The sequence below is a fragment of the Rhinoderma darwinii genome, chromosome 6, assembly GCF_050947455.1.
Source record: "Rhinoderma darwinii isolate aRhiDar2 chromosome 6, aRhiDar2.hap1, whole genome shotgun sequence".
Taxonomy (NCBI): domain Eukaryota; kingdom Metazoa; phylum Chordata; class Amphibia; order Anura; family Rhinodermatidae; genus Rhinoderma; species Rhinoderma darwinii.
In genome coordinates, this window is record NC_134692.1 from 70,788,631 (window position 1) to 70,860,719 (window position 72,089).

Here is a 72,089-nt window from a genome sequence, read left to right on the forward strand (position 1 = left end):
TACTTAACTGTTGATGTATTTACTTTAACTGCTGTAGAAATATCTGCAAGGTCAACAGTCTTTCTCACTGTAGCACCTGCCAAATGTGCTTCCCACTTCTCAGAGTCACTCAGTTACTTACTTTAGTTATGGTTGCGAAAAATAGTCACAGTATATAGTTACAAATAATTATCACAAGATATCCTAACTGTTCTCGACTTGAGTGTTGTTGTAAGTTATAGATGCACTATGTTAAGGTAGTCTTCTCTGCAAAATTATTTTATATTAGCATATACTGAGCGGTACACAGGAAATGGTATAATAAATGCTAAAAGAAAACATTATGACAGTTAGGCTATGTTCACACGGGGTATTTTGCCGAGTTTTTTGACGCGGAAACCGCGTCGCAAAACTCGGCAGAAACGGCCCGAGAACGCCTCCCATTGATTTCAATGGGAGGCGTCGGCGTCTTTTTCCCGCGAGCAGTAAAACTGCCTCGCGGGAAAAAGAAGCGACATGCCCTATCTTCGGGCGCTTCCGCCTCCGACCTCCCATTGACTTCGATGGGAGGCAGGAGAAAGCGTATTTCTCGCTGTTTTATGCCCGCGGCGCTCAATGGCCACGGGCGAAAAACGGCGCGATAATTGCCGCGAAAATCGGCGTGCAGGGAGAGGAATATCTGGCTCAAAGTTCCAAACAGAATTTTGAGGCAGATATTCCTCCCCCAAAATACTCCTAACATATATCGCACCCTTCCACCATTTTTTATATTTTATTTTCTCTGTTTATGAAAAAACTCTGAAATCTTAATAGTATCATATCTTGATTTGGTCAGATAATTACAAAATGCAAAAAAGAAACATAAGATATAATACAAATAATTGAAGAAAATCTACTGAAACATTTTAAATGGTTAAAAATTAGCATATTTCCTATTTATAATTAAATGTATCAAACATGAGCCACACAAAGAGCTTATGTATCAGAGACAAAATACAAAATAGAGTCACTTTAACCATTTAACCATTTCATGATCAAGGGTCATTAATGCTCCTGTGTCCAGGTCACATTTTGCAGATCTGCTATGCATTGCTTTAAAGGGGTTGTCCCACCATAACAACGTATCACCTATCCACAGGATAGATGATAAGTGTTTGATCGCTGAAGGACCCACTCCTGGGACCCCCTTCAATCATGACAATTAGGGTCCCGAGTCCCCTCTTTGAACAGAGCGACAGTCATGCATGCGCACTGCCACTCCAATTATTCTCTATGGGATTGACATAGATTGGCCGAGAGCTATGGGACAACCCCTTTAAATGATAATATCTTTGCAACTTCTAATTGGTTTCATCATAATTTTTTTTATTAATAAGATTAAATAGTTAAAAATAAAAATGTAAAAAAGACACTTTGTGGTTATTTTACCCACTGCAATTTCTTGATTATTAGTACAATTCAATATACCTATACCAAAATAGTTCAGGAAGGGAATATCAGAATTGTGTATGTACCCACTGCCAGCGCACGTTATGTTGCCAAAAGAATAAAGCTTCAATTTTACTTTTGAGTGGCTTTAATTTCATGGTTCATTTTTTGCCACCATCCTGTCTTTACGATGTGCCATAGCAGTTTACACACCATATCAGACCCAAAAAGTACACTAGTACTTAAGTAGCATTTTTTTCATATGCTGTTAGATATCACTATACTGTCTTTGCAATAGGCCAAAAAAAAAAAGACAAACCACCCTAAAAAGACACCACAGAGGAGAATAGAAACCCCAAGGTCAGGGACGTAGCTAAAGGCTCATGAGCCCCGATGCAAAAGTTCTTATTGGGCCCCCCCCCCTGCAAACTTCTCATGGCCGATGGTCCGCAGCTTTCAGCTGCATCGCTGGGTCTCCTAAGTGACCCAACAATGCAGCACTAGCAGCCAGGGGCGTCACTAATGACTTAAAATGTCAGGGGAAATAGCCCCAATACATATGTGTCCACCCAAAAAAATGTGTGTGTGCATATCTATAGCACTACGACTCTATAAACTATGGATAGGATTAGATACATTGGCTCAGCAGACAGTATCACACATGATAGGATTAAATACACTGGCCCAGCAGACAGTATCACACATGATAGGATTAGATACAGTGGCTCAGCAGACAGCAGGGGCGTAGCTAGGGGGGGGCAGGCGGGCATGTGCCCCGGGCACAACTTAGAGGGGGGCGCCAGCGCCACCTCCTCCTGCACTATAATTGTACCTGTGTCTACAGGACACAGGTACAATTAGAAGCAATGAATGGCCGGGTACGTTCCGTGCCCGTCCATTTAGCTCTTGTAATGATGGGGGTAGGGAAACTGACAAGTGAGCCCTAATCTACCCGCCACTCTGTCCCTGCCTACTTGCAATGACCCGCCCTAGGCGACAGGGTACAACTGGGCGGCGGTCCCTACGCTCAATAAGTGCACGAGACAAACAGACAAGGGTACACAAGCTAAGGGAAAAGGGGCAGTTGCCAACGGCAACACCGTGAGCAACAAGAGTGGTGAACGAGCCGAGTCAAACCAGGAGAGAACGAGATACCAAACGCAGAGCAGGAGAGTAGTCAGTAAGCCAGGGTCAGTATGGAGCAGGATCAAATAGTTAGAAGCTGTAGCTGGGCCAGGAAACCACACGAGAAGAATCACAAGCAAAGGAGGAACAGGAAAGGCAGGTATAAATAGACAGAGGGCGGGAGCTAGCTCCATCTGGCCAGGATGCGATAGGCTCTCCCACTCCTAAGCCTGCCATCCTGAGTGGTGGAAGATGGAGTCAGTCTCAGAGACATAGACTAAGGTGCAGACTGATTACCTATGGGCGTATACACAGAAGTTGTGCCTGCAGATCCTTTACAGTACCCCCCCTTTTATGAGGGGCCACCGGACCCTTTCTAAGTGGACCTGGTTTATTGGGGAAACGAAGGTGGAACCTCCTGACCAATACCCCAGCGTGAACATCCCGGGCGGGTACCCAAGTCCTCTCCTCAGGCCCGTATCCTCTCCAATGGACCAGGTACTGGAGGGAGCCTTGGACCATCTTGCTGTCCACAATCTTGGCCACCTCGAATTCCACCCCCTCAGGGGTGAGAACGGGAACAGGAGGTTTCCTCGAAGGAGCCAAGGACGGGGAGCAGCATTTAAGGAGGGAGGCATGAAACACGTCGTGTATTCGAAAAGATGGGGGCAACTCCAGTCAGAAGGAGACAGGATTGAGGACTTCAATGACCTTATACGCCCTATAAACCGGGGAGCAAACTTCTTGGACGGGACCTTAAGGCGTAAGTTCCTAGATGATAACCACACCAGATCCCCGACCATAAACAAGGGGTTAGCAGAACGTCTTCTATCAGCCTGAGTTTTTTGTACGCTCTGGGACGCCTCTAGGTTCTTCTGAACCTGGGCCCAGACTGTGCACAGTTCCCGATGAACGACCTCTACCTCGGGATTGTTGGAACTACCAGGTGAAGCGGAGGAGAACCGTGGATTAAACCCAAAATTACAGAAAAAGGGGGAGACCCCTGACGAATTACTGACCCGGTTATTAAGGGAAAATTCAGCGAGGGGAATGAATGAGACCCAATCATATTGACAGTCAGAGATAAAACACCTTAAATATTGTTCTAGAGACTGATTAGTCCTCTCCGTTTGGCCATTAGTTTCAGGATGGAAGGCAGAGGAGAAGGACAGATCAATCTCCAACTTTTTACAGAAGGATCTCCAAAACAATGAAACAAATTGTACCCCTCTGTCCGAAACAATATTGACAGGGACCCCATGGAGACGCAGGATGTGTTTGACGAACAAGGTAGCTAACGTCTTGGCATTCGGTAGTTTCTTGAGGGGCACAAAGTGGCACATCTTACTGAAGCGGTCTACTACAACCCACACCACCGACTTGCCTTGAGATGGAGGCAAATCGGTGATAAAATCCATGGAGATATGGGTCCAAGGTCTCTGGGGAATGGGCAAAGAACGTAGTAAGCCCGCTGGTCGGGACCTGGGAGTCTTGGACCTAGCACAAACCTCACAAGCGGCGACGTAGGCCTTAACGTCTTTAGGCAACCCAGGCCACCAGTAGTTTCTGCCAATGAGGTGTTTGGTACCCAGGACGCCTGGATGACCAGATAGAGCGGAGTCATGACTTTCCCTAAGTACCCTTAGCCAGAATTGCAGGGGAACAAACAGCTTGTCCTCAGGAAGGTTCCCGGGAGCTGAACCTTGATCAGCCGCAATTTCAGAGACTAAATCAGAATCAATAGAAGAAATGACCAGGAGGCAAAACACAAGCAGGATCTTCCACCGAAGGAGGGATGGCCATGAAGCTACGCGACAGTGCATCGGCCTTAATATTTTTACACCCAGCCCTATAGGTAACCAAAAAGTTGAATCTGGTAAAAAATAGCGCCCATCGAGCTTGTCTCGGGTTTAGCCTCCGGGCAGATTCTAGAAAAACCAGATTCTTGTGGTCGGTAAGGACCATTACCTGGTGCCTAGCCCCCTCCAGGAAGTGGCGCCACTCTTCAAATGCCCATTTAATGGCTAAGAGTTCGCGGTTGCCAATATCATAGTTACTCTCAGGGGGCGAAAACTTCCTGGAGAAGTAGGCACAGGGGCGGAGATGGGTGAGGGACCTGGTACCCTGGGACAAGACAGCCCCCACTCCCACCTCGGATGCGTCAACTTCCACGATAAATGGCTCCATTTGGTTGGGCTGAACCAGCACCGGGGCCGAGATAAAACACTTCTTAAGGACCTCAAAAGCCTGGACAGCCTCAGGAGGCCAGTGGAAGAGATCAGCACCTTTGCGAGTGAGGTCCGTAAGAGGCTTAGCGATGACCGAGAAGTTAGCAATAAATCTCCTGCAATAATTAGCGAACCCCAAGAAACACTGTAACGCTTTCAGGGAGGCAGGTTGGACCCATTCCGCCACAGCCTGGACCTTGGCGGGGTCCATGCAGAATTCATGAGGAGTTAGGATTTGACCCAAAAATGGTATCTCCTGTACCCCAAACACACATTTTTCGGTTTTAGCAAATAGTTTGTTTTCCCGAAGGACCTGGAGCACCTTCCTGACATGCTCAATGTGGGAGGACCAGTCCTTGGAAAACACCAGTATGTTATCAAGGTACACTACAAGAAAAACCCCCAGGTAATCTCTTAAAATCTCATTTATGAAATTCTGGAAGACCGCAGGAGCATTACACAACCCAAAGGGCATGACGAAGTATTCGAAGTGACCTTCGGGCGTGTTAAACGCAGTCTTCCGCTCATCCCCCTCTTTGATCAAACTTAGAGAACCATTGGGCCCCCTGAACCTGATTAAAGAGATCAGGAATCAAAGGAAGGGGATACTGGTTCCTTACAGTGACCTTATTCAAGTTACGGTAGTCAATGCATGGCCTAAGACCACCATCCTTCTTCCCTACGAAGAAGAAGCCAGCACCTACCAGAGAAGTAGAGGGGTGAATGTAACCCTTGGCCAGGCATTCCTGGATATACTCTCTCATGGCTTCACGTTCGGGACAAGAAAGATTAAATATCCTACCCTTAGGGAGCTTAGCTCCTGGTACCAATTCGATAGCGCAATCGTATTCTCTATGAGGAGGTAACACTTCGGAGGCCTCCTTAGAGAAAACATCAGCAAAGTCCTGAACAAACTCAGGTAGCGTGTTCACCTCCTCAGGGGGAGAAATAGAATTAGCAGAAAAACATGACATCATGCATTCATTACCCCATTTGGTAAGCTCCCCAGTATTCCAGTCAAACGTGGGATTATGCAACTGCAACCAGGGAAGGCCTAAAACCAAATCGGATGATAATCCCTGCATCAACAGTACAGAGCACTGCTCCAAATGCATTGATCCAACAAGGAGTTCAAAAACAGGGGTATGCTGTGTAAAATAACCATTAGCAAGAGGAGTGGAGTCTATACCCACTACCGGGACAGGTTTAGGCAAATCAATCAAAGGCATGGCTAGAGACATAGCAAATTCCACAGACATGATATTAGCAGAAGACCCTGAATCCACGAAGGCACTGCCGGTAGCAGACCTACCACCAAAAGAGACCTGAAAGGGAAGCAAGATTTTATTACGTTTCATATTTACGGGAAATACCTGTGCGCCCAAGTGACCTCCCCGATGATCACTTAGGCGCGGAAGTTTTCTGGCTGCTTATTCTTACGCCTAGGACAGGTGTTCACTTGATGTTTGTCATCCCCACAATAGAAGCAGAGACCATTCTTCCTGCGGAACTCTCTACGTTGTCGGGGGGACACGGAGGCCCCGAGTTGCATAGGTACCTCCGAGTCTTCCGTGGAAGAGCGAAGCAACGGGATCTCGGGAGGCATCATGGGGGAGTCAGAGGGTAAAACACAAAACCGTTCAAGTTGTCGTTCCATGAGACGTCGGTCAAGTCGTACCGCTAAAGCCATAACCTGGTCTAAGGAGTCAGAACAGGGATAGCTAACTAGCAGGTCTTTCAGGGCGTTCGACAGACCCAACCTAAACTGGCACCTTAAGGCAGGGTCATTCCACCGAGAAGCTACGCACCACTTCCTAAAGTCAGAGCAATACTCCTCCACAGGTCTCTTACCCTGACGTAAGGTCACCAGCTGACTCTCGGCAAAGGCAGTCCTGTCAGTCTCGTCATAAATGAGTCAGAGAGCAGAAAGGAAACGGTCAACGGAGGAAAGTTCAGGGGCGTCAGGAGCCAGGGAGAAGGCCCATTCTTGGGGCCCTTCCTGGAGCCGGGACATAATTATACCCACCCGCTGGCTCTCAGAACCTGAGGAGTGGGGCTTTAAGCGAAAGTAGAGCTTACAACTCTCCCGAAAGGAGAGAAAAGTCCTCCGGTCCGCTGAGAACCTGTCAGGCAACTTGAGGTGGGGTTCAAGAGGTGAGGTGAGGGGTACTACCATGGCAGCGTCAGGCTGGTTGACCCTCTGAGCCAGGGCCTGGACCTGTAGGGAGAGACCCTGCATTTGCTGGGCCAGGGTCTCAAGGGGGTCCATAGTAGTGTCAGGGACCAGGGTAGACTAGGTATATGGGCTTGTGATTATGTAATGATGGTGGTAGGGAAACGGACAAGTGAGCCCTAATCTACCCGCCACTCTGTCCCTGCCTACTTGCAACGACCCGCCCTAGACGACAGGGTACAACTGGGCGGCGGTCCCTACGCTCAGTAAGTGCACGAGTCAAACAGACAAGAGTACACAAGCTAAGGGAAAAGGGGCAGTTGCAACAAGAGTGGTGAACGAGCCGAGTCAAACCAGGAGAGAACGAGGTACCAAACGCAGAGCAGGAGAGTAGTCAGTAAGCCAGGGTCAGTATGGAGCAGGATCAAATAGTTAGAAGCTGTAGCTGGGCCAGGAAACCACACGAGAAGAATCACAAGCAAAGGAGGAACAGGAAAGGCAGGTATAAATCGACAGAGGGCGGGAGCTAGCTCCATCTGGCCAGGCTGCGATAGGCTCTCCCACTCCTAAGCCTGCCATCCTGAGTGGTGGAAGATGGAGTCAGTCTCAGAGACATAGACTCAGGTGCAGACTGATTACCTATGGGCGTATACACAGAAGTTGTGCCTGGCAGATCCTTTACAGCTCTTTTGTACGAGTCGCGCTTCTGTCGCTGAAAGGCGCTGACTGACAGGGAAAGTCATTCTGCCCAGCCAATGAGCCCCTTTCATAGACGCTTCATTCATCCCCCAGGAGACCTGCGCAGAAGAGAGCAGGTCTCCATTGCTGCAGGCCGACGTGGGAACGGGATTAAGGTGAGTTTGAATCGTTTTTTTTTTAAATTGTAATAAAAAAGTGTGTGGCTGTATCTACAGGGGGGCTTTATCTACAGGGGGGGCTTTATCTACAAGGGGGACTTTATCTACGGGGGGGCTTTATTTACACGGGGGGGGCTTTATCTACACGGGGAGCTTTATCTACACGGGGGGGGCTTTATCTACAGGGGGGCTTTATCTACGGGGGGTGTCTATCTAGAGGGCGGGCTATATACTGGGGTGGGCTATCTATGGAGCACCATATACAGGGGTGTGCTATATCTATAGGGGGCTATATACAGGGGTGGGCGATATCTACAGGGGGGCTATATACAGGGCTGGGCTATCTGTGGAGCACTATATACAGGGGTGGACTATATGTGGAGCACTATATACAGGGGTGGGCTATATCTACAGGGGGCTATGTACAAGGATGGGCTATCGGTGGAGCACTATAAGGGGAGCTATTTGTGGGACACTATATACAGGGGTGGGCTATATCTACAGGGGGGCTATATACAGGGGTGGGTGATTTATGGAGCACTATATACAGGGGTGCGCTATATCTACAGGGGGGCTATATACAGGGGTGGACTATATGTGAAGCACTTTATACAGGGATGGACTATATGTGGAGCACTATATACAGGGGTGGGCTATATCTACAGGGGGGATATATACAGGGGTGGACTATATGTGGAGCACTTTATAGAGGGGTGGACTTTATGTGGAGCACTATATACAGGGGTGGGCTATATCTACAGGGGGGATATATACAGGGTGGGCTATCTGTGGAGCACTATAGGGGGAGCTATTTGTGGGACACTATATACAAGGTGGGCTAAATGGGGGCACTATCTATGGGGGGCACTATCTACAGGGGGCTCTATGGCAGACACTATCTACAGGGGGCACAGTGTGTGTGTGTGTGTGTGTGTGTGTGTGTGTGTGTGTGTGTGTGTGTGTGTGTGTGTGGGACACAGTGTATGGTGATATTATAATTAGAGGTGCAGTGTATGGTGCTATTATATTTAGGGGTGTAGTGTGTGGTATAATGAGAACATTATCTTTATTTATAGGTGTAGAAATGTTGGAAAAGTGAGAAGCTGAAGACATCTGAGCGGCAAACAGCAGAAATGGGCTGTGACCGGGAGAAGTCATCATAGAGGTCTGGATCGGATGGAGAATAAGAACTAGAATTTGAGACGTCACCGGTGAGTCACTTAATGTAAATGTTCATTCTGCCTCTAATCAGCACTGTAGTCACTGTATGATCTGCAGCGAGATGATGGGTGGTATGATTATGATATGATTTATTTTTTGTGAAACAGCATCTTCCAGCATATCCTTACCATTGTTCGGGCCATGCTGGGAGCTGTAGTTTTACGCCATACAAACCTATACAGCAGGGGTTGCACTAAATTGAGCTGTATTTGTGCTGGTGTTGTATTTATGTACTGAGCTTGGTTCTGGTGCTGTGTATAGAACTATATTGCTTGTAAAATGTACAAATGTTTTTATGCTCGAGTTACATAAAAAGAAATGTGGAAAAGAAATGACACGTCATTGATAGGTAGAGAAAACAAACACGACGAGGGGGAAGGAGATGTCGGGAAAGAGGTTGGGGGGGGGCAAACTGAATCTTTGCCCCGGGTGCTGGAGAACCTAGCTACGCCTCTGGCAGACAGTATCACACATGATAGGATTAGATATAGGGCTCAGCATACAGTATCACACATGATAAGATTAGATACAGTAGCTCAGCAGACAGTATCACACATGAGAGGATTAGATATAGGGCTCAGCAGACAGTATCACACATGATAGGATTAGATATAGGGCTCAGCAGACAGTATCACACATGATAAGATTAGATACAGTAGCTCAGCAGACAGTATCACACATGATAGGATTAGATACAGTATCACACATGATAAGATTAGATACAGTAGCTCAGCAGACAGTATCACACATGAGAGGATTAGATATAGGGCTCAGCAGACAGTATCACACATGATAGGATTAGATATAGGGCTCAGCAGACAGTATCACACATGATAAGATTAGATACAGTAGCTCAGCAGACAGTATCACACATGATAGGATTAGATACAGTGGCTCAGCAGACAGTATCACACATGATAGGATTAGATATAGGGCTCAGCAGACTGTATCACACATGATAGGATTAGATACAGTGGCTCAGCAGACAGTATCACACATGATAGGATTAGATATAGGGCTCAACAGACCGTATCACACATGATAGGATTAGATACAGTGGCTCAGCAGACAGTATCACACATGATAGGATTAGATATAGGGCTCAACAGACCGTATCACACATGATAGGATTAGATATAGGGCTCAGCAGACAGTATCACACATGATAAGATTAAATACAGTAGCTCAGCAGACAGTATCACACATGAGAGGATTAGATATAGGGCTCAGCACACAGTATCACACATGATTGGATTAGATATAGGGCCCAGCTCGCTGACATTGCAGCTCCAGCGCTGGACCCAGGAAAGGTAAGAATAATAATTGTTTTGCTTCTTTATGTGTTACTAATTATTTTTGTTTGTGTTTGTGTTTTTTTACAGGTTCGGTCTTGGACTACGTCGGGTTCGAGGACTACATCAATGACAGCGTTTTTTACTCACCGACCCGAGTACGAACCTGTACCCGACCATCTGTAGCAACAGTCAGGCACCGTGGCGGCCGCAGGCTGGTAGTATTAGGCTGGGGAAGGCCAAAAACAGTGGCCATTCCCACCCTGGTAATGCTAGCCTGCTACTGCTGCTGCTTTGTTGTATCTGATCTGGCTGGTTATGAAAATTGGGGGGGACCCCCCATCGTTCTTTCCAATTATTTATTTATTTATTTTTTTAAATGACGTGGGGTCCCCCCCATTTTTCATAACCAGCCAGATACAATAGAGCAGCAGCAGCCTATCATTACCAGGGTGGGAAGGGCCACGGTTTCTGGCCTTTCCCATTCTGATAATACCAGTCTGCGGCCGCCTCATTGCCCGACCATCACTACAGATGGTCAAGTACTGGAGTTCTTCCCAGCACCCCTGGTGGTGGTGGGTACTGGGCTAATAAAGGGGGTTAGTGTTAGCCTCTGCACCGGATAACACTAAAAAATATTTTATCGAAATAAAAAAAACACACAACCCCCATTAACCATTTTATTGATAATAAAAATAAGCTGTCATTGAAGTTGTCCTGGAATCTGACGTAGTCCAATGACCGAACCTCTAAGAAAACACACAAAATAAGATTAGTAACACATGTGTTAGGCTTAGATAGGGGGCCCATGTGTGATACTGTCTGTGGGACCCTGTATCTAAGCTTAGATACAGTGTCCAGCAGACAATAATCATATACAGTATAAGATTACTGTGTGCTGGGGCCCTGTATCTAAACCTACCGTGTGGTAGGCTTAAATACAGGGCCCATCAGACAGGATCACACATGGGACATGTATCTAAGCCTACCATGTGATTGGCTTAGATACAGGGCCCAGCAGACAGCATCACACAATCTGTGATCCTGTCTCATGGGCCCTCTAAGCCTGCTACATCGTAGGCTTAAAGGTGTTGTCTAGTCCCTAAACATTGATGGCCTATCCTCAGGATAGGCCCTCAATAGCTGATGTGTCGAGGTCCGACTCCCGGGAGCACGCCAATCAGCTGTTTTGAAGGGGCAGCAGCACTCATACTACAGCTGCTTCCCCTTCATTTCACTTACTCGCTCACACTGTGAATCGCCGACACGGATTCACAGTGTGAGCAAGTGACCGGAATGAAGGGGAAGCAGCTCTTATATGAGTGCTGCGGCCCCTTCAAAACAGCTGATTGGCGTGCTCCCGGGAGTCGGAAACCGCAATCAGCTTCAGCAAAGAGGGATATTAATCTTGCCCTCCTCTTCAGCCGCGGCGGAAGTTCTGTCCTGACTCTATCCAGGAACACGATGTTAGGCGCGGCGCATAGTGTTGTGACGTTATGCGCTGCGCATAGCCCTGTGACGTCAGGACCTCCGCTGCGCTCTGGAACCCGGAAAGTAAGTACTGTCAGTTACTATAGTAACAGGGGCCCGCGGCCCGAGTTACTATAGTAACTTTTTATTGATGTGGTGCGGGGGGCCGCTGCGACCCCTATAGCTACGCCACTGCCCAAGGTATTCAACAAAGAGTATATTGTAAAATGTACCCTTTTTTTTCCACCTTTTGTTGGAAGATGGCATATCGTTTGTTTTAAGGGACAAAAAAAAGTAATCCTATTCAAGCCCTATGTTTGACAACATGAAATAGAATAAGTAAATAAAATAAAAAAACGGTTACAAAGGAGACTATATATTTTTCTAGTTACTGAATAGCAAATTTTAAAGCGTGCCTTTGCATGATAAATTTTAAAGCAATCTCCAATACAGAGAAGGGTAGTCATGTTTAAAATATCTTGTCTTGTCTCTCTTGATGCCTTAGTTACGTACAGACACAGCACTTTCATTGAGGATGTCTTCATTGTGGGTGGTTTTATGTTGGGAAATAGCCACAATAATGAGCCTGTCAGCTACTTATCCATTTGTTTCCAGTGGTAATGTGCGGTCTGCAATGGGCTACATTAATTTCTCAAAGATGATTTCTCGATACAAAAGAAATGTATGTATTCCCCCAGACTTTTTGTACAACACATAGGAGTTGTATATTGCCATAGGCAGCAGATAGATTAATAATTTTTGCCGTCAGACGTAGCACTTGAGCATAACTGTATATCGTAGGGTTTATGCACCTGGTCAGACAGGTCAATGCCCCCCTTGTATCTGCTGTAATCTACAATGCAAATATTTTTTTGTTTTTCTGTCGCTGATCCCCTTAATTTACTGGCACCAGTAAATTCTGCGTGAATTGCATTTAGCATAATAACATCTTTTTTGTCCCTGTAGCATAGTGCCAGCACGTTGCCACTACAAAGGCCATCTGGCGGCAGGAGGTGGTAAAGGCTTAGATGTGGGGTTTAAAAGATGGGGCAGAAAAATAAGTTATTCAAGGGCAGCGGACTTGTGAGACTCTGTAGAGCCATTAACTGTGATTGATAGTTCTTGTAAGGCCTGATTCACACGAATGTGTTAAACGTCTGTGGGATGGCCATTGAAACAGCGGCTGTCCCACGGACCTATGTAATTTAATGTGGCCGATCACACAGCCGTTGTTTCAACGGACCGTGTGAACGGTCCGTGGGAAAATAGGACATGTCCTATCTTTTCACGCATCACGCACCCCTCCATAGACTCTCAACTATGGGGGATGTGTGACATCGCATCCCGCAGCGCTGAGCACGGATGCATCTCGGACGTGATCAACGGCAGTTTTTCACGTCCGAGATGCGCCACGCTCGTGTGAATCAGGCCTAAGGGGCTGCAACTGTTGAATTTAAGGTATGCACTGGGTTATGGAAAGACGTTACAGATTGAGAAGCTGGTCAATGCTGGCTAGTGATAATATGTTTTTTAGGCTTCCCAGAAATGTTATTCAATAATCCTGCCTGCTGCAGTCTGGAATATTTGCTGAAAGACACTGGTAACAACTATCTAGTTCTGTGAAGGCATGAAAAGGTTGTAAATGACCACTATTAGTGCCACATACAAGTGTCATAATCTATGTCAATGGAAAAAGAAACTCATTTGTGGCTTCCAACAAACTGCCATCATGCTAACACAACTTTAATGTCTCTGCCAGCTGAATTCATTGTTTATGTGGCAAGCAATCATTGGTTGTGAGGATGCAAGTGAAACTTAAGTTGCAGTATAAAAGTACAGGTTGCATGAATGTGTTGTATTAGTATGACAGGTTCCTCAACTCCTCCTGACATAAAAGTTTAGTTAAGAAGGCCTTTGATTTTTCAGTTATTACAACGTTAGATAAAGGCAAAATATTTCAGTGTAACTAAATGAGAAGATGACAAAGTTATGTGTCTGGATTTATATTTACATGTGCATTCTGGTAGTATTTCCCTTTGTGGATTTGAGGAACAGCAACCAAGCCGACGATAAGGACGCTTCATGTACTGCATGTACCTTGAGAGAAAGCACCAAATTGTCAAGATTAGAAACGATAAAATTCCAGATACTTAGTAAACTTCGACTCGAGCAGGCACCTAACATCAGCAAGAATGCTATAAAATGCATTCTACCAAAATCTCCACCATTGCAAGATATTATAGACCAGTATGATGTTCAAAGAGATTCAAGCAACGATGGCTTACCAGAAGATGATGATTACCATGCCACCACTGAAACAGTCATCATTATGCCAACTGAATGTAAGTAAAAAAAAAAAATGATTCCATTAATTGTGAGATTTTATTTAATCATAAGCATATTATAATATACAGCACCTAACCTAAAAATAATTCTAAAAAAATGTAAGAATTTTAAAAACAAACAAATTGGTCAGTGGATTGGACTGAATAAAATATTATTTCCATTTGTAGCTTTTAAGTTGTTATGGTTTTAGAGTCATGTGAACTCCTCCTAAAGGACAGATTCGTTCATGACGTCTTTGTTGTATTGCTGTACAATTAAATTTGGATTTTTTTGTTTTTTTACTGCAATTTGTTTGGTGCAACAGTGTTGCAAATCAGAAATTTCCTCCCATGTGAAAACTACTAAATAAATCTCACTGTGGCAAGAAATACTTTAAGGCTGGACTCACACTTGCAATTTTTGTTGCAGGATTTAGAGCCAAACACAAAAGTTGATATAAAAGAGAAAAATGTAAGGGTAGGTCCACACAGAATTTTTTAGAATTTAGGTTAAAACAATGCAGGACTTACTATGAAGGCTAAGGGCACGTTTAGACGTGGCAGAATTTTTCCGCTGCAAATGTTGGTGCAGATTTTGGGCAATTATGCAACAAATATGCACGAACATTAGCATATTTGACAGGTAATTCAGACGTTGCAGATATCACAGCGGGCTTGCCACAGATTTCAGTTTTTGCATTGCAAAGGCTGAAAACCGCAGTGAAATTCCGCTTCTTCTCCGCAAAGTCATGAGCATGCTGCGGAGGGGAAATTCGGCACTGCAGCCTAATAACCGCACAGTTATTTTCTGCAACGTCTGAACTAACTTTCCTAAAAATGTATAGAAACAAATGTAAAAAACGACTGCTGCAGAATTCCACTGCGGACTGTCCGCAATGGAATTTAACAGCAATTCCGTCACGTGTGAATGTGCCCTAATTGTTCAAATTATTTCATGAATGGATTTTTAATTCTTGATATCTAAACTGAGTCTTTCCTTAGTCCGTGAATTTAGTATGGGCATCTGTCTGACAGGCATTTATTATATTCAATAGGTGCTTGTACTGAATATGGGAACTAAGAAAACACTAAAAGAACATGCTATGTGAAAAATGTACACAGTTCCTGCAGAGCATGCCTGACCCGCAGGAGGTACAGTTGCAATATATACACAAAGAAAAATAATTTTTAATTCATGAAATATATTGAGCAATTTGTTTACTAGTCCTAACTAATCCTAACCAATAGGATTCCGTTGGGCCAGATATAGTTAGTTAAAATGTTATCATCATTAGATTTATTTTAATAGAAAATATTGGACACTATTTCATAGGATATGAAAACTAAGAAAACTAAGGCTATATCTGTATTTTATCTTATATATGAAATATAAAGATAAAATACAATATATATATATATATATATATATATATATATATTTATTTATTATTATTTTTTTTTTTCTTTTTTTTTTTTTTACCTGATAAAGTCTAGCAAATGTGAGGGAATAATAATAAAGGTACTATATGTATATATTATAAAATGAAGGTAATATACCGTTAATTAAAAAAAGATGAACACAAACATGTAAGAAATACTGTCATATGAGTAGGTATATAAATAAAAATAAAACAGTACTGTCTTTAAAAATCAAGAGGGTGCAAGACACAGGACCTTGGCCCATGTTGCGACATTCATGCTCCTACTGGAGCTGAAGTATCAAAACATGGGTGAAGAAAGGAAGTAGCTATTTTGTAACCATTTACGAGTGCTGTCAGTCTCTACATAAATTGATCTATATAAATAGACCAATATATTAATTTAAAGGGCAGATGAATATTTTGTATTCTGAGCTTAATGAAATAATGTTGTGCATACTGCGATAATGTGTCACACATAAATAAAGTTATTATATTGATCTACATGAGAGAGGAACCATATCATGTTTTTTCCTAAGGTATTTCATCAACATTTTATGGCTTCTATGTGGTAGAGAAAAAGCCCTAATATTTCCAGATCCAAATCCAAATTAATCCAAATAAATTTATACCGTATCTTTATAAAAACAAATTTTTCTTGCTGAGGTCCAGGAAAATTGAAGGGATGCAAATTATTAGGTTTTTAAATGTTTGGGTTTATTGGAGCTTCAACATGAAAATGTATGATGACTGATAAGTGTTTACATTTTTACTTTGTGGTGCCACAATAACGGGTCTTCTCACTTTTTACACAGTATCGATAATGTGACAAAAAAATTCTAAGGCAAAGCATGGCATTAAAGCCAATTTAAAGGGAATCTCTAGCAAAAGCGTAAGAGTTTACCTGAACTAATGTATAGAGTGACAATATCAGATCTCCATTTTCCTATGTAATCTGCAGTTGTCACCAAGAAATCCCCAAACTGCTTCCTGGTCCTTTTAGATGATCTATCTACCTCTCTTTTCTTCCTCAGAGCTGTGGCTACAGATTTTATCTCTGACTGTAAATTCTTATTTACTAAAATAAGGCCAATTTAATTTTTGGGGTGAAAATGTTTTTTTATTGTATTTAGTTCACTGATAAAGACAATATGCAGGACGCCAATAAAGAGAATAAATTGTCTCAGTATTGAAATTTATTGCACAGTCCAAATGTAAATATGAAATAATATGTTAATTTAAATATTCTATTAGTATTATCTATCGTCTGTCTTGGTGCACTTTATTAGACCATCTGACAATGCTATTACTGTCTTAGGAAATGTTAAAAGGAAGTAGCTTTAAATCATATCTTGTTGGGTAACAAATGGAATGTAACTGTTATCTTGGCAGGAGAGGCAGCCGCTTATGTATAATACAAGTCTAAGTGATAATGCTTTTCTATCCAAAGCATCTAAAACATAGTAATCCTGTAGCAAAGTATGCTTCAGCAATTTTTTATTTGCATAACTCTATGGTCGTAATTCTTTTTATGATTTTATTGACAGGATAGGCAGCAGCAGCTGCAATAAAAAGAACTTGTGTGCTTAAACTCTGTTTCCGAACGCACATAACATATGTGCGGTTCTTAGAAACAGGTAACTAGATGTACGAGCCAGCAATGTAAGTGATCCAATATCCCATGCCTTCTCAGTTTCACTACCAATTATAGACATGAGAAAGTATTTTATGGATGTTGTGACAGAAAGACATATGCAAAGACAATAAATTAATAGATGATTTATTCTTGTTGGTCACAAATACATAGCATATGTAATTAAGAAATATGGAAAAGTCCCAACAATTGATTATTATTACTCCACCACATCATGTAAAAATCAAAGTGAATTCAAAAGGGTGTTTTTATTATTGTTTGAATTTAAGATCTAATGAAATAAAGTGAAACGGTTTGGAGAAAAACCATGCTGTGTAATTCTTTAATGCGATATTATGAATAATTCTGATTACTTTCGTTACCCCAAAGGTGTGTTTGTGCATTTATTGTATGCTCTTTTTTGCTTTAGTTGATTTTTTTCTAAATATTATGATCTTATAACTAAGGTTACATTTATTAAGCAACCATATCATACATAATCCACAAGTCATATAAAAATTATTTCCGTTTTTAAATTATTTCAACAACGAAAGTTTTAATGCAGTTTTTATTAGCCAAAACTAAAATTTAATTCAGAAAGGAGACAAAAATAGGGAGAATGTCAATTCTTTAGGCTCCACTGCTGCGTGTAGTGAAAAAAAATTCATGTAAAAACTTCACCAAAACATGAGTGTGAATTGGACCTAATAAATAATTTGTAAATTATGATTGATTGCCGCCCAACTATCTTGAGTGAATATATTTTCCAGAACAATTAGATTCCATATTGATTAAAATGAAAGTATTTAGTTATTTGTACAATCTATAGCATCTACTATACTTGGTCGTATATGAGAGTATATAAAGTAAATTATGTTATATTTTTAATAGCTTTATATATTATTCATTTTGCATTTAACTATCTAACTCACCGTTGTTTTAATTAAAAGGTTATACTATAAAATATACATTTAAAAAAATAAAGAATTGGCAATTTGAAAAAACATTTGTAACACGAATGTATAAAAAGCTTTAATGTCATTTATGTTCCCCTTTATTTAACAGCTGAATTCGTCGCTGATGTGGCTGAAAAAACAAAATGTTGTTATTTTAAAGTGAGCTCCAAAATTCAGTTAAATAAAATATCAAAGGCACAGTTATGGATTCATTTAAAGCCTGTCCAAAGGACCACGACAGTTGTGGTGCAAATCTTGAGACTCATTAAGCCTTTGAAAGATGGTTCAAGACACATTGGAATCCGAGCATTAAAACTTGAGATGAATCCAGGACCTGGATCTTGGCAAAGTATAGATGTGAAAACTGTGCTTCAAAACTGGCTGAGACATCCTGAATCCAATCTAGGAATTGAAATTAAAGCATTTGATGGAAATGGGGAAGATCTTGCAGTTACCAACAATGAAAATGGGCTGGTAAATGTATTACTTCAATTGGCATGGTTTTAATATTGACATTTTCATTGTTTTTATTAACACATACAATTCAGATATTTTTTTTGCATGATATAAAACACTGAATGAATAGCCATTATTATTAAAAGTTTGTCAGTATGCCTAAAGAATCAGCTCTTTTGGTGTAAGTTTAATTTTAGGTATCCTAAATTAATTTCAAATAAATTCTCGTATTTTATTTCAATACATATGGATAACTAAGCATTCGGAAAACATATATGTGCATGACCAGACATGGCGGAATTGCTCTGGAATTCCGCTGCGGACAGTCCACAGCGGAAATCCGCAGCGTACACGTTTCTCCATTGCCTTCCACAGCTTTGTGGTTGGGTTCGTTTACACGTTGCGGACAATTCCGCTGCGTAGCATAGGCTGCGGTGCGGAATTTGGTGTCCACAGCATACAATAGTTGTTGCGGACGTGTAGCAGACTTGTTGCGGACTCATTTCGTAATTTCTCCATTGACTTCAATGGAGAGTAAAAATTCTGCAATGAAGTCCGCAGATGTTATGTGTGCTGCGGAGCGTATTTCTTCATTCTGGCTGGACCTATGTATTTCTAGGTCTACAGCCAGCCTGAGGAAGTCAATGGGGCTCCCGTAATTACGGGTGACTACGTGTGTGCACCCGTAATTACGGGAGCGTTGCTAGGGGACGTCAGTAAATAGTCACTGTCCAGGGTGCTGAAAGAGTTAAACGATCGGCAGTAACTGTTTCAGCACCCTGGACAGTGACTTCCGATCACAATATACATCAACCTGTAAAAAAAATAGAAGTTCATACTTACCGAGAACTCCCTGCTTCTTCCTCCAGTCCGGCCTCCCAGGATGAAATTTCAGTCCAAGTGACAGCTGCAGCCAATCACAGGCTGCAGTGGTCACATGGACTGCCGCGTCATCCAGGGAGGTCGGGCTGGATGGCGAAAGAGGGACGCGTCACCAAGACAACGGCCGGGTAAGTATGAATTTCTTTTTACTTTTATTAGGGAAAGGGCTGTCCCTTCTCTCTATCCTGCACTGATAAGAGAGAAGGGAAGCCCGCTTCCCCTCAATACGCAACGGCTAGTCCGCATCAATTTAATGCCCATTTTAGGCAAAGCCGCAACAGAATCTGCAACGCAGATTCTGTGCGGAATTGATGCGGACAGTGGCGGAAGAACTCCGCCACGTCTGGGCATGCCCTAAGAATACATCATAAATCTTGTGCAGCTAATAGTATAAGGGTGTTGTTCACACATGGAAGATTTGTTGCAGACATTTGTGCGACTGTTCCATACATCTGAATGGGATTTGCGGAAATCCATGCACACGCAGAAGAAACAAAACCCCATTAGATGTATGGAACGGATTTTTAGTCACAGAAATTTCTTTAACACATCAATCGTGTGTGTACACTAAAGTTTACACAGATCAAATAATTTGACTTGGGCATAGTATTTGCATATACTTGTACAAAATTATCCTCGGCTTCCAGGTTTTATGAAAAGAGGACTAGACATGCAGATTTGCAATGTGAACCCCCTTAATGAAATATACATTTCCTTTATTTAAACCCTCCTCATCTACAGATGAGCAAACTGTTTCACTGCTTCAAAATTTCTGGCAAAATCAGGCAGTTTTCAAAGTTTGACGAATGTTAACGTTTTTCAGTTATGATTATGGTGAATCGTGTATTACTTCAGCTAATCAGAACTGTCCTTTAAGAGCATGGGATTCCTTAAACAGGAGCACTATATAAGGGCATGTTCACAAGTGGCGGAATTGCTGTGGATTTCCGCTGCGGACAGTCCGCAGTGGAATTCTCCAGCGGCCGTTTTTTACATTTGTTTCAATACATTTTTAGGAAAGTTAGTTCAGACATTGCGGAAAACTCCGCTGCGGACCATAGGCTGTGGTGCAGAATTTTCAGTCCGCAGCATGCACTGACTGTTTTGGAGAAGAAGCGGAATTTCACTGCGGATTTCAGCCTTTGCAATGCAAAAACTGAAATCTGTGGCAAGTCCGCTGTCTTTTCTGCAATGTCTGAATTACATGTCAAATATGCAAATGTTAGTGCAGATTTGTTGCGTAATTGCCCCAAATCTGCACCAACATTTGCAGCGGAAAAACTCTGCCACGTGTGAACATGCTCTAAGTCACAGCTGCATGGCTCTGGTGGAATTTGCAGCGTAGAAGATGTGCTGCATTTACAGCTATTGTAGTGTACAGGTCCTTCTCGATGAATTAGAATATCATCAAAAAGTTAATTTATTTCAGAAATTCAATTCAAATGTGAAACACATATATTATATAGATTCATTACACACAGAGTGATCTATTTCCAGCATTTTTTTCTTTTAATGTTGATGATTATAGCCAGGGCCGGCCTTAGAATAGATGTCGCCCCGCGCAAAATTATCTTTCGGGTGCCCCACCCATCATAAAAAAAATGCCCTATAAAAAAAGTATAATCCCCTCACAGTATAATGTGCTATATAGTGCCCCCACACAGTATAATGTCCCTTTAGTGCCCCCACACAGTATAATGCCACTTTAGTGCCCCCCATAAAGTATAATAATATCAATAATAATAATATAATATATTATAACCCCTTCAAGGACACAGTATTTTGTCCTCTAATTGTGCTCACATAGTATGATGCCCCCTAAGTGCCACACACAGTATATAACCCCCTGTAGTGCCCCTACACAGCATAATGTCCGCTTTGTGGCCTCCACACAGTATAATGCCCCCTCCCCTGGCTACTACACACAGCCTCCTTCTTGTAGATAGGGCCTCCCTGTAGATTGTGCCATACAGCCTGCTTGTAGCAAGTGCCATAATCCCCCACCTCCCCATGTAGACAGTGCCATAATCCCCCACCTTCTCCTTGTAGACAGTGCCATACAGCCTCCCACTGCCCCCTTGTAGACAGTGCCATACTGCCCCCCACCTCCCTCATGTAGACAATGCCATACATCCCCCCACCTCTCCCTTATAGACAGTGACATACAGCCCCCGAACTCCCTCTTGTAGACAGTGCTATCAGCCCCCCTACCTTCCCCTTGTAGACAGCACCCCCAAACAAAAAAAATTGTACTCACCTAGGCTCCGTTCCCACGACAAACTATGCTGCTCTACAACAGTATCCTTGTTTAGGCCGGCGTGATTCTGTAGCCTTGTTCAGAGTTTCCCAAACTTTTGGGACTCGAGGCACCCCTGGAAAAAAAACGAAATTTCCTCAGTGCACCCATACCAAAAATTGTTTCAAGAAAGACGGAAAACAGCTAAAAACAAGCACTACACTTTTAGGGTATGTTCACGCAGCGTTTTTTGTTAGGCAAAAAAAATCTGCCTCAAAACTCCTTCAAGAATTGACAGCATTGCTTGACCTTTTTTTTTTTTTGCGTTTTTTTTAAACTGTTGAAGTGAATGAAAAAGTTGCAGAAAAAAAAAAGCAACAAACGAGTGCCGCAGGTATTTTCTGCCTCCTAATAATTTCAACTGGAGCTCAGAGGTGAAAACCAGCCCCCCACTCACAGTAAAATGACCATCAGGCTGCCACTCACAGTAAAATGACCATCAGCCCCCCACTCACAGTAAAGTGACCAACAGCCCGCCACTCATAGTAAAATGACCATCAGCCCCTCACTCACAGTAAAGTGACCAACAGCCCGCCACTCATAGTAAAATGACCATCAGCCCCCCACTCACAGTAAAATAACCATCAGCCCCTCCACTCACAGTAAAATACCCATGAGCCCCCGACCATCAGTCCCGCCACTCACAGTAAAATGACCATCAGCCGGCCACTCACAGTAAAATTACCATCAACCCCTCACTCACAGTAAAATGACAATCAGACCCCCACTCATAGTAAAATAACCATCAGCTCCCCACTCACAGTAAAATGACCATCAGCCCCCCACTCACAGTAAAATAACCATCAGCTCCCCACTCACAGTAAAAGGACTACCAGCCCCCCACTCACAGTAAACTGACCATCAGCTCGCCGCTTACAGATTCCCCCTGTAGATAGTGCCACACAGCCCCTTTGTAGGTAGTGCCACACAGCCCCCTTGTAGGTAGTGCCACACAGCTCACAGCAGCCTTGTTGGTAGTGCCACACAGCCCACAGGCCCCTTGTAGATAGCAGCCCCCTTCCTGTGGATAGCGCCACTGTAGTAGCACCCTGAAGGAGTGGAATCCCCTTGTGTCCGGGGATTCTGCTCCTTGACGGAGCGATTGATGTCTCTGTCCATATATGTCCAATTAACTTTTTGATTATATTCTAATTCATTGAGAAGGACCTGTAAGGTTTGTCTTAATGCCAACAACCAATCAAGCTCATCCAGTGTGTTAGGCTAGTAGTGCTAACTGATAACGGCAAACCAAAAATATTAAAAACTATAGCTACTTTTTTGCCTATGTTGAAATTCTGGGGTGTCAGTAACATCTTTACTGGCAGCCAGTCAGGCAAAGATACAAGAGGAGTGAATGATATTGTTTCTTAGGAGAACCCAGGCTCAGGAATAATGTTAGTAGATCAGGAGATGCTATGACAACTGTTAGAGACAAATAATAAAGTGGAAGGAGTAATTCCATCACATACACTTTAAGGGGTGAGGAAACGTTTACATCTTGGATAACGGTGAACAAAGGGCGTTGGAGGTCCCCTCAATTTCATCTGAAATAGAGATGGTGTGGCAGCATGCAACAAGGAGAAGAAGGATGAAGAACAGTACATGATCTAGAGAGTTGAATTATGGCAGCAATAGCCAGTGCATGGCGATGGGGCATCAGAAAATAATTGTAAGGTTCCGAGGATGGACAATTGCCATTGAAGCATGTACAGGCTCTCTTACTTGCGGAGTAACTTGCAGAGTAACTTGAGAGTATTTGGAGAGTACAGGTGCCCCTGAGCATGCATCCCCATAAGGCATTTTTTCTGTTCTTTGCTGGTGTTAGGCGAGATCATGCCAGAATGCATTTAACCATAGTTTATCACATGCACCCTGTCATGGAAGTCAATGGCTCAAAATATATTAGACTGAAAATTAAATAAGTGTTCCAACAGACACTCATGCCAGGAACTTTATCCAGCATCCTAATCAGGATATATCATACCGATATATATCGAGAGAGGAGAAATAACACACAGACTCTGCTGATGTGCTCAAAATACTCCTCTGGGGGTTTATTGCCAAGCTCAATTACAATAATATCATTCAAAAGGGGTGTTGCCTTGAGGTTAACCAATCAGAGGCAATGTGACAATAATTCTTATTCAGCCAATAGCAGACCATAAGAATATTTCAAATACATAATTATAATTCTTTATTAAAATGATGACATAAGGTAACACTTGGAAACAAGCATAAAATGGAGTGGTGCTAGCTGTTCTTTCCCATGAGGGAGTTTGTTGCGATAACGACAAATAGTTGCATTTTATGTCTGGGCGTTCAGCCAACACACTAGACATTGATGCATGAAGACCACACGATGAACACATAAAGATAACACATTTCTTTGAGACTTGATCAGAACTATGTAGAGGAAAGGTCATTAAAATAATAGAGAATACATATCTTAGTAATCCTGCTTGATAAGTCATAATGTAATTTAATAAAGAGAATATAAGCAAATTGTAAAGGATCTGCCAGGCACAGCGGGGTTAACTCCCAGAACTAATCAGTCAGCACCTGAGAATACATCCCTGAGACTGACTCCTGCTTCTACCATTCAGGCTGGCAGGCTTAGGAGTGGGAGAGCCTATCGTAACCTGGCCAGACTCAGCTAGCTCCCGCCCTCGGTCTATTTAAGCCTGCACTTCCTGTCCCTCGGTGCTTGTTATTGCTTTTGTTTCTTTCCTTGTGGTTCCTGGCCCAGCTACAGCTCCTGCTATTTTTGATCCTGCTCCATACCGACCCTGGCTTACCGACTACTCTTCTGCTTTTCGTTTTGTACCTCGCACACTCCTGGCTTGACTCGGCTCGTTCACCACTCTGGTTGCTCACGGTGTTGCCGTGGGCAACGGCCCCTTTTCCTTGCTTGTGTTCCTTGTATGTTTGTCGTGTTTGTCGTGCACTTACTGAGCGCAGGGACCGCCGCCCAGTTGTACCCCGTCGCCTAGGGCGGGTCGTTGCAAGTAGGCAGGGACAGAGTGGCGGGTACATTAGGGCTCACTTGTCCGTCTCCCTACCCCCTGCCATTACATAATAACAAGCCCATACCTAGTCTACCCCTGGTCCCTGACACCACTATGGATCCCCGTGAGACCCTGGCTCAGCAAATGCAGGGTCTCTCCCTACAGGTCCAGGCCCTGGCTCAGAGGGTCAACCAGCCTGATGCTACCCTGGTAGTTCCCCGCACCGCACCTCTTGAACCCCACCTCAAGTTGCCCGACCGGTTCTCAGGGGACCGGAGGACTTTTCTCTCCTTTCGGGAGAGTTGTAGGCTTTACTTTCGTTTAAAGCCTCATTCCTCAGGTTCTGAGAGCCAGCGGGTGGGTATAATTATGTCCCGGCTCCAGGAAGGGCCCCAAGAGTGGGCCTTCTCCTTGGCTCCTGACGCCCCTGAACTTTCCTCCGTTGATTGTTTCTTTTCTGCTCTCGGACTTATTTATGACGAGACTGACAGGACTGCCTTTGCCGAGAGTCAGCTGGTGACCTTAAGTCAGGGTAAGAGACCTGTTGAGGAGTATTGCTCTGACTTTCGGAAGTGGTGCGTAGCTTCTCGGTGGAATGACCCTGCCTTAAGGTGCCAGTTTAGGTTGGGTCTGTCGAATGCCCTGAAAGACCTGCTAGTTAGCTATCCCTCTTCTGACTCCCACAAGAATCTGGTTTTCCTAGAATCTGCCCGGAGGCTAAACCCGAGACAAGCTCGATGGGCGTTATTTTTTACCAGATTCAATTTTTTGGTTACCTATAGGGCTGGGTCTAAAAATATTAAGGCTGATGCACTGTCGCGTAGCTTCATGGCCAGCCCTCCTTCGGAGGAAGATCCTGCTTGTATTTTGCCTCCAGGTATAATCATTTCCTCGATCGATTCTGATTTAGTCTCTGAGATTGCTGCTGATCAAGGTGCAGCTCCCGGGAACCTTCCTGAGAACAAGCTGTTTGTTCCCCTGCAATTCCGGCTAAGGGTACTTAGGGAAAATCATGACTCCGCACTATCTGGCCATCCAGGCATCCTGGGTACCAAACACCTCATTACCAGAAATTATTGGTGGCCTGGGTTGCCTAAAGACGTTAAGGCCTACGTCGCCGCTTGTGAGGTTTGTGCTAGGTTCAAGACTCCCAGGTCCCGACCAGCGGGCTTACTGCGTTCGTTGCCCATTCCCCAGAGACCTTGGACACATATCTCCATGGATTTTATCACCGATTTGCCTCCATCCCAAGGCAAGTCGGTGGTGTGGGTGGTGGTGGACCGCTTCAGTAAGATGTGCCACTTTGTGCCCCTCAAGAAACTACCCAACGCCAAAACGTTGGCTACCTTGTTTGTCAAACACATCCTGCGTCTCCATGGGGTCCCTGTCAATATTGTTTCGGACAGAGGGGTACAATTTGTTTCATTGTTTTGGAGAGCCTTCTGTATGAAGTTGGGGATTGATCTGTCCTTCTCCTCTGCCTTCCATCCTGAAACCAATGGCCAAACGGAGAGGACTAATCAGTCTCTAGAACAATACTTAAGGTGTTTTGTCTCTGACTGTCAATTTGATTGGGTCTCTTTCATTCCCCTCGCCGAATTTTCCCTTAATAACCGGGTCAGTAACTCGTCAGGGGTCTCCTTTTTTTTGTAATTTTGGGTTTAATCCACGGTTCTCCTCCGTTTCACCTGGTAGTTCCAACAATCCTGAGGTAGACGTCGTTCATCGGGAACTGTGCACAGTCTGGGCCCAGGGTCAGAAAAACCTAGAGGTGTCCCAGAGCGTACAAAAAACTCAGGCTGATAAAAAACGTTCTACTAACCCCCTGTTTATGGTCGGGGATCTGGTGTGGTTGTCGTCTAGGAACTTGCGTCTCAAGGTTCCGTCCAAGAAGTTTGCTCCCCGGTTTATTGGGCCGTATAAGGTCATTGAGGTCCTCAATCCTGTCTCCTTCCGGCTGGAGTTACCCCCGTCTTTTCGGATACACGACGTGTTTCATGCCTCCCTCCTCAAACGCTGCTCCCCATCCTTGGCTCGCTCGAGGAGACCTCCTGTTCCCATCCTCACCCCGGAGGGGGTGGAATTCGAGGTGGCCAGGATTGTGGACAGCAAGATGGTCCAAGGCTCCCTCCAGTACCTGGTCCATTGGAGAGGATACGGGCCCGAGGAGAGGACTTGGGTACCCGCCCGGGATGTTCACGCTGGGGTATTGGTCAGGAGGTTCCACCTGCGTTTCCCCAGTAAGCCAGGTCCACTTAGAAAGGGTCCGGTGGCCCCTCATAAAAGGGGGGGGTACTGTAAAGGATCTGCCAGGCACAGCGGGGTTAACTCCCAGAACTAATCAGTCAGCACCTGAGAATACATCCCTGAGACTGACTCCTGCTTCCACCATTCAGGCTGGCAGGCTTAGGAGTGGGAGAGCCTATCGTAACCTGGCCAGACTCAGCTAGCTCCCGCCCTCGGTCTATTTAAGCCTGCACTTCCTGTCCCTCGGTGCTTGTTATTGCTTTTGTTTCTTTCCTTGTGGTTCCTGGCCCAGCTACAGCTCCTGCTATTTTTGATCCTGCTCCATACCGACCCTGGCTTACCGACTACTCTTCTGCTTTTCGTTTTGTACCTCGCACACTCCTGGCTTGACTCGGCTCGTTCACCACTCTGGTTGCTCACGGTGTTGCCGTGGGCAACGGCCCCTTTTCCTTGCTTGTGTTCCTTGTATGTTTGTCGTGTTTGTCGTGCACTTACTGAGCGCAGGGACCGCCGCCCAGTTGTACCCCGTCGCCTAGGGCGGGTCGTTGCAAGTAGGCAGGGACAGAGTGGCGGGTAGATTAGGGCTCACTTGTCCGTCTCCCTACCCCCTGCCATTACACAAATAGATCATCCTTCACCAACCCCCCTTTTTCTCATATTAAATTACAGAAATTTTATATTATGATTATAAACCTGAAACAATATATCAATAGGGCCACAACTAATAATATAATGTCATCACCAATCTCAGGTTTGGGTATAGGGTCCCACCAGTGCATTGACAAGTCCTGTACATTTTCATCCTCTTCTGTCTTTTGTTCTTCACTGACTGTCACCCTTAGGGCATGTTCACATGTGGTGGAGTTTTTCCGCTGCAAATGTTGGTGCAGATTTGAGGCAATTACGCAACGAATCTGCACCAACCATTTGCATATTTGACAGGTAATTCAGACGTTACAGAAAAGACAGCGGACTTGCCACAGATTTCAGTTTTTGCATTGCAAAGGCTGAAATTCACAGTGAAATTCCGCTTCTTCTCCGCAGCAGACAGTGCATGCTGCGGAGGGAAAATTCTGCACCGCAGCCTATGGTCCGCAGTGTAGTTTTCCGCAATGTCTGAACTAACTTGCCTAAAAATTTATTGAAACAAATGTAAAAAACGGCCACTGGAGAATTCCACTGCAGACTGTCCGCAGCAGAATTCCACAGCAATTCCGCCACGTGTGAACATGCCCTTAGGGTAACCCACGCAATTGTGGAGTCAGACTGTACGGTGGTGTCCAGTGGGGGATTTCTTATTACCCTCCTCCTTGTCACTTACTTATTAAAACATTTGGATGCTGCTGATGGGTTCACTCAGGTTTTTGGTCTTTGCTTTACTTTTACCTTTGCCTTACTTTGACCTTTGCTTTACTTTGACCTTTGCTGATGTCGTCAGTGCTTGGTTTCGTCCTCCTCATCTGTCAGACACCGTCTCTTTTAGTATACATCACCGGGCTGTACACAGCACCTCATACTGTGAGCCTGGGGTGAGATCCCACGTAGACGGAGTAGTGGAGTTTTATTGTGACTACCACAAACCCTCCGCATTTCTTTTCTTCCTCCAGCAAGTTGCTTGTCTGCACGGCTGCTTAGAATTGTGACACTGCCGTCAGTTCATGACAAACGTGTTGTATTGGCTCAGGCTGTGCTTGCCGTATCTCAGTGATGGAGTTCATCATGTTAAAAGTCTTTTCGTTCATGTTTACAGGCACTTGCTGGGGACCCAACCTAAAATTAATACTAATCTGGTGATAACATTTACTTAATATAAAAATTACATACAATAACAATGTCAGGCCCTTAAACTAATCAAACAAACACCTTTATATAAGAAAAACTCCTCTGTCTCAATGGACAGGGCACCTAGAAAATGTGTAGTTACTGGGTACATGTTATTTTGCACTTGGTGTTACAATTTACAACAGGATTTGTACCTTGTTGCCTGTCTAATTACCTGTAACAGCTCCTACCCACAGAAATATACACAGATATCATATGTTTATGTGACAAGTGTCTCAAACCAATTTTTTCTTACTCTGATTTGTATTGCCTGGGAAGGCCTCTCAAGGTCTCGTCTCTTCTCTTTGTGGGAGGCAGGTATGATAAGGTCGGCACCGGTCTGCCAGGAATGTTCTGTAGGCAAATCAAACAGCTCTAACAGAATTTAGCAGCAACAGCCTTGCAGTCTTGGGGGCATATGTGAGGCCACACACCATCAATGCAAGTGCCATCAAGACTGCCTTGGGTGCTACCGATCTACCTTCCGTTATCCGTCCACAATCTGTTAGAATCTGGTTTTCACGCCTTTCGCTCCCAATTGGACACTTCCTGTGGAGAACAATCTCTTTCATCACATAATCTTTAATTGATCTTAATCAGATAATTCAGTTGAAAAAAACTAACAAAGTAACAAATAACATCTTTACATTAAACATTCACATTGAGCAGCTACTAGAAGTGATACATGCTATAGCGTTCATAGCCACGGACCGTCGGGTTTAGTCACCCCCCGGCGGCCGCAGCCATGGATCTGTGAGCGCTGGCTCACAACTCCTTCCCAGGAGACGCCAGCGCTCACTTCTGCTCCGGTCCACTGTGTGCCTGGCCTTAAAGGGCCTGTGAACGCACATGAAAAATTATCATCATCAACTGCACATGATTTCCTGGACTATAAGAAGGGTCCTGCCCCTTTGCTCATTGCCTGAGCGTTATTAGTTTATCCCATATCAGTCTTGCAAATGGTCCCTTAGTGTTATCCTGTTCCTGTTGTTACCCATGCCCTACTACCTGTATCCTGTATCCCGTGCTGTGTTCTTGTTCCTGAGCCTGTTAGTGTTGGATTCGTGTCCTATTGCACCTGCTGTCGTCTGCCACGTCCAGTGTCATCTTCCACGTCCAGTGTCATCTGCCACGTCCAGTGTTATCCGCCATATCTGGCGTAACCTGCTGCACCTGCTGTCATCCGCTACGTCTGGCGTACCTGCTGCACCCACCTCCATCCATGCTAAAGCCTCAGCCACTGTCTGGACTATTCAGGTACCCTAGAGCGGGACCTTGTATTCTTTGGGTGCTCTGTTGCTTTGCCAGCTGCCTCCCCGCTACGGTGGTGCAGCCACATTCCCACAGACAGTGACACATGCAAACTGATTTTTCTTTTATTTATATATATATACATATATATATATATATATATATATATATATATATATATATATATATATATATATAAATTTTCCTTTCACAACTAAAAATGTTTTCAAATGGTAATAATATTCCGCTTCTGTACCTTTTATCTGACGCATGCCTCCAATAGTCCAATGCTAAGGTATGCTGGTCTAGAACTTTACATAAAACTTAACCTCAGTATTTAATATTCCCACAATACTACTTGAATACCATTATTAAACATACTAACTTTGGAATAACATCTGGAGAACTGCTGATATTTTATCATTGTACAAACACCAGTACAATACTTGGGCTAAAAACTATTCCCCTGTCACTACACACAACTTCTGCAGTGGGGAATGTACTGGCCAGGCTTCAGGCCACCATGAGAACAGATCTACACATACGAGAACTTTTCATACACACCTACCTCAGGTTGTTGTATATTCTGTAGTCGTTGGAACGGGTAATCTGGCCGGCGTGCACTCTTCACAGGTACCTTTGCTGTTTTACCTATGTCATGCCGTGCGCACATTATGAAGGCTGCTAAAGACCTAGTGGTGGCATTATTGAATCCAGGGACAAGCCAATGTTCTGTTACCTGGCTACACATACTCTTGTTGTCAGGTCTGTCATCTCTTGCTCTCTCAATTGGCTTACCCGATGATTCAACAAAGGTCCTACTACCAATGGGACCATAATTGTGGGCGATGCCAAAAGTCTAACTAGAGCAGGGGCGTAGCTAGGGGCAGGCGGGGCATGTGCCCCGGGTGCAACTACAAAGGAAGCAAGGGGGGCGCCGACCAGGGGAGTGGAGGCATGTGCCCTCCGGGCCGGTACCCTCATAGACGTTTAGGGCCATGGCCACCCATTGCTGTTAAATTTATGTAAAAGCTGGGGCAGCGCAGGGGACAGGAGCGGGAGCTGTGTAATGTAATGCACAATGTTCTCTTGCACAGGCAGAGCGTGTGTGCTCTGGGCGACTGCTTTATACATCACATGTGATGTCATATAATGAAGCCGGCCATACTCTCTGCCTGTGAGGAGAACACCATTGAAGTGTTCAGCCCCAGCTATTTACCTAGCAGACAGGCAGGGAGGATGGAGGAAGAGAGGGCTGGGGAGCTCCGTGGAGGGATGGCTTCCATGTGCAGTCTGTTGTTTCACGGACCAAAACAATGCAAAGGCCGAGACTGTTACATAACAAATGGGCAGGGGTAGGACCTGCCCTATTTTTGAGGGAATGGCCACACAATTCTTTTAAAACAACAGAAGTGTGCATGGCCCCATTGAAATGAATGTGTCAAGGTGCTATTAGTTCAAACAACGGATAGCACCCTGATGAAAAAAAACTGAAGTGGGCATGAGGCCTAAGGCCTCAAGCACACATCCATTGCCATTTGTACGGCTGCATATCAAGTATCCGCGAAACAAGGACCTTACATAGAACTATATTGCTTGTAAAATGTACAAATGGCTTTATGCTTCAGTTACATTAATAAAAAGTTGAGAATAAAAGTTACACCTCATTGATTGGTAGAGAAAGCAAACATGGTGAGTGGGAAGGAGATGTCAGAAAAAGAGTTTCGGGGGGGGGAGCGCCAAACTGAATCTTTGCCCCGGGTACAGGAGAACCTAGCTACGCCTCTGCCTAGAGTCAGTGTAAATTTTGGCCAGACTTACCTTTTGCCAGGTTACAAGCCTCAGCGAGCACCTTCAGCTCCGCTTCTTGAGATGAACAAGAAAGTGAGAGTGATTTCTGGGTAATTTACCTGGTGCATTGTATCCTGTCTTGTACATACTGTACATGATGAAGTATTTCTACATTACAAATTTACATTAGAAACCCATGTCTCATATAGATAAACTATTTGGAAAGGGTGGAGTTTTATTTTTACACTTACAAATCCCACCCCCACCACGTCCTGTAAATTCCTGATTAATACAAAAACAAACAAATTATTTTACTAAAATCTTGCATAAATTAACAAAGTTCAGACGATTTTTGCCTCCTTCCCATTTAAATCTGTAAAGACTCATCTGTGAGTGACGTCACCTCAGGCTTCCTGTGCAGAATTGCAGGAGGGTGATAGTCTCTTACACAATACCTCATATTGGGTGAAGACTACAGCACAACATACCCAGTGCCATATTTACCGATCTGGAAAGATCTGGAACCATCTACACAAAAAAAACTCAAAATCTGGGTTACTCTCTCACACATTTAATCTAGATTACTCATTGGGGTCTCATACACATTTTGTAGACCTCCTAGAACCAAATTCATTATTTCAAAACAAAATACTAAACAAAACTGTACCTGATCAGTCTCATCACTACTCCCTCCTATTTGGACTCTGCGAAAGTAATGTAGCAGGGTTCAAAACAACATATCTCAACATAGTAAGGTTGGGCACTCTATCTGTGGGGCACTAGTTTGGCCCCCTGTAATACACAATAACTTGCAACCATTTGCTTTTAAAACATCATACATTTTCAAAAATAACATTTAGGCAGTACTATAGCACTTGCCTGCATGTAAAAGCAAAAAGAACAATTGTAATTATTTATCCAATAAAACAGGAAATAATATATCTGCTAATATTAATTACTGCAAACCAATAAACTATATGTTGGAGTAGGGAACAATAGGGGTACATACATTTTCAAGACCCATTGTCTCACAATATCGGTATTTTAATTCATTTGAACCAACTTCAAAATATTACAACATTACATCTTATCACATCATAAAACATAAATATGTAACATAACTTTTATCTTTTTGCAGACAAATTCAGCCGGCTGTAATATTTTTCTCACTCGGTGCACTTACGGACAACAGCGCATGCGCAGAGATAAGCAACATTCCTTTACACAGAGGAGAGGAACTGATTTCAACCCCATACACAAGACACTAAAAGTATTAGACAGTACAGCTGTTAAAAATAAGAGTTTACAATATAGATCTGCTATATTGTGGCCACTAGTTTCAAACTTCCCACATGTTACATTGCACACATGTCTCACACATCACACAGATGTCACATCACACCCGTTCACATTACACTCCCCCCATTCTGACCCACATTAGTCACTGCAATGTACCTGGCTGCTCCATTTTCTTCACTCTTCCTATCAAAATTCACACCTGTATTCAAATTGTCCTTTCTCACATCAACTTACTTGGAACTACCTGTAATCACTTACTTTGTCATTTTCAATTATGCCTAGTTAACAGAGTTTAACTACCGGCTACCCACCATCCCTTATTTAACTTTCCACAAACCATTCTATTTATCACATGCAACCAAACATCTTACAGCTGCTAGCCTTTTCAAAATTTTTCTTACAGTGTGTTATTTTGCCTTCACATACTTCCAGCGTCACAAGATCCAACTCCCATCACTCTTTAACATTCTTTACAATTACAGCCTCAGCTCCTTTTGCTTATTCTACTTTAATGATGGCCGGGACCCATGCCCCAAGGTTGTCCCGCATTTTTGTCTCAGTTTCTACTGACCCCATGGTCGGAGAGCAGTAGGGTGATGTTGACCAAGTTGGCAGTGTGTGCTATAAAAGTGTATCAATGATTATTCAAAACAACATTCAAAGTTTTCCCTATTGCACTGTATTCTCCATTATAAGGACATTGAAGCCCTTGTGGTACTACAGGATATTACTCACAAATATCCAACTTTTCTGTCACCCACAGACAGTCAGTACCTCCCAGCCATTGTCTCAGAGAAAAAACGGGTAACAGGATTGCTATTAATCCTTAATGATTTTACACAACTAAATAAGAAAATGACACACTACAATAGAGCAGGACAAGTTTTTATCACTGTCCAAACTACAATCCTTTCATTTGAAAAAAACTTCACATGTGAGTTACAACTTCTACGTCACTGCATTCCAAAGGGGGAGGTCATCACTTCTTGCCGGCAAAAAAATTGTCTCATGTCTTTCATATCAACAACTCAAGATTTATACATCTTCAACTACTCGAGATTACGTACGCACCTGCAATCTTTCATCACACAAAAAGTTTCAACATACCTTTTTGGATCCATCATTTCATACCATTACTGGATAAAGTGGCCCCTCCTTACCTACCGCAGGTTTTTAATTCACAGATGTAAAGCCAGACCAGCGACAGCTAATTGACGTGCAATCTCCCGAGTTTTTTCTGCACCATTACTGTTGTGAAAGTCAATGGCTCAAAATATATAAGACTGAAATTTAGATGAGTGTTCCAACAGACACTCACGCCAATAACTTTATCTAGCATCCTGATCAGGAGATTTCATACCAATATATATAGAGAGGGGAGAAATAACACACAGACTCTGCTGGTATGCTCAAAATACTCCTCTGGGGGTTTATTGGCAAACTCAATTACAATAATATCATTCAAAAGGGGGTGTAGGCTTGAGGTTAACCAATCAGAGGCAATGTGCCAATAATTCTTATTCAGCCAATAGCAGACCATAAGAATATTTCAAATACAGTGAAGGAAATAAGTATTTGATCCCTTGCTGATTTTGTAAGTTTGCCCACTGTCAAAGACATGAACAGTCTAGAATTTTTAGGCTAGGTTAATTTTACCAGTGAGAGATAGATTATATATATATAAAAAAAAAAAAAAAGAAAATCACATTGTCACAATTATATATATTTATTTGCATTGTGCACAGAGAAATAAGTATTTGATCCCCTACCAACCATTAAGAGTTCAGCCTCCTCCAGACCAGTTACACGCTCCAAATCAACTTGGTGCCTGCATTAAAGACAGCTGTCTTAAATGGTCACATGTATAAAAGACTCCTGTCCACAGACTCAATTAATCAGTCTGACTCTAACCTCTACAACATGGGCAAGACCAAAGAGCTTCCTAAGGATGTCAGGGACAAGATCATAGACCTGCACAAGGCTGGAATGGGCTACAAAACCATAAGTAAGACGCTGGGTGAGAAGGAGACAACTGTTGGTGCAATAGTAAGAAAATGGAAGACATACAAAATGACTGTCAATCGACATCGATCTGGGGCTCCATGCAAAATCTCAACTCGTGGGGTATCCTTGATCCTGAGGAAGGTGAGAGCTCAGCCGAAAACTACACGGGGGGAACTTGTTAATGATCTCAAGGCAGCTGGGACCACAGTCACCGAGAAAACCATTGGTAACATATTACGCCGTAATGGATTAAAATCCTGCAGTGCCCGCAAGGTCCCCCTGCTCAAGAAGGCACATGTACATGCCCATCTGAAGTTTGTAAATGAACATCTAGATGATTCTGAGAGTGATTGGGAGAAGGTGCTGTGGTCAGATGAGACTAAAATTGAGCTCTTTGGCATTAACTCAACTTCCTTTTCAGTAGGTCCTATGCTGAAAAAGTGCAAATGCAGGAACCATAGCAGCAGTACAGGCTTCCCTATTATTTTCTTTTGTGTGGTGTTGCCACATGTTTGACAGGTTGTACAAGCAAGTGCTGAGCTGTCAATGACTACCTCATACAGCAAAGAAGGAAATTTGTCTTTGGAGCTCAAACATTAGTAGCTCATGCTAGAACCTTTTGAGGAGGCTACCCAATCTGTCAGCAGCACCGATATCTCAATCCTGAGTGGCAGTATTGCTACACCTATTATATCTTTGATCTCTGTTTATGATCCATTTTTCGATAGTGTGACACCCATGGCCGTGGACCATCAGAATTACTCACCCCCGACGGACGCAACCATGGATCAATGAGCCCTGGCCCGCATCTCTTCCTCAGGAGACGCCAGTACTCACTTCCGCTTCACTCTGCTGTGTCCCATAGGGTGCGCGCACACGCTTGTGGCCGGCCTTGAAGGGCCAGCACACGCACCTGAATAGTATGTCAAATTAGCCCATGATCACCCTGGACTATAAGAAGGGCCCTGTCCCTTCCCTCATTGCCTGAACATTGTTGTGTTTACCTGTGTTAGTCTTTGCAAATGGTCCCTTAGTGTTTTTCAGTTCCCAGTGTTCCCTGCTACATGTATCCTGTATCCCGTGCTATCTTGTTCCTGTGCCATAAAGAGTTGTAGTCTTGTTGTGCCGTATACTACGCCTGCTGTGTTACACCGCGCCTGGTGTCTGCCTGCTGCCAAGGTCCCATCCAAGCCTAACCATCGCTACTGTCTGAATTACCACAGGTAACCTTATTCGAACTATAGACATTGACTTGCTATCCTGTTGGCCAGCTGCTATCCCGCTACTCTATGATAACACTCATCAGATGGCAGAAGCAATACAGCTTAAGGTCTGGCTACTTGCAAGGAATCACAGAGAAGGAATCATCCAGAGAAGTCAAAGACAGTGCTTCTATACTGGCTGCCAGGCGCTGAAATGAATGCAACCAAGATCGAGCATCTATGACTTACGGTTCAATAGTTAGCCTCAGAAACAGCCAGAGAAGTCAAAGACAGTGGTTCTGAACTTGCTGCCAGGCGCTGAAACGAAAGCAACCAAGATCGAGCGTCTATGACTTACGGGTCAATAGCTAGCCTCAGAAACATCCAGAGAAGTCAAACTTCCAATAACTTAGCCAGTTGAGATGCCCGATGCTGGAGGCATTATGTTGTTACGTGCATACTATAGATGGCTATTGTTATCCCAGAGAATTGGAAGAGGTAAAAGAGAAGACTACTGCCCTGTATGCACCTCTGACTCACTGTACCACAATCCTTTTTACTACCCGACAGAAACACTACCAAACGTCTGCACCAACGGTAGTAGCAGCAGTAACACAATGTGAGAATGATGAAGTGTTGCTCCTTTGGGTCTTGAAATGATAACTGAACTATTACTATGACACAGGATGTAAGTATCATCAGCACGTTCCTCAAAATCTCTCCTTACCAGGACCTGGTTGTAGGATGCTGTCCAGCACTTTATTGTCATCTTCCACACCACTACCCACCTCAAACTCAGATAAATTACAGAGCAGCACACTTTGTCCACCTCTTGATCTTAAATGGGCATCAAACCAAAAGCTAATTTTGCCACCCATACTTTCAGCAAGCTCCTCTGCTGCAGAGTTACACTTCTAGGATCTGGCTGCCTTCACCACATTCCTCAAGACGATTTACAGCAACTAGATGTCTCTGATGTGTAGCCTAAATAAATTGGGATCAAAGCACTATTATCAGGACATTCTATAGTACTGTTATTTGGGCCTTTTTATTTAGGGACTATATACTCTGTTATTCTAATATTGTGTGGCATAATTCTATCTATTTTATGGTGGTATTATTTGGACACTCTTTGCATGTTACTGTTATTTGTGTACTTTATGGCAGTTTTTGAAAGATTGGTGTTGTGGCCACTGTTTATATTGTTTAAGTTTATTGTAGCTGTATAATTTTGATCTTTCACTTGTAGCCATACAAAGTATGGAAGAACGGTCCGTAAAAAGCAAAAGATAGGACATGTCTTATCTTTTGCGGAGGCTTCCTATGGCCAGGACACCTTCCCATAAATATACGGAAAGGTGTCCGTGGTCAATAGAATTGAATGGGTCCGTAATTGCAGACCATAAATTGTGGCATGCAATTACGGACGAATTCTACAGTCATGTGCATGGGGCTTAAGTCCGTAATACACAATTTTGTACACTACTATATACAGAGATATTAACAGCTACTTTGGGGAAAATGGAAGCTCCGGAGATACAGTTAAAGGCGATTCATTGCCCTAATGGGTCATAAATTTTTGATGGCATACTTTACTGATATGTCATATCTATTAACAAAAAAAATTTAAAAAAATTATTTACATAATAAAAAGCTATACTGCCGTTTTCTTTAGAATGATATTTATAACAAATGTTATACCTCATATATTATGATCATGGTGAGTTTTCTTTAAAAATTATAATTAACAAATGTTACACTTCATACATCTCATAGGCATATACTGTGTTGTATATTTAATTGTCATGCAAAAAAATGGCATATTGTAGTTCAAACAGATACGTTCACCAATAATAAGCAAAAAAAAACCTTGCTACAACTGAAATTCTTAGAATATCATGCCATGCAGACAGCAATTCCATGTATACAAAGCCATATGGCAGTGCATAGACCGCATTATCCACAGTACAGACTCGTATTGCACTGCGTGGTACTTTTGTGAGGCACCATATTCTCCCTTAGAACCAATAATTTTAGGGTAAGTGACACTGCAGATTTTTTGCAAGGGATTTTATTGCAGAAAATCTGCAGCATAGTACAGTAGCAGCAGAGCGGATGAGATTTGAACAGCAGAAAAACAGTTGACCTGCGGTGTGGTTTTTAATTCGCAGCATGTCAATTTTTGCTGCGCAATTGCTGCTCTTCTGTCGCATGTTTTCCCCCATTGAATTCAATGGAAAGGTAAAACCTGCAACAAATAGGCAAATGTTGTGATTTTTGCAGCGGAAAAGCTGCGATTCCGCCCGCAAAAATCGCAAGTCAGCAAAAAATCCTACTTTTCTTATGTTAAAAAAAAATAAAAAGGTTCATACTTACCCACGGCCATTGTCATAGCGATGGGATCCTCTGTTCTGGGCGCAGCCAAACCCCCTTGGGAAGACCTTTTATCCCATGTGACTGCTGCAGTCAATTGATGGACTGCAGCATCATCACAGGAGGTCGGGCCACACTCAGAGTAGAGGGACGCGTCGCTATGAAAACGGTGATACGTATAAACTTTTTTTTCTAGCAGTATTGCCGCAGCAGACATTCTGAACGAAAAACAGCACCACAATTTGGTGCAGTTTTTCAGAGGAATTCCCTGTGGCTTCCAGGACGGATACGCAGCGTATCCACCCTGTGTTCACTTATCCTTAGGAGAGAAAACATTTGTAATATTGCATATGTTGGAGCATGCCATGATTTTAATTTTGGAATTCATGAATAAAATTTCTGTGTTCTAATGTGTAAAATTGGAGGCACAAGAAATGTAGTGTGTATTTTGCTTTAAATCAAAATTAGAACTAAATCCTTTACAGAAGAAAAGTGGGAGATGTCTCATTTTTAGGTCAAATCCTGGTTTACCCTTAAAAATGCAACAAATCTTGCACAAGTGTGAACAATGCCTTAGGCCAAAAATGCTTGCTCTTAGGCTGCATTCACATGAGCATGTTCGGTCCATAAAGGACGGAACGTATTTTGGCCGCAAGTCCCGGACTGAACACACTGCAGGGAGCCGGGCTCCTAGCATCATAGTTATGTACGACGCTAGGAGTCCCTGCCTCGCTGCGGGACAACTGTCCCATACTGAAAACATGATTACAGTACGGGACAATTGTCCCGCAGTGATGCAGGGACTCCTAGCGTTGTACATAACTATGATGCTAGGAGCCCGGCTCCCTGCAGTGTGTTCGGTCCGGGAATTGCGGCTGAAATTCATTCCGTCCTTTAAGGACCGAACATGCTCATGTGAATCCGACCTTACTGAAAACACTGGTGCAACATCACAGACACAACAAAGTCAGTATGATAAATATAGGTAATGTGATTTTTGTATACAGCTACAGTATATAAATATCAAATAAAGCAAATAAACACTAATATACACATTTGCATGCAGCTAACAGAATATTATATTGTCTCACCTGTATTATATTCCTTGTTTTCAACAGATGCCATTTATTGAAGTGAAAGTGATAGACACACCAAAACGCTTTAGAAGAGAGTCTGGCATTGACTGTGATGAGCATTCAGCTGAAACTATGTGCTGTCGATATCCATTACTAGTAGATTTTGAAGCTTTTGGATGGGACTGGGTTATTGCACCCAAGAAATATAAAGCAAACTATTGTTCTGGAGAGTGTGGAATAGAATTTCTGCAAAAATACCCCCACAGCCATATTGTTAATCAGGCAAACCAGAAGGGTCCTACCGGACCGTGCTGTTCCCCAACTAAAATGTCTTCTATTAACATGCTTTATTTTAATGACGATGCAGAAGTAATTCAAGGTAAAATTCCAGGAATGGTGGTTGACCGCTGTGGGTGCGTATAAGCATTACTCAAAGGCATTTTATCAGGGCATTTTGACATTTGGACAGAAAATATTACAAGATTATAAGGTGCATGTAAAAACATTATTGGCCTCATATATAAAAACTGTTCTAACAAAAAATGTCAATGATACTTCATTAAGATGCAAGAATGTAAGAGAATAACTTAAAATGTGAAGCAATTTTAAACATTCATGAGCAAAAGAAAATTGGTTTTATTTTATGAGCAAAAGGAAATTTTAGTAGAAAACTCATACACATAGGTTAGCAGAAATCAATTATTTCAAGGGAAAAAAGTGAAAACTTATCAAAAACTTGAATATAAAATATAAAATGTAATTTGGAATCAGTAAGGATGTGTTCACATCAGCGTCGTCCTTCTGTTGAGGGGTTCCGTCTGAGGTTTCCGTCGGGTTAGGCTGTGTTCACATCAGCGTTGTCCTTCCGTTGAGGGGTTCCGTCTGAGGTTTCCGTCGGGTTAACCCCTCAACGGAAAGGCAAACTGAAACTTTAGCTTCCGTTCCCCTCACCATTGATCTCTGACTGTGCTATTTATTCTGTCAAAACAACAGAACCCTGTCACAACTGTGACAAACGGAAACCTTTAGCAACGTTACCATTGAGATCATTGGTGAGGGAAACGGAAGCTAAGGTTTCAGTTTGCCTTTCCTTTGAAGGGTTAACCCAACGGAAACCTCCGACGGAACCCCTCAATGAAAGGCCAACGCTGATGTGAACAGGCCTTTAGGCATACAGGTGTTTACAAAGTGGTATATTGTTTTGCCATATGATGAACATCTTTAACCCCTTAACGCAATATCAAGTAACTGTACGTGATAAGGGTTAAGGGGAAGTATGGAGCGAGCTCAGGGGCTGAGCTCGCTCCATACACAGCGGGTGACACAACCGACACCTCACTCCAGTGGGCGGAATCAAAGACCGCGGGATTAAAGCATTTAAAGTGTTAGAATCAGGGAGGCGCCCCCTAAAAAAAGGCCATCGCGCTCCCCTGCCACATGATCGGCCAGCAACAACGGTTGTTATGGCAGCCTGGGGACCTAACAAAGGCCCCCAGGTCTGCCATCTTTGTACTCCTTTGGAGACTGTCAGAATCACGATATACTGCAATACATTAGTATTGCAATATATCATGCAAGCAATCCAACGATCGCTGCTCCAAGTCTCCTAGGGGGACTAATAAAAAAAGTAAAAAATAGTTAAATAAAGCTTTTTTTTATGTTCAAAAAAAATAACGTTTTAAAAGTAAAAAAATAAAACTTTTCAAAGTTTTTCCCTAAATCAATGTTAAATAAAAGTTACTATAACTGGTATTGCCGCGTCCGTAAATGTCCAAACTGTCACAATATAGCGTTGTTTAACCCGCTCGGTGAATGGCATAAAATATATATATATATATATATATATATATATATATATATATATATATATATAAAACTGCTGGTTTTTGGTCATCTTAATGCTCCAAATTTTTTTTTATAAAAAGTGATCAATATGTTGCATATACACAAACATGGTATCGGTAAAATAAACAGCTCACCTCATGTCCTTTTATGTGTATGTGAATCATTCTTTCTTCCATGTTAATTCCCTTTTAATGGGAACCTGTAACCAGCATTTCACCTATAGAACTCTACTCACACCTCGCTGGCCGCTGCTGTCAAAAGTTCATTGCCGTTATCCCCTCTCCTAAACTCCTCCTGCAAACGTAAATAACGGCTGGAAACATTTTGCGCCTTTTATTGTAATAATCCGGCAGTATCGTTTGTTCCTCTTCTTATGCCTGCCCACCACCGAAAACTGGCCCGTCCTGAATGCAGAAATCTCGTCTGAGATGCGCCCGTCTTGTATGGTCTGACACCCTTCCCTGCTTAGCTTGGGCCTCAAATCGAGTTACTGCACATGCGCCGCTATGATGTTCTGTTGTGCACACGCACTAGAACAGGACATAGATGCGCAAGTGTGGAATTTTGTGTGTGCTGGAGGGAGACGAGGAGCTGTCAATCAAAAGTAAGGAGGCGGGCTCAGCTCGGAAATGCTTGAGGAATTAAGATATGACTCTTTTATGCTCATTAGCATACAGTGCAGGAACACTAAAAAACAAAATACTAAAGGAACAGAGCCGACTTAAAAGATAATTATCGGTTACATAAAAAAAAAAATGTCACCCACTTCCACCTGGTATTGCTGGTTTAGGCTGGGTTCACACGACCTATTTTCAGGCGTAAACGAGGCGTATTATGCCTCGATTTACGCCTGAAAATACGGCTCCAATACGTCGGCAAACATCTGCCCATTCATTTGAATGGGTTTGCCGACGTACTGTGCCGACGACCTGTAATTTACGCATCGTAGTTTGACAGCTGTCAAAAGACGACGCGTAAAATTACAGCCTCGTCAAAAGAAGTGCAGGACACTTCTTGGGACGTTTTTGGAGCTGTTTTCTCATAGACTCTATTGAAAACAGCTCCAAAAACGGCCGAAAAACAGCGCGAAAACGCTGCGAAAACGCTGCGAAAACGGCGCGAAAAACGTGAGTTGCTCAAAAAACGTCTGAAAATCAGGTGCTGTTTTCCCTTGAAAACAGCTCCGTATTTTCAGACGTTTTTGGCTCAGCGTGTGAACATACCCTTAATATGTAAAATGCTAGTGACAGGTTCCCTTTAAAGTTTGCAAACATGCCAATTAGACATGTCTGAAAATTAGATCTTTGAAAGTTTATAAACTGGAACTGCTTTTGATTTTAATCCATAATGCAATTCGTATTTGTACTGGTGCATATAGCAACATAAAAAATGTATTTATCTCAGAATTTTCTGAATAAGCTATTATCTATATGTTTACAGAATCAGAAATTAAAAAAATAAGCAGCATGATCTCAGCCTTATGACATCATTAATTTCATGTCATCACAAATGGCAATACTGTGATGATGTTTCTTTAACAGTGAAATTAGCAGCATTTAACACATTGCATATATTTCTCAAAATTTTGTAAATAAATGTTTCTGTTTTCTATCTTTTTTTTTTTCATTGTAGTTTTCACATGTGTATGTAACAAGTAATAAATGTGCTTTAAAACTAAAAGACAAGGTTTCCACAAATCAGTAGTGTGTAGCATATATAGCAGATCAAGTGGTAAAATGTGGGTGCGCAGAATATGTGAGAAGTAAGTAAGTATGGAAAAGAAGAAGCTGCCAACTAGAGGTTGGTGAGCAGGGGAAGCTCCCAGCTAATTAATAACTAGGAACCCCCAGACTAGCGGGGCCACATTTTACAAAGTGCGCATCAGTATTTTATCTACGAAGCACATCATCATCCATGTCCAGACCTCCGAGAGTTCATAATTTAGCAGATTTTTTTACATTCACTTCTGAGTAACATGAGTGATCAAAGCATTCGCCAAGCAAGTTTAAGTACAAGGCATGCAGTAAATTTATTATGTGCTGTGCCTTCCTTGACAGTTTTGAAAAGTGTTTAGAAAATAGAGTGTGGCCAATAGAAATAGCGAAATATGCCAAATTTATTAAAGGACTGTGTAATTTTTTGGTACTCAATTATATTGCTGTGTTCCTATGGCATCCATGAAATGACGTAAAGAAAGAAGAAATGTGTCTAACAAAATGTACATAATTTATCATGTTTTGTATATCATTTTGATCATTTTGGCATAATTTGCTTCATTTTCGCTGGATTGTAAATGCCTGCATCCTTTTACACTACTGATAAATCCCATTCAGTGTCTCATGCTGGAATCTCTCACTTCAATTGGCGTCATGGCTTCTGTTTTTGCAGGATCCATGACTGAGTATGATCGATCTGTTATGATCAGTTATACTTTGTATTACAGTTCCATCATAATCCAATATGCTCCACCCGCCCCGTCAATTCAGTCAGGTTGTGCATTCAACTGGTATGTTGACACTGACAATGAACTAACATCTTTATTTTATGCGTTTTTACATTGGTACGTGAGTGAACAGCTTTACAGCAGCTCTCATGGAATAATAAGACATTTAGAAGCATATTAGTGTTAGTAATAATCAGAATGGTCTCTGCACTGCTTTGTTTTATGGTATAGGGAGGAAATATCTGACATTTCAGAGACTACAGATGAAAAAGAAATTAAGAGGGGTGTTTTTGTGGAAGCTCCTACTATTTTAGAGATTGAGGGAAATGTTGGTAAGGAAAACAATGAATATTACAATATTTGGTGCCCAACAAATTAACGCGCAACCGACCCAGCCTGCCGCTCCCCTTCAGCATCTCCCAACATCCAGGGGTGGAATTCGGCCGGCTCACCCTGGCTCTCCAAAGCAATTGTTAAGATTATAGCCGGTTTGGGGAACTGGAGTGAAGTGGGAACCCGGAACCGGTCCCCTGCACTCAATTGTATTCACGGCCTTAGAATATGGATACAATTGATTCATCTAGCGCTGCCTGGTGAGACACAGGATGCCTCACAATTCAGGGCTTCAGCAATGATGCAGTCGGCGCAATGTCATCATTGCGCCGCTGCATCATCCTGCTGGATGAGGCCTTGCGTCGCTGGAGGATGGCGCGGGAAAGGGGACAGGTGAGCCTTTAATGGTATTTTTCTTTTTCATTAGGCAATGTTGGGGGCACTATCTACAGGGTGCACTATCTACAGGGGACTCTACAGGGGGCACTACCTACAGGGCATTATATGGGGGCCCTATCTATAGGGGGCCCTATCTAAAAGGGGCACTATCTACAGGGGGCACTATGGGGGCCCTATCTACAGGGGTCACTATCTATAGGGAACGCTACAGGGGTCACTATCTACAGGAAACTCTATGGGGCCCTATGTACAGGGGGCACTATTTACAGGAGGCACTATGTACTAGGGGCCCTATCTACAGGGGACTCTACAGGGGCACTATCTACAGGGGAGTTTATGGGGGGCCCTATCTACAGGGGACTCTACAGGGGGCACTATCTATAGGGTACTCTACAGGGGGCACTATCTACAGGGGACTATGCAGGGGGCACTATTTACAGACTGTAGACAACAGGGGGCACTATCTACAGGGTGCACTATCTCCAGGGCACTCTATGAGAGCCCTATCTACAAGGGGCACTATCTAAAAGGAGCACTATCTACAGGGGGCACTATGGGGGCCCTATCTACAGGGGGAAATATCTACAGGGGACTCTACATGGGGGCACTATCTACAGGGGCACTATCTACAAGGGGCACTTTCTACAGGTGCACTATCTACAAGGAGCACTATTTACAGCCTGTAGACTACAAGGGGCACTATCTACAGTGGGCACTATCTACAGAGGAATTTATGGGGGGAACTATCTACGGGGGACACTATCTACAGGGGGCACTATGGGGGCACTATCTACAAGAGGCTCTATGAGGGGCACTATCTACAGGTGGCTCTGTGAGGGACACGATCTACAGGGGGTATTGTGAGTGGCACTATCTACAGGGGGCACTGTGTGTATTTGGGGCTTTACTTTACTGTGTTTGACACAATTTAATTTATGGGCACAGTGTATGGTACTATTATATTCAATGGCCCAGTGTACGGTGCTATTATATTCAGGGGCATAGAGTGTGGCACCATGAGAATTTTATCTTCATTTATAGGTGCAGAAATGTTAGAAAAGTGAGCAGCCGTAGAAATCTGAGCGGCAAAGTTTGTAGAAATGGGTCGTGGCCAGGAGGCATTGTCATGGAGGTCTGGACCGGATGGAAAAGAAAAGAGAAAAATATTCCAATCTGAGATGTCACCTATGAGTCTCTAAATGCAAATGTTTACTGTGACTGATCAATACTGTACATACTGTATAATCTACAGAAAATTGATGATGGGTGTATGGTTCTTTTTTTAGAAACAGTAACTCCCAGCATATTCTTACTATTCAGGCTACACTGGGAGCTGTAGTTTTATGTCATACAAACTTATATGGCAGGGGTAAAACTGAATTTGAAAATGATCTCTGTATTGAGCTGTAAAGAAAGAAAAATCAAAAATGAAGAGTAAGCATTCCTCCCTCTCACGCCCCTCAAAAACCTCCTCTCAGCCCATCCTATGTACTACCTTTAATGACGGGGTAGGGAGACAGACAGGTGAGCCCTAATCTACCCGCCACTCAGTCCCTGCCTACTTGCACGGCCCGTCCTAGGCGACGGCGTACAACTGGGCGACGATCCCTACGCTCAATATGTGCACGACAGACAAACAGACAAGGGTACACAGAAGCTAAGAGAAATGGGGCAGTTGCCCACGGCAACACCGTGAGCAACAAGGGTAGTGAACAAGCCGAGTCAAACCAGGAATGTACAAGGAGCAGGAGAGTAGTCAGTAAAGCCAGGGTCAATATGAAGCAGAGGTCAATAGTACAAGCAGCAGCAGAGCCAGGAAGAATCACAGGCAGAATCACAGGCAAAGGAGGAGCAGGAAATGAAGGTATAAATAGACAGAGGGCGGGAGCTAGCTCCGCCTGGCCAGGCTGTGATAGGCTCTCCCACTTCTCAGCCTCCCAGGTAGATGATCGAGTCACTCTATCAGACTTAGGAGCAGGTGCAGACTGATTAACCACGGGCGTCGACACAGAAGCTGTGTCTGGCAGATCCTTTACACTACCATAGAGCATATCTCCTAAATAGGTTTGGGTCTGTCACCCATGTGGCCCACCACTGGTGGAAGATTTCCTTTTTAGTTTAGTTTTCAAACCCTATTCCATTTTTATATCTCAGGTATATACTCACTTTATCTCTAACGTCCATAATTTTGGGATTATTGGAGGATTTCCAACCAACTAAGATTAAGCTTCAAGCAGCATCTAAGATCTGAGAGATCACCCATCTGGTTCCTTATTTAGCTTTTCCAAATTTAAATTGAGCAGTGCGGTTTCAAGGCTCAGAGTTATCTGCTGTGCCGTAGCCATCTCTATCAGATGAAAGACGTCCTTCAAAATTGTTTAAGCCTGTCTCACTTCCACCACTTGTGGAGCAAATCCCCCACTTCGCAGCATCCTCTCCAGCTGTAAAGGATTTGCCAGACACAGCTTCTGTGTCGACGCCCGTGGGCAATCAGTCTGCACCTGCTCCTATGTCTGTGAGACTGACTCCATCTTCCACCACTCAGGCTTAGGAGTGGGAGAGCCTATCACAGCCTGGCCAGACGGAGCTAGCTCCCGCCCACTGTCTATTTATACCTGCCTTTCCTGTTCCTCCTTTGCCTGTGATTCTTCTATGCTTGTTTCCTGGCATGCTGCTGCTGCTTGTACTACTCATCATCTGCTTGTTATTGACCTTGGCTTTCTGACCACTCTCCTGCTCAGCGTTTTGTACCTCGTTCTCTCCTGGTTTGACTCGGCTCGTTCACTACTCTTGTTGCTCATGGTGTCTCCGTGGGCAGCTGCCCCGTTTCCCTCGCTTCTGTGTACCCTTGTCTGTTTGTCTGTCTTGCACTTACTGAGTGTAGGGACCGTCGCCCAGTTGTACCCCGTCGTTTAGGACGGGTCGTTGTAAGTAGGCAGGGACTGAGTGGCGGGTAGATTAGGGCTCACCTGTCTGTCTCCCTACCCTGTCATTACATAATCACAGGCCCATATACCTAGTCTACCCTGGTCCCTGACACATCTATGGACGCCCTTGAGACACTGGCTTAGCAGATGCAGGGCCTCTCCCTACAGGTCCAGGCCCTGGCTCAGAGGGACAACCTGCATGATGCTACCCTGGTAGTGCCCCCCACCTCACCTCTCGAACCCCACCTCAAGTTGCCTGACCGGTTCTCAGGGGACCGGAATACTTTTTTCTCCTTTCGGGAGAGTTGTAAACTCTATTTTCGCTTAAAGCCCCACTCCTCAGGTTCTGAGAGCCAGCGGGTGGGTATAATTATGTCCCGGCTCCAGGACGGGCCCCAAGAATGGGCCTTCTCCTTGGCTCCTGACGCCCTTAAACTTTCCTCCGTTGATCTTTTCTTTTCTGCTCTCGGGCTCATTTATGACGAGACTGACAAGACTGCCTTTGCCGAGAGTCAGCTGGTGACATTACGTCAGGGTAAGAGACCTGTAGAGGAGTATTGTTCTGACTTTAGGAAGTGGTGTGTAGCTTCTCGGTGGAATGACCCTGCCTTGAGGTGCCAGTTTAGATTGGGTCTGTCGAACGCCCTGAAAGACCTGCTAGTTAGCTATCCCTCTGCTGACTCCCTAGATCAGGTTATGGCTTTAGCGGTACGACTTGACCGACGTCTCAGGGAACGACGACTTGAACGTTTTTGTGCCTTCTCCTCTGACTCCCCCATGATGCCTCCCGAGGTTCCGTTGCTTCGTTCTTCCACGGAAGACTTGGATGTACCTATGCAACTCGAGGCCCCCGTGTCCCCCCAACAACATAGTGAGTTCCGCAGGAAAAATGGTCTCTGCTTCTACTGTGGGGATGACAAGCATCAAGTGAACAACTGTCCTAGGCGTAAGAATAAGCAGCCGGAAGAACTTCCGCGCCTAAGTGATCATCGGGGAGGTCACTTGGGCGCACATGTATTTCCCGTAAAGATGAAACCTAATAAAATCTTGCCTCCCTTTCAGGTCTCATTTGGTGGTAGGTCTGCTACCGGCAGTGCCTTCGTGGATTCAGGGTCTTCTGCTAATATTATGTCTGTGGAATTTGCTATGTCTCTAGCTATGCCATTGATTGATTTGCCTAAACCTGTCCCGGTAGTGGGTATCGACTCCACTCCTCTTGCTAATGTTTTTTTTACACAGCATACCCCTGTTTTTGAACTCCTTGTTGGCTCCATGCATTTGGAGCAGTGCTCTGTACTGGTGATGCAGGGATTATTGTCCGATTTGGTTTTAGGCCTTCCCTGGTTGCAGATGCATAATCCCATGATTAACTGGAATACTGGGGATCTTACCAAATGGGGTAATGAATGCATGACGTCATGCTTTTCTGTTAATTTTATTTCTCTCCCTGAGGAGGTGAACACTCTACCTGAGTTTGTTCAGGACTTTGCTGATGTTTTCTCTAAAGAGGCCTCCGAAGTGTTACCTCCTCATAGAGAACACGATTGCGCAATCGATTTGATACCAGGAGCTAAGCTCCCTAAGGGTAGGATATTCAATCTCTCTTGTCCCGAACGTGAAGCCATGAGAGAGTATATCCAAGAATGCCTGGCCAAGGGTTACATTCGCCCCTCTACTTCTCCGGTAGGTGCTGGCTTCTTCTTCGTAGGGAAGAAGGATGGTGGTCTTAGGCCGTGCATCGACTACCGGAACTTGAATAAGGTCACTGTAAGGAACCAGTACTTTGATTCCTGATCTCTTCAATCAGGTTCAGGGGGCCCAATGGTTCTCTAAGTTTGATCTACGGGGGGCTTATAACCTTATCCGCATCAAAGAGGGGGATGAGTGGAAGACTGCGTTTAACACGCCCGAAGGTCATTTCGAATACCCCGTCATGCCCTTTGGGTTGTGTAATGCTCCCGCGGTCTTCCAGAATTTCATAAATGAGATTTTAAGAGACTACCTGGGGGTATTTCTTGTAGTGTACCTTGATGACATACTTGTGTTTTCCAAGGACTGGTCCTCCCACATTGAGCATGTCAGGAAGGTGCTCCAGGTCCTTTGGGAAAACAAACTGTTTGCTAAGACCGAAAAATGTGTGCTTGGGGTGCAAGAGATACCATTTTTGGGTCAAATCCTCACTCCTCATGAATTCCGCATGGACCCCGCCAAGGTCCAGGCTGTGGCGGAATGGGTCCAACCTGCCTCCTTGAAGGCGTTACAGTGCTTCCTGGGATTCGCTAATTATTACAGGAGATTTATTGCTAACTTCTCGGTCATCGCTAAGCCTCTTACGGATCTCACTCGCAAAGGTGCTGATCTCCTCCACTGGCCTCCTGAGGCTGTCCAGGCTTTTGAGGTCCTTAAGAAGTGCTTTATCTCGGCCCCAGTGCTGGTTCAGCCCAACCAAATGGAGCCATTCATCGTGGAGGTTGACGCCTCCGAGGTGGGAGTGGGTGCTGTCTTGTCCCAGGTTACCAGGTCCCTCACCCATCTCCGTCCCTGTGCCTACTTCTCCAGGAAGTTTTCGCCCACTGAGAGTAACTATGATATTGGCAACCGCGAACTCTTAGCCATTAAATGGGCATTTGAAGAGTGGCGCAACTTCCTAGAGGGGGCTAGGCACCAGGTAACGGTCCTTATCGACCACAAGAATCTGGTTTTCTTAGAGTCTGCCCGGAGGCTAAACGCGAGACAAGCTCGATGGGCGTTATTTTTCACCAGATTAAATTTTTTGGTCACCTATAGGGCTGGGTCTAAAAATATTAAGGCTGACGCACTGTCGCGTAGCTTCATGGCCAGCCCTCCTTCGGAGGAAGATCCTGCTTGTATTTTGCCTCCAGGTATAATCATTTCCTCTATTGATTCTGATTTAGTCTCCGAAATTGAGGCTGATCAAGGTTCAGCTCCCGGGAACCTTCCTGAGAACAAGCTGTTTGTTCCCCTGCAACTCCGGCTAAGGGTACTTAGGGAAAATCATGACTCTGCACTATCTGGCCATCCAGGCATCCTGGGTACCAAGCACCTCATTGCCAGAAACTACTGGTGGCCTGGGTTGCTTAAAGACGTTAAGGCCTACGTCGCCGCTTGTGATGTTTGTGCTAGGCCCAAGACTCCCAGGTCCCGACCAGCGGGCTTACTATGTTCTTTGCCCATTCCCCAGAGACCTTGGACCCATATCTCCATGGATTTTATCACCGATTTGCCTCCATCTCAAGGCAAGTCAGTGGTGTGGGTTGTAGTAGACCGCTTCAGTAAGATGTGCCACTTTGTGCCCCTCAAGAAACTACCCAATGCTAAGATGTTAGCTACCTTGTTTGTCAAACACATCCTGCATCTCCATGGGGTTCCTGTCAATAGTGTTTCTGACAGAGGGGTACAATTTGTTTCATCATCTGCTTATTATTGACCTTGGCTTTCTGACCACTCTCCTGCTCAGCGTTTTGTACCTCATTCTCTCCTGGTTTGACTCGGCTCGTTCACTACTCTTGTTGCTCACGGTGTCTCCGTGGGCAGCTGCCCCGTTTCCCCCGCTTCTGTGTACCCTTGTCTGTTTGTCTGTCTTGCACTTACTGAGCGTAGGGACCGTCGCCCAGTTGTACCCCGTCGCTTAGGACGGGTCGTTGCAAGTAGGCAGGGACTGAGTGGCGGGTAGATTAGGGCTCACCTGTCTGTCTCCCTACCCTGTCATTACACCAGCACTGATTTGTGTTCTGAGGATCAAATTTTTCTATCTTTACTGGATGGAATTGTAGCCTCATCTGTATTTTCTTAGCAACTCCACCTGATTTAAACAGGATGAGTGTTCCAATGGCCATCCTTACTGCATTTTCCCACTGAGCCATCGAGAATTTGTATTTAAGATCTTTTTCCCACTCTTGCATATATTTAAATTTACCTCTGTCTCTTGAAGAAATAAGATGCTGCTCATTTCCCTCATATAGCTGATTTTTGAGGGAGTCTTAACTAGTTGGTCTATTTTCCCCAATTTACCAAACTTTCTCACAACATTTTTCAGCTGTATATATGAGAAGATGGCCCCGGGATCTAAGGCATATTTGATCTTCATCTTTTCAAAGCTTATCAGTTCATTGTCATCTGTTAGATCGTTAAGGGTATAAATCCCTTTCTCCTGCCAAAACCTTGACTTCTAGTCTGGGATAATATGTTTAAGGTTATCCTGAAATCTGATCGCTTTATGCTAAAGAATGCTTTACCATCTATTTTATAAAATTGCGTTTCATAATATTTCTTACAAGATTGTTTGTCGGGGTACCTAAATCTGGAATGGAGAACAGCATTATTTGCCTCAATGACCAACCTCTCGGCAGGCAACCTGCCTCCATCTGAACCCATGGCATTGAGACTTCTTCTACCCACCAAAACCTTAGTGTCTCTACACGTGTGGCCAAGTAATAGACGTGCAAATCGGGGAGTCCCATTACCCCTTCCTTTATTGCAAGGGTCATGATTCTATATGCAATGCGTACTCCACCTCTTCCCCCACCCCATATGAAATGCAACATGAGACACCAGAGTTCATCCACAAATTTTTGACTGAACTTCAATGGGATGCACCGAAATGTATACAATTTAATGGGTAGCACAAATATTTTATATGTGTTTACTTCTAGTGACCCAAGAGAGGTTAACTCTTGATAATTTGTGGAGTATCTCCTTGACCCTGCTCACCAACTCAGACTGGTTTTGCTAAACTATATTTCTTGTTTCTGGAGCTATCCTGACTCCCAGATAAGAAATTCCATTGTTCACCCATTTAAATGAGTATTGGGATTTCAGTTCTACTTCCATGGCAGAGGATATGTTAAGCACAGCAACTGTGATTTAGTTTAATTTTGGCTAGAATTAATTTAATATTTCTCAATGAGATTTCCGGGTCCTCACATATAATGATAATATCATCTGCAAAAAGGGTTGTTAGATGACTATCCTCTCCTACTTTAACCCATATAATGTGTTCTTCCTCTTTCAAGGACTGCACTAAAGGTTCAACCATCAGATCATATATTAATAGAGAGCTAGGGCACCCTTGCCTAGTACCATTAGATATCCCATATTTATGGGAAACAAAGCCGTTGTAATAAACGCTTGCACTTGGTGACGTATAAAGGGCTAAAATTGCGTGCAGGGACATACCCGAGAATCCCAATTTTCTCAGAAACCCTTCAAGGAAACCCTGTCAAACGCACTACTGTCAAACACCTTCTCTGCATCAAGCGACCGTAGTGCACTGGGGCAGCCCTTCTGCTTTACAATCTGGATCAGCCTGATCACCCTTCTGATAGCATCTCTTGTTTGCCTGCCCAGAATGAAGCCCATCTTATTGGTTGGTACCAATGTGCAGGACAGGGGCGTAGCTAAAGGCCCAGGGGCCCCAGTGCAAAAATTCCTCACAGTCCCCCCCCCCCCTCACTTCTCTTCATGGCTGAAGAACAGCATATCTATAGCACTACAAACCCTATAGCTATAGATAGGATTAACCCCTTGCCGCCACAGCCATTTTTCGGATTTTCGCTTTCGTTTATTCTTCCCACATTCCAAAAGCAGACTGGTTTCCTCAATCTTGCGTTTACCTTCTTTTTACCTTCTTTTGGTATGGTCACATTTGAGCCCTCCAGCATGTCATTTAGAAATGGGGTCCCTTTCCCAGCTATGTGGTATGCTTTAAGTAAATATGGGGCCAACATAGCTTTGTTATATTATATTCATTGATCAACCCATCAGGGCCTGGTACTTTGCCCCTTTTATTAGGGTAATAATACCCTTTTTGATCTCTTCCAAAGTGATCGGTAGGCTCAAGATTGTTAACGGTTATTGTGTCTGGTGTTTAAGTGCAACCGAGCCTAAGAATCTGTTTATCTGCTCCTCTGAAGGATTAATCCCTGTTGCATCTTCACTAAGGGTCTACAACGTTTCATAATATGCCGCAGAGGTGTGCGCAATATCTTGCGGAGAGAAATGTTTTCCTTCCTTAGGATCTTCTAGATAGTCTATCCTATGCCTCGAGTTTCGTTGTTTCAATCTATTGCTCCAGATTTTCCCCACCCTGTCCCCCATGTGGTACATTTTAACCTGATCCTTCCAAAGAGCAGAGCTATATTCTTCAAAAAACAATGAACGGATTTGTGATCTTACAAAGTTCATCTCCATTAGAATATCTGGCTGTGAGTTCTCCTTATGTTCTTTTTCCAGTTGCTCAAGGCTTAACTCCTCAAATGTTGCCTATCTTTTTCTCCTAAGCTGATGAGCAAGGCCAATATAATCCTCTCTGATTACTATTTGTGAGAATACCACAAAATATGTTCTGATGTCTCCTCCCTATCATTACATTTAAAATACTCCTGCAGGGCTTTATGAATACTTTCCCAGACCTCCTATTGGGCCAGCAAGTCAAATTTCATTCTCCATTGTGGTCTGGGATTGACCCTCATACCACCTATGTCAAAATTATTGAATATCATCAAAAAGTTAATTTATTTCAGTAACTTAATTCAAAATGTGAAACTCATATACAGTGAAGGAAATAAGTATTTGATCCCTTGCTGATTTTGTAAGTTTGCCCACTGTCAAAGACATGAACAGTCTAGAATTTTTAGGCTAAGTTAATTTTACCAGTGAGAGATAGATTATATAAAAAAAAAAAAAACAGAAAATCACATTGTCAAAATTATATATATTTATTTGCATTGTGCACAGAGAAATATGTATTTGATCCCTTTGGCAAACAAGACTTAATACTTGGTGGAAAAACCCTTGTTGGCAAGCACAGCAGAAAGACGTTTTTTGTAGTTGATGATGAGGTTTGCACACATGTTAGATGGAATTTTGGCTCACTCCTCTTTGCAGATCATCTGTAAATCATTAAGATTTCGAGGCTGTCACTTGGCAACTCGGATCTTCAGCTCCCTCCATAAGTTTTCGATGGGATTAAGGTCTGGAGACTGGCTAGGCCACTCCATGACCTTAATGTGCTTCTTTTTGAGCCACTCCTTTGTTGCCTTGGCTGTATGTTTTGGGTCATAGTCGTGCTGGAAGACCCAGCCACGAACCATGTCCTGGTGGAGGGAAGGAGGTTGTCACTCAGGATTTGACGGTACATGGCTCCATCCATTCTTCCATTGATGCGGTGAAGTAGTCCTGTGCCCTTAGCAGAGAAACACCCCCAAACATAATGTTTCCACCTCCATGCTTGACAGTGGGGACGGTGTTCTTTGGGTCATAGGCAGCATTTCTCTTCCACTAAACACGGCGAGTTGAGTTAATGCCAAAGAGCTAAATTTTTGTCTCATCTGACCACAGCACCTTCTCCCAATCACTCTCAGAATCATCCAGATGTTCATTTGCAAACTTCAGATGGGCCTGTACATGTGCCTTCTTGAGCATGGGGACCTTGCGGGCACTGCAGGATTTTAATCCATTACGGCGTAATGTGTTACCAATGGTTTTCTTGGTGACTGTGGTCCCAGCTGCCTTGAGATCATGAACAAGTTCCCCCCGTGTAGTTTTCGGCTGAGCTCTCACCTTCCTCAGGATCAAGGATACCCCACGAGGTGAAATTTTGCATGGAGCCCCAGATCGATGTCGATTGACAGTCATTTTGTATGTCTTCCATTTTCTTACTATTGCACCAACAGTTGTCTCCTTCTCACCCAGCTTCTTACTTATGGTTTTGTAGCCCATTCCAGCCCTGTGCAGGTCTATGATCTTGTCCCTGACATCCTTAGAAAGCGCTTTGGTCTTGCCCATGTTGTAGAGGTTAGAGTCAAACTGATTAATTGAGTCTGTGGACAGGAGTCTTTTATACAGGTGACCATTTAAGACAGCTGTCTTTAATGCAGGCACCAAGTTGATTTGGAGCGTGTAACTGGTCTGGAGGAGGCTGAACTCTTAATGGTTGGTAGGGGATCAAATACTTATTTCTCTGTGCACAATGCAAATAAATATATATAATTTTGACTATGTGATTTTCTGGTCTTTTTTTTTATATAATCTATCTCTCACTGGTAAAATTAACCTAGCCTAAAAATTCTAGACTGTTCATGTCTTTGATAGTGTGCAAACTTACAAAATCAGCAAGGGATCAAATACTTACTTCCTTCACTGTATTATATAGATTCATTACACAAAGAGTGATCTATTTCCAGGATTGTTTTTATTTTAATGTTGATGATTATGGCTAACATTTAATGAAAACCCAAAATTTAGTGTCTCAGAAAATTAGAATATTGGGTAAAAGTTCAAGATTGTAGACTCATGGTGTCACACTCTAATCAGCTAATCAACACAAAACACCTGCAAATGTTTCATAAGCCTTTAAATGGGCCAGTTGTCTACACAATCATGGGGAAGACTAATCCAGGACATGTGCTACAACTGTCGTATTCCTTGAGACAACGTCAGAAGTGTCTTGCCTGGGCTAAGGAGAAAAAGGACTGGTCTGTTGCTCAGTGGTCCAAAGTGTCAGATGAAAGTACATTTTGCATTTCATTTGGACATCAAGGTCCCAGAGTCTGGAGGAAGAGTGGAGAGGCTCTCAATCCAAGTTGATTGTGGTCCAGTGTGAAGTTTCCACATTGAGTGATGGTTTGGGGAGCCATGTCATCTGCTGGTTTTGGTCCACTGTGTTATATCAAGTCCAGAGTCCACGCAGCCGTCTACCAGGAAATTTTGGAGCACTCCATGCTTCTCTCTGCTGACAAGCTTTATGGAGATGATTTCATTTTCCAGCAGGACTTGGCACCTACCCACACTGCCAAAAGTACCAATACCTGGTTTACTAACCACAGTATCACTGTGCTTGTTTGGCCACAAACTCGCCTGACCTAAACTCCATAGAGAATCTATGGGGTATTGTCAAGAGGAAGATGAGACACCAGACCCAACAATGCAGACGAGCTGAAGGCCGCTATCAAAGCAACCTGGGCTTCCATAACACCTCAGAAGTGCCACAGGCTGATCGCCTCCATGCCATGCCGCATTGATGCAATAATTCATGCAAAAGGAGCCCCGACCAAGTACTGAGGGCATATACTGTAATACTTTTCAGTAAGCCTACATTTCATTATTAAAAATCATTTTTGAAATTGGGCTTATATAATATTCTAATTTTCTGAGAGACTAAATTTTGGGTTTTCATTAACTGCTAGCAATAATCATCAACATTAAAAGAAAAAAATGCTGGAAATAGATCACTCTGTGTGTAATGAATCTATATAATATATGAGTTTCACTTTTTGAATTGAATTACAGAAATAAATTAACTTTTTGATGATATTCTAATTCATTGAGAAGGACTAGTATATAAATTTTAAAAAATCCAAATATATACTATCCTACATGTTATCCTATGAAGATTATTCTGCTCCTCGTTGAGGAATAGAGTGTCCTCACAGTGTCCATGTGTTGCTGAGCTCTTGATGTCAAATGGATGCCCATCGGGTAGAGAGGGCATGGATTCATTGAATAATTATTCTTCAACTGTAAGACCACCAGCTCTTTTAATAGCAAAGCAAACAGAAAGAAGAATAGAAAAAAGAACAAAAATACAAGAGTTCAAAATAATAAAATCCTAAAGGTACATATGCATCACATCCCCAAAATTACCCATTAGGCCAAAGTCCTAACCTAACTCTTTGGGGTTACCCCCAGTTCATCTCAGACATGCCCGGGGTTCACTATCCAGCCTATATAGGGTGAAGAAAAGGAGAAAAAAAAAAATAAGAGAATAATGGTAGGAGTCAAATTCCTTTCAGACTTGCTGCTAATCCTGTGGGATTCTAGTCGATAGTTTGGGTGCTTTTGATGTCTGAAAAGCTTCTGCCAAGGGCCCCCAGGTAACGCATTGAGCCCTTGCTGTATTTACATCTGAGTAGGCAAACATGTTACCATCTTTGGTCATAATCAAATATATACGGAAACCCCATCAGTATCAAATGTTATGTGCCTGCAAAGAGTCTGTATCTTCTCTATATTCCTGCCTTTTTAGTACCGTTGCAGGAGAGATGTCCTACAATGCTGTTATGCCTTTAAATTTGCCTGGCAGACCTGTTGCTGTTCGTAAAGCCCTCATTAAATAATCTTTAATAATAAAGAAATTAATCTTCGCAATAATATCTCTGGGTGCCTCATTTGGAGCTCTTTTGGATTTCTGTAGTCTGTGGGCTCGGTATATTTTTTAATCTAGGTCAGCGGACTCTGGGGGAACTGCTAACATAAGCTCCCATATGAATCTAACCAGCTTATTATCTTTAACTGATTGTATGTATGTGTCCTCTAGATCTACTTTACAGGACTTAAAGAGGCTCTGTCACCACATTATAAGTGCCCTATCTCCTACATAAGGAGATCGGCGCTGTAATGTAGGTGACAGTAATGCTTTTTATTTAAAAAAACGATCTATTTTCACAACGTTAGGAGCGATTTTGGTTTATGCTAATGAGCTTTCTTAATGCCCAAGTGGGCATATTTTTACTTTTGACCAAGTGGGCGTTGTACAGAGGAGTGCATGACGCTGACCAATCTCACGAGATTACGGAGCTAAGCGAGATTTGGTTTCACTTGCCGGAATCTCACAAAAAAAGATTCAGAAATGTCAGGATTCTGAGTACACATGACGTCCAGGCTGGATGGTCATGTGTATTCATTATCAGGACACTGTAGTAATGTTAGGGCTTGTGTATGTAGCTGCACATAGTGATATAACTATATCGCTAGTGCAGTGTAAATGAATGGAGAGGAGTGCATGATGCTGATTGGTCAGCGTCATGCACTCCTCTGTTCAACGCCCACTTGGTCGAAAGTAAAAATACGCCCACTTGGGCATTAAGAAAGCTCATTAGCATAAATCAAAATCGCTCCTAACGTTGTGAAAAAAGATTGTTTTTTTAAATAAAAAGCATTACTGTCACCTACATTACAGCGCCGATGTCCTTATATAGGAGATAGGACACTTATAATGTGGTGACAGAGCCTCTTTAAGTACTTTTTTTAGGTGACACGTATTATCTAAGAGGGCATTGTAGTTTTCTGTTACTGTAGTAGTTTGTTCCTCAAGTCTAGTGGTACGATCACCTAAGCCTGTGACAGGGGCATAACTAGGAAAGACTGGGCCCCATAGCAAGCTTTTGACTGGGGCCCCCCCTCTGCTGGGTATCACACAACCCCCCCTTGTAGTTAGTGCCTCCCTATAGATTCCACCACACAGCGCCCCCTATAGATAGCACCATACACAGCCCCTTGTAGATAACGCCTTACAGCCCCACTGTAGATAACACCATACAGCCCCCCTGTAGATAACGCCATACAGCCCCCTTGTAGATAACGTCTTACAGCCACAAATCCCCCCTGTAGATAATGCCATACAGCCCCCCTGTAGATAACGCCATACAGCCCCCTGTAGATAATGCCATACAGCCCCCCTGTAGATAAAGCCATACAGCCCCCTATAGATAACGCCATACAGACCCCCCTCCCTGTAGATAACGCCATACAGACCCCTCTGTAGATAACAACATACGGAACCCCCCTGTAGATAACGCCATACAGACCCCTCCATGTAGATAACGCCAAACAGACCGTCCCTGTAGATAACGCCATATAGCCCCCCCCCCAAAAAAAAATACGGCCTATAGTTTGTCCTATAAAAGACATGCATCCCCTATCCACAGGATAGGGGATATATGTGTGATCACTGGCAGCGATAAGGAGAACGGGGGACCGAAAGTCCCCCGAAGTTCTTCATGACGAACCTCGGACTTCCGGCGTCTGCGCAGTTCAATAAAAATTAAAGGAGTGCTGGTCACGCATGCGCACAAGCGCGACCGGTGCGCAAGTCATTTCTATGGAGCTGCAGACAGACCCCGGAAGTCCGAGGTTTGTCATGGAGAACTTCGGGGGGACTTTCGGTCCCCCGTTCTCCTTATCGCTGGGCGTCCCAGCGATCACACATGTATCCCCTATCCTGTGGATAGGGGATGCATGTCTTTTGTAGGAACAACCCCTTCAGTGGCGTCGCGCTGTAGCAGCCATAGTGGCTGCTAGCGGAGCCTCCGGCCATGGGAGGGGGCTTCCTCAAGGGGTGTGGAAGCACATCGCGAAACGCGCGTTGGGGATCATTTCACAACAGCTTGACTCTCCTGGCTACCTTCTTTCATGGGTAAGTTATCTTAGGAGTGGGTGGATGAGTGGTTTACTTAGGTCTTAGACCGAACACTTACCTTTCTGCATATGACCCATGTTTTACACATTCTCTAGGTCCCTGTGTTGTTACTAGGTTTTCTATTGTCACCCGATTTTATGACATTAACTTTCATAGGCATTAGCTGTACCTTTACCGCATCATGGTATCGTGTGTAGTCTACCTTTCTTACCACTCCCATAGTCCATCCATTTGACTCCATTAATCCCACATTACCTTGTATTATGTAGAGAGTCTTCTAGCTGTGTTACATTGAAATTATATAGAGTCCTCATGTCCAGCTCTGTACCTTTTTAATATCCCTTATGTATGTCTTTATATGTTTAATAAAGCTATTCTTTTTTACCTTTGGCTATTATGCTCCATTTTTCTCCAGTGTATATAAATACTGATTAGAGGCAGAATAAACATTTACAGTAAGCGACTCACCGGTGACGTCTCAGATTCTAGTTATTTTCTTCTCCCTCCGGTTCAGACATCTATGATGGATTTCTCCCGTCCATAACCCATTTCTGCAGTTTTCCATTTAGATGTCTTCAGCTTCTCACTTTTAAAACATTTCTGCACCTATAAACAAAGTTACAATTCTCAACACCTCTAAATATAATAAAGCACCATACACTGCACCCCTAACTATAATAGCACCATACACTGTGTCCCCGATTATAATAGTACCATACACTGTCACACACACACACACACACACACACACACACACACACACACACACACACACACACACACCGTGCCCCCTGTAGATAGTGCCCCCATAGCTCCCTGTAGATAGTGACCTGCATAGAAGCCCCTGTAGATAGTGCCCACATATGGACTCCAGAGCTGCAAGGCAATAGTGCTAACCACTGAGCCACCGTGCTGCCCTACATATAGCTTCCCCTATAGTTAGTTGTCCACGTATAGCCCACCTCTGTAGATAGTGTCTCACACATAGCTCCCCCTGTATATAGTGTCCCACATATAGTCCACCCCTGTAGACTGTGCACTACATATAGCCACCCTGTTGCTAGTGCCCCACAGGTAACCCACCCCTGTATATAGTGTCCATCACATAGCCCACCCCTATAGAAAGTACCCTGAAAAAAATAGCTCCCCTATAGATAGTGCTCTACATATAGCCCACCCCTGTATAGTGTCTCACATATACTGCCCCACATATAGACCCCCCTGTAGATAGTTCAACCTGCAGAGGCGACAAGCCTTCTTTACTGTGAGAACTGTAAATCTATGGAATAGCCTACCGCAGGAGCTGGTCACAGCAGGGACAGTAGATGGCTTTAAAAAAGGGTTAGATGATTTCCTAGAACAAAAAAGTATTAGCTCCTATGTGTAGAATTTTTTTTACTTCCCTTTTCCCGTCCCTTGGTTGAACTTGATGGCATGTGTCTTTTTTCAGCCGTACTAACTATGTAACTATGTAACATCCCCACGTATAGACCCCCCTGTAGATTATGCCCCACATCCCCACATACAGACCTCCCGTGTAGCTAGTGCTCCACATATAGAACCCCCTGTATATAGTGGCCCACATATAGACCCCCCTGTATATAGTGGCCCACATATAGACCCCCCTGTATATAATGGCCCACATATAGAGCCCCCTGTATATAGTGGCCCACATATAGAGCCCCCTGTATATAGTGGCCCACACCCCCACATATAGACCCCTCTGTAGCTAGTGCCCCACATATAGACCCCCTATATATAATGGCCCACATAAAGACGACCCCCCCTGTAGATAGACCCCCCCACTATAGATAATGCCATTCACATTTTTATGAGAAAAAATATATATAAACTTGACATACTCACATGATCCCGTTCCCACGCTGTTCACTGGCGATGCAGACATGCTCTCTTCTGAGCATGTCTGCTGGAGCTGAACAAGCGTCGTCCAATGACGCTGATTGGCGGGGCAGAATGACTTGCTCGACCAATCAGAACCTTCCAAGCATGGAAGCGGCGCGATGATGTCATCGCGCTGCTAGCCAATCAGTGTCATTGTAAGGCACTGGATGGTCGGGCATTCAGTGCTAATGCATGTATTTGGCTGCCGCTAGCACCGGGGCCCCCTCCGGTGCTAGCGACACCTACAGGCATGAGAGGGCCTGTGTGAGGCTCGGCGGCGCGGGCCCCACAGTAGCCGCGCTACCGCTGTAGCAGCCATAACGGCTGCTAGGGTTGCTACCGGGCATTTGGGGGGGGCGTGTCAGCTGGCGCCTTTTAATGACGCCAGCAGTGCGATAACGTCATCTCGCCACTTGCGTCATTCAGCCCCAGCAGACCTGCTCAGAAGAGAGCAGGTCTGCATTGCAAGAGGACGGAGTGGGAACGGAATCAGGCGAGTATGTAATTTATTTTTTTCTCTTAAAAGTATGAGTGGCTATATGTAGAGTGCTATCTACAGGGGGAGCTACATATGGGCCACTATCTACAGGGGGGCTATATGTGGGACACTATCTTTAGGGGGGCTATATGTGGGGCACTATCTACAGGGGGGATATATGTGGGGCAGTATCTACAGGAGGGGGCTGTATGTGGGACATTATCTACAGGGGGGCTATATGTTTGGCACTATCTACAGGGGGCTATATGTGGGGCACTATCTACAGGGGGTTATATGTGGGGCACTATCTACAGGGGGGCTATATGTGGGGCACTATCTACAGGGGGCTATTTGTGAGGCACTTTCTACAGGGGGCTATATGTGGGGCACTATCTACAAGGGGCTCTATGGGAGCACTATCTACAGGGGTTTATATGGGGGCACTATATACAGGAGGCTCTATAGAGGGCACTATGTATGTGGGGCACTGTCTACAGGGGGCACTGGTGGGGCACTGTCTACAGGGGGGTCTATGTGGGGCATTGTCTACAGGGGGCTCTTATGTGGGGCACAGTCTACAGGGGGCTCTATGGGGTGGGCACTATCTACAGGGGGCTCTATGGGGGCAATACCTAGGTGGTGCAGGTGCAGTGTATGCCACTATTATATATAGGGTCAAAGTCTGTGGCACCATGAGAATTTTATCTTTGTTTATAGGTACAGAAATGTTTGAAAAGTGAGAAACTGGAGACATATCCTTTTTTTTAGGCCATGCTGGGAGGCGGTACATCCCAGAGATGTAGTAAATCTCGTAGTGCAGTCTGAATCGCACAAGATTTGAACATTGTGGAAATTATGAAGTAGAACTCCGTCCCTGTAATGCCAAGTGAAATAATCTATTTTGCTAATGATACTTGTTTGAAAAATGTTTTAGCAGATTAAATTATCTCATATTGGTCTTTTCTGAAAATGAATAGGTCCTTTTTAAAAAGAGGATCATATTCAGCTAGTAACTGGTTATAAGGAAATGATCACTGTTTTTCAGTGCTCACTAAATGTAATTTTAGCTATTGCCAAGATAATGTTAAAGCGCAAGTTAGATGGGACCAATAGCTCTCAAATAGCACTTTTTAAAAAATTAGGTATAATTCTCAGCACCACTCATGGACTCCACTGTGCAGATAATGACTACGGGTTCCACCGTATGTCAGAAATCACAGTCCAATAGAGATTTGCCACTGTACCAGTTTATCAAATAGTATTGTCTTTATTCCATCAACAATTTGCATATACAGTTAAGATGACGTTTCGGCCATTCAATGGCCTTTCTCAAGCCAATATACCCCACCACTAAACACACAAGTAAATATACCCATGTGAATGACAAAAAATGGTGCCAAACCTTCTCCATCCTAACATATACTTAACCTTAAAAATCAAGTTACAAATAGTAATATTAAAAACAATATGTGTTGTAACACATGTATACAAAGCACATACTTTTAAACTCCCTATAAAAACATACAATTTGATGTGATCATGGTTTAGAAGGGGTGCATAGGGAAGCCTGCTGAGTCGTCATTTTGGCGACTGACAATAACCTTCCAAAAAGTCTTACAACAGTAGGCAGGATCAGTCACGGCCCAGGAAGCAAGATGGCGTTCCAATCGCTCTGGGGAGATGTGTCAGAGGTGCTTCCGAAAATGCAAGAACTGCAGATGGTGGAGAAAAAGCAGAAGAGTGCTGTCCTGGAGGAGAGAGATCTTAGTAGAGAGTGGAATTGCAGGCCCCAGATGGCGAGAGGCCATGTGGAATTTTATGGACTGGATGTCAGGCCGTGGTCCAGTGTAGTCCGATGACCAACGAGTGTGGATGGAAGACATCATAAGAGGAGTGATGGAAGGGCCAAAGGCGCCAGAGATACCAAGGAAATTAAGTACCATCCTCCATTTCGATACCCAAAATGGATATACGTTTCTTCGGGAAGACATCACTAGCAGTAAACTGTTTGACCACCACAGGTCTGTAAAATTGTCGCATTTGTTATAATGGCGGCACAACCTGCGAGTGAGTAAACCAGTGAAATACAGTCGGGTTCAGGGCACAAGGGCGGGCCGCTGCAGTTCCACAACCTGTGGACCAGGCCATAGATGGCAAAGAACAAGGGGTTTTGGAAAAAGAGGATGGCACATGGAAGAGTACTTCATCTGGACTGTAGTCAACAAAGGAGTCTGACCTACTTCCTATAACTATGTCTGGTGCAGTTGTCCTTGCTCAGGAGGCCCAATCCATCATCACATCAGTGAGTCCTAAGGCAGTACAACAGGAGCAGCCATTTCCTCTCCGGAGGGAGAGCTATCACGTTTATTTTGAGCGGGAAGCAGCAGTCGTCATATGTGTATACATTTTTGATTGTGATGTTTTTTATACAATGTGTTTGTCGTTATAGGTTGGGGGAAATGGGGTCACCTACTTTGTCCTCAGCTCCGGGGAAACAGCCTGGATGCAATATTGTGTTAAGGACACGTTACCCTATAACAGTGTGGGAATGTAGGAACTGTGTAACTCATGCTGGGGGCTGCGCTTTAGTAATAAATAGCATCTGTTCATGCCAAATAGTGTTCAGCCGCATTAGGCCACAGCTGAGGATACAAGCGCACTGCAAGTGCCGTGGTCCTGATAGTTGTAAGCAAGAGAAAACGTAAATCTCTAGAGACAGATTGATTAAGGAGTTTCAACGTGTGTGGCTAAATCAGCCGAGTCGAATTTTGAGAGTGATCACTGTGTGTAGGCAGCGTTGGAGAGTGAGTGAAGAGTCTGGGGACTTCCCGTGTCCAAAGTTAGGGTATGTTCACCCAGCACCCTCCGTTACAGCTGAAATTACGGAGCTGTTTTCAGGAGAAAACAGCTCCGGCTTTTCATTCGTAATGGCAAGTGCAGGCGTTTTTCGCTGCATCCATTACGGACGTAATTGGGGCTGTTTTTCCATGGTGTCAATGGAAAACGGATCCAATTACGTCTCAAGAAGTGACAGGTACTTCTTTGACATGGGCGTCTTTTTAACGTCTTTTGACAGCGGAGCGTAAAAAAAATGACCGTCGGCACAGAACATCGTAAAGCCCATTCAAATGAATGGGCCGATGTTTGCCGACGCTTTGGTGCTGTATTTTCGGACGTAATTCGAGGTTAAAACGCCCGAATTACGTCCGTAAATAGGGTGTGTGAACCCAGCCTAATAAGCCAATTGGAAGACTGACCGTAGAATTGACCAGGAAAAGCTTTTACAGTTAAAAACAGCTTCTGCATTAGGGAGGAGCATGAGCTCGGTCTATAGGAGAACTGTGGGTGAACTTCAAATTCCGTGATCCAAGCAGCCGTTTTATTAAATTCTGTCTCTCCATGTGAAGAAGACTTCTAAATTCCCCTTGTGGCTGTGTGTTTGTTGTCCGGGGCTACTGAGTCATCATTTTGGAGTCTTCCACTGAGAAACCAGAAAACATGGGGAGCCAGTAGTCAAATGTGAGCATCACCATTGCTCTGTCCACCAGACAGCATTTATATCACCTTTCAGTACCATTGAAAACTGCAGAATGGAGTCCGTTCCTGCTTTTTTCTTTCTTTCTGTGCTTTGCCATGCGGTTTTCGTCTGTGCGGCTGTTACAGCAAAATTGTCGCAAATCATAGTAAGGGCAGATTCACACGAACGTTGCGTTTTGCGAGCGCAAAAACCATTTGACAGCTGCGTGTGTCATCCGTGTATGATGCGCGGCTGCGTGATTTTCGCGCAGCCGGCATCATAGAGATGAGGCTTGTCAACGCCCGTCACTGTCCAAGGTGCTGAAAGAGCTAAATCTTTCAGCACCCTCGACAGTGAATGCCGAACACAACAGCGAAAAACCTGTAAAAAAAAAAGATAAAGTTCCTACTTACCGAGAACTTCCCGGCCGTTGCCTTGGTGACGCGTCCTTGGTGACGCGTCCTTGGTGACGCGCCTCTCTTGACATCGGGCCCCACCTCCCTGGATGACGCAGCAGTCCAAGTGACCGCTGCAGCCTGTGATTGGCTGCAGCCTGTGCTTGGCCTGTGATTGGCTGGAGCTGTCACTTGAACTGAAGTGTCATCCCGGGAGGTCGGACTGCAGGAAGGAGACAGGAGTAATCGGTAAGTTAGAACTTCGTTTTTTTTTACAGGTTAATGTATTTTGGGATCGCAAGTCACTGTCCATGGTGCTGAAACAGTTTAACTCTTTCAGCACCATGGACAGTGACTATCTCCTGACGTCGCGTACCGATAATTTTTTTGCCGGGATCGGCCAAAACGAGTTTGGCCGAACCCGGTGAAGTTCGGTACGCTTGTCCGGCTTCGCTCATCGCAAAGACACTCCGTTTGGATGTTCGGAAACAGAAAAGCACGTGGTGCTTTTCGGTTTTCATTCATCCTTTTCACTGCTGTTGCGCGAATCACGCTCGTCCCACGGAAGTGCTTCCGTGTGGTGCGCGTGATTTTCACGCACCCATTGACTTCAATGGGTGCGTGATGCGCGAAATACGCAGAGTTATTGAACCTGTCGCGCTTTTTGCGCAGCAGACAAACGCTGCGCAAAAAGCACGGACTGTCTGTACTGCCCCATAGACTTGTATTGGTCCATGCGTGCCGCGTGAAAACCACGCGGCCCGCACGGACTGAATACACGCTCGTGTGAATCCCCCCTAAAACGCATGTGTTTTTCAAAGCAATTAAGAAGCACCTCAAAACTACAATAAAAATGCTGAAAAAAATGCTATAAAAATGCCTTGTGGAGACTTAATCTTACACCTTCTGTGACATCATTTGCATTTATTGCCCAAAGAGACCCTTTATCTATTGCATTCCTTAAAATGTAAACAAATGTTAAAAATATATACTTTTTTTTTTTAACTCACATTAAGAAAAAAACATAATTCAGAAGCGTGGTAAGGTGAACATGTGGCCCAGGTCTTTCTCACTCAACCCCTATAATTTGTTAGAAACATTTTGATTTTAAAACAATCCTATACTGTATCTGTAGATATTACTGTAGAAGACATTAGGTAAAATATAAAAAAAAAAAAGGAGCTCAATATTATTAACTCCTAGTGGAAACAATCTATACTGCTGGGTTCTTAAAGGATTTGCATGCCTTAGGCTTAAATTACTTTTAGCGTTCTCAGTGGACAGGATACTAATATTTGCAGATGGCTAGAATACTTATGTTTGGAAATGTGTAACGTAAGCAGAATTGTAGAGTGTGTCAATGGAAACATGTATGTATGTAAACTAATGCTTATAAATTCATGAATGGATCATTAACCCATGCACTAACTCTGAGTTTCGATAAGACTTTTACATTTAATACAAATACAGTGTGAATCATGTTCATGTAATTTAATATAGAAGTGTGAAAAACAATTATGGTAGGCCATCATTGTACGATATTCGGGGTCTGATTTCCGGGATCCACGCTGATCAGTAGAATAAAGTAAGTTCCTCCTTTACCAGGGCAATTTAAACATTAGTGGGGATAGTTTGAAGATTTCGTAAGGACAGCTCTCATTACTGATCATTTTTATACCCTCCAACATTTCAAAAGCTCAATCATCTGCTGGTCGTATCGTTTTAAAAAAGTGAAATATTATCGTTGTCGGCAGCACATCTCCTGCGTAAACATCAAGACGCACTGCCGACATGGGGACGAGCGATCGGAGTAACGACCGCTCGTCCCTATCCATAGCTCCATGTGACAGGAGCAAACGAGCGCTGATCAATGATGTCTCATTGATCGGCGCTGGGCTGCATCGGCCGCTTATCGTCTGATGTAAAAGGGCCTTAAGCCTCAAAATCCCTCAAGAGTGCACCATTACAAACAAGGTTTACGCAAACGCTTAATGCAGTCACCACATACACACAAGGAATATCATGTACATGTACACACACATATTAGGATTGGGTGGTAAACCAGTGTGTTATTTATACTGCAATATCAGAACACTTCATTGTTTCAATATCGTAAACCACTGTTTTAGAGCCCCCTCCTCTGTCCCTCATCCTCATGCTTGCATCCCTACCCCCAACCATCCAGCTGAACTGTAGGTAGCCCACCCCCCTTATGCAGATAGATATATATAGATATATATATATATATATATATATATATATATATATATATGTTTTAACGTTGCACTGTTGAAAGGAGAAGAATGTGTGTTTTACCAAGAAATGGTGTAGCGGCAACGGTCGCAGACCACCGCCTCTCCGTACCTGCTGACGGCCGTGACCACAGACCCCTCTCCTCCTGCCGACGTATCCCTCCTCGGAGACGGCAGCAAATGTGGCTACTCTGCCCTGTAGTGTCCGCACATGCAAATAATCATTAATTATCCTCAGATCACCCAAAACTAGAAAATGGGCCCTGCCCTTTCACTCCTTGCCTGAGTGTTGTTGTTGTTGTATTCCCATGTTAGTCTTAGAAAATGGTCCCTTAGTTGTATCCTGTTCCCAGTGCTCCCATGCCCTGCTACCTGTATCCTGTATCCCGTGTTGTTTCTTGCTGTGCCTCTTCTAGCATTGGAGTCGTGTTGTGCCATCTGTCACGCCTGCAGTCATACACCTTGTCTGGTGTCATCTGCCACGCCTGCTGTCATACACCACGTCTGGTGTCATCTGCCACGCCTGTTGTTATACGCCACATCTGGTGTCATCTACCTTGCCTGGTATCATCCGCCACATCTGGCGTCATCTACCACATTAAGGTCTATTCCGTGCCAAAGCCTCTGCTACTGTTTGTACTCTTAGAGGTATTCTTGTGCTAGAACTTTTGCATAAACTGTATAGACTGTTGTTTGGCCAGCTTCTACTCTGCTATGGCGTTGCGGCCTAGTGGGTCCACAGACCCACAAATCGTGACAAACAGGCTGTTTCTCCAGTGTTGGTCTTCTGAATGACCTGGAACAGGGGCAGTTTCTAGGGTCTCAAAAGATCAGGGGCACAAGCCCCGAGACATATGTCCCCTCCACCAATAAAAATATATATTTTTACATACATATCGCAGAAAGCATATCTATAAGACTAAGGCCCCTATAGCTACACTACTGGACATAATTGGATGCATTGTCTCAGCAGACAGTATCACACATGATAGTATTAGATATAGGGCCCAGCTCGCTGACATTGTGGCTCCAGGGCTGGACCCAGGAAATGTAAGTACTATTTTTTTTTGTGTGCTTGTGTTTTTTTACATGTTTTTTGTTGGATTACTTTGGATTCGAGGACTACTTCAATGAGAGCATTATTTTTATTCTCAGTAAAATGGTTAATGAGGGTTGTGTGGAATTTTTTTGAATTAAATAAAATATTTTTATACATGTGTAATGACCGGGGGGTAGGGAAACGGACAAGTGAGCCCTAATCTACCCGCCACTCTGTCCCTGCCTACTTGCAACGACCCGCCCTAGGTGACGGGGTACAACTGGGCGGCGGTCCCTGCACTCAGTAAGTGCACGACAAACACGACAAACATACAAGGGAATACAAGCAAGGGAAAGGGGCAGTTGCCCACGGCAACACCGTGAGCAACCAGAGTGGTGAACGAGCCGAGTCAAGCCAGGAGTGTGCGAGGTACCAAACGAAGAGCAGAAGAGTAGTCAGTAAGCCAGGGTCTGTATGGAGAAGGAACAAAATAGAAGGAGCTGTAGCTGGGCCAGCACCGGGGCCGAGATAAAGCACTTCTTAAGGACCTCAAAAGCCTGGACAGCCTCAGGAGGCCAGTGGAGGAGATCAGCACCTTTGCGAGTGAGGTCCGTAAGAGGCTTAGCGATGACCGAGAAGTTAGCAATAAATCTCCTGTAATAATTAGCGAACCCCAAAAAACACTGTAACGCCTTCAGGGAGGCAGGTTGGACCCATTCCGCCACAGCCTGAACCTTGGCGGGGTCCATGCGGAATTCATGAGGAGTGAGGATTTGACCCAAAAATGGTATCTCCTGTACCCCAAACACACATTTTTCGGTTTTGGCAAACAGTTTGTTTTCCCGAAGGACATGGAGCACCTTCCTAACATGCTCAATGTGGGAGGACCAGTCCTTGGAAAACACCAGTATGTCATCAAGGTACACTACAAGAAATATCCCCAGGTAATTTCTCAAAATCTCATTTATGAAATTCTGGAAGACCGCAGGGGCATTACACAACCCAAAGGGCATGACGAGGTATTCTAAATGGCCTTTGGGCGTGTTAAACGCAGTCTTCCACTCATCCCCCTCTCTGATGCGAATAAGGTTATACGCCCCCCGTAGATCCAATTTAGAGAACCATTGGGCCCCCTGAACCTGATTAAAGAGATCAGGAATCAAAGGAAGGGGATACTGGTTCCTTACCGTGACCTTATTCAGGCTACGGTAGTCAATGCATGGCCTAAGACCACCATCCTTCTTCCCCACGAAGAAGAAGCCAGCACCTACCGGAGAAGAAGAGGGACGAATGTAACCCTTGGCCAGGGATTCCTGGATATACTCTCTCATGGCTTCACGTTCGGGACAAGAACGATTAAATATCCTACCCTTAGGAAGCTTTGCTCCTGGTACCAATTCGATAGCGCAATCGTATTCTCTATGAGGAGGTAACACTTCGGAGGCCTCCCTAGAGAAAACATCAGCGAAGTCCTGAACAAACTCGGGTAGCGTATTCGCCTCCTCAGGGGGAGAAATAGATTAAACAGAAAAACATGACGTACAACATTCATTACCCCATTTGGTTAGCTCCCCAGTATTCCAGTCAAACGTGGGATTATGCAACTGCAACCAGGGAAGGCCTAGAACCAAATCGTACGATAATCCCTGCATCAACAGTACAGAGCATTGCTCCAAATGCATGGAGCCAACAAGGAGTTCAAAAACAGGGGTATGCTGTGTAAAATAACCATTAGCAAGAGGAGTGGTGTCGATACCCACTACCGGGACAAGTTTAGGCAAATCAATCAGAGGCATAGCAAGAGACATAGCAAATTCCACAGACATAATATTAGTAGAGGACCCTGAATCCACGAAGGCACTGCCGGTAGCAGACCTACCACCAAAAGAGACCTGAAAAGGAAGCAAGATCTTAATACGTTTCCTATTTACTGGAAATACCTGTGCGCCCAAGTGACCTCCCCGATGATCACTTAGGCGCGGAAGTTCTCTGGCTGCATTCTTACGCTTAGGACAGTTGTTCACTTGATGCTTGTCATCCCCACAGTAGAAGCAGAGACCATTCTTCCTGCGGAATTCTCTACGTTGTTGGGGGGACACGGAGGCCCCGAGTTGCATAGGCATCTCTGAGTCTTTCCTGGAGGAACGAAGCAACGGAACTTCGGGAGGCATCATGGGGGAGTCGGAGGAGAAAACACATAAACGTTCATGTTGTCGTTCCCTGAAACGTCGGTCAAGTCGTACCGCTAAAGCCATAGCCTGGTCTAGGGAGTCAGAAGAGGGATAGCTAACTAGCAGGTCTTTCAGGGCATTCGACAGACCCAACCTAAACTGGCACCTTAAGGCAGGGTCATTCCACCGAGAAGCTACGCACCACTTCCTAAAGTCAGAGCAATACTCCTCAACAGGTCTCTTACCCTGACGTAAGGTCACCAGCTGACTCTCGGCAAAGGCAGTCCTGTCAGTCTCGTCATAAATAAGTCCGAGAGCAGAAAAGAAACAATCAACGGAGGAAAGTTCAGGGGCGTCAGGAGCC

At 44.0% G+C, this 72,089-nt stretch overlaps 1 protein-coding gene across 1 annotated transcript; it reads left to right on the plus strand.

Annotated features, from left to right (window-relative positions):
* Positions 1-13,751: 13,751 nt before the first annotated feature.
* LOC142656357 (growth/differentiation factor 8-like) lies at positions 13,752-40,230 on the plus strand. The gene is made up of 3 exons (XM_075831265.1): positions 13,752-14,115; positions 18,214-18,578; positions 39,850-40,230. Exons 1-3 carry the CDS (start codon positions 13,752-13,754, stop codon positions 40,228-40,230), a joined length of 1,110 nt encoding a protein of 369 aa, XP_075687380.1.
* The last annotated feature ends 31,859 nt before the right edge of the window (positions 40,231-72,089 follow it).

What these genes read in the sequence shown, in the direction of transcription:
- LOC142656357 (XM_075831265.1), top strand. Translation starts at nt 13,752, where the DNA reads ATGACAAAGTTATGTGTCTGGATTTATATTTACATGTGCATTCTGGTA. An exon ending in CATCATTATGCCAACTGAAT is followed by an intron (nt 14,116 to 18,213) that starts GTAAGTAAAAAA and finishes TTTATTTAACAG; the next exon opens with CTGAATTCGTCGCTGATGTG. An exon ending in CCAACAATGAAAATGGGCTG is followed by an intron (nt 18,579 to 39,849) that starts GTAAATGTATTA and finishes TGTTTTCAACAG; the next exon opens with ATGCCATTTATTGAAGTGAA.